Source organism: Tasmannia lanceolata, unplaced genomic scaffold (assembly GCF_043159265.1).
Source record: "Tasmannia lanceolata isolate RefF3 unplaced genomic scaffold, GAP_Taslan_0.1 ptg000037l, whole genome shotgun sequence".
Classification (NCBI taxonomy): Eukaryota; Viridiplantae; Streptophyta; class Magnoliopsida; order Canellales; family Winteraceae; genus Tasmannia; species Tasmannia lanceolata.
In genome coordinates, this window is record NW_027518714.1 from 7880736 (window position 1) to 7943186 (window position 62451).

General features: G+C 37.3%; 3 protein-coding genes, 2 long non-coding RNA genes and 1 pseudogene across 17 annotated transcripts; 5 read left to right on the forward strand and 1 right to left on the reverse strand.

Annotated features, from left to right (window-relative positions):
• Positions 1-845: 845 nt before the first annotated feature.
• LOC143862357 (protein SOMBRERO-like) lies at positions 846-4997 on the reverse strand. Its single transcript, XM_077373386.1, has 4 exons — positions 4737-4997; positions 3515-3695; positions 2336-2607; positions 846-1399 (listed from the first exon to the last, which is right to left on the reverse strand). Exons 2-4 carry the CDS (start codon positions 3681-3683, stop codon positions 905-907), a joined length of 936 nt encoding a protein of 311 aa, XP_077229501.1. The 5' UTR covers positions 3684-3695; positions 4737-4997; the 3' UTR covers positions 846-904.
• Positions 4998-10940: 5943 nt separating this feature from the next.
• Positions 10941-15535, forward strand: LOC143860358 (GDSL esterase/lipase At5g08460-like; annotated as a pseudogene).
• A 4076-nt stretch (positions 15536-19611) lies between these two features.
• LOC143862380 (GDSL esterase/lipase At1g71691-like) lies at positions 19612-22334 on the forward strand. Its single transcript, XM_077373420.1, has 5 exons — positions 19612-19927; positions 20483-20610; positions 20848-21096; positions 21653-21908; positions 22048-22334. Exons 1-5 carry the CDS (start codon positions 19696-19698, stop codon positions 22269-22271), a joined length of 1089 nt encoding a protein of 362 aa, XP_077229535.1. The 5' UTR covers positions 19612-19695; the 3' UTR covers positions 22272-22334.
• Positions 22335-27410: 5076 nt separating this feature from the next.
• Positions 27411-40888, forward strand: LOC143860057 (nuclear transcription factor Y subunit B-10-like). 9 transcript variants are annotated; one of them, XM_077370569.1, is made up of 11 exons: positions 27411-27541; positions 28141-28334; positions 28421-28550; positions 28758-28838; positions 28925-28975; positions 31419-31515; positions 37090-37360; positions 38666-38998; positions 39311-39413; positions 39940-40039; positions 40566-40888. In XM_077370569.1, the coding sequence occupies exons 1-5, from the start codon at positions 27413-27415 to the stop codon at positions 28961-28963; spliced, it is 573 nt and encodes a 190-aa protein (XP_077226684.1). In that variant the 5' UTR covers positions 27411-27412; the 3' UTR covers positions 28964-28975; positions 31419-31515; positions 37090-37360; positions 38666-38998; positions 39311-39413; positions 39940-40039; positions 40566-40888. The 9 variants fall into 9 exon arrangements, with proteins under 9 accessions (XP_077226684.1, XP_077226682.1, XP_077226681.1 ...); XM_077370567.1 differs by having other exon boundaries at positions 38666-39413; XM_077370566.1 differs by lacking the exon at positions 39940-40039.
• Positions 40889-45693: 4805 nt separating this feature from the next.
• Positions 45694-46569, forward strand: LOC143861790 (uncharacterized). Its single transcript, XR_013240021.1, has 3 exons — positions 45694-46036; positions 46150-46343; positions 46440-46569. It is a non-coding gene; the product is annotated as an uncharacterized LOC143861790 (long non-coding RNA).
• A 294-nt stretch (positions 46570-46863) lies between these two features.
• On the forward strand, positions 46864-59912 carry LOC143862215 (uncharacterized). 5 transcript variants are annotated; one of them, XR_013240217.1, is made up of 9 exons: positions 46864-46947; positions 47037-47078; positions 49371-49467; positions 55576-55832; positions 57071-57165; positions 57298-57455; positions 57542-57644; positions 57947-58100; positions 58189-58401. It is a non-coding gene; the product is annotated as an uncharacterized LOC143862215 (long non-coding RNA). The 5 variants fall into 5 exon arrangements; XR_013240216.1 differs by having other exon boundaries at positions 57298-57441; XR_013240215.1 differs by lacking the exon at positions 58189-58401 and adding an exon at positions 59898-59912 and having other exon boundaries at positions 57298-57644.
• Positions 59913-62451: the final 2539 nt, after the last annotated feature.

Here is a 62451-nt window from a genome sequence, read left to right on the forward strand (position 1 = left end):
AATTCAAACATCAGTGTAGAATCCATGGGATTCTCTAATTAAGATTCGAAAGAAACCTAACGAAACCTAGTGGGTTATTTACTAACAAGACGTTCATAACTGCGCGAAATATCAGTCTAGAGCAGACACCTACCTACAAACTCTCCGAAGCTCTCTTCCTAAAACAACTGTGAAATAATCGGGCCCAATAAAAGCAGGTAGGTATATACAAGTATCATGTAGATCATAATTCTCAGAGTATGAAGCGAATCCGAGAAGCAATTCAGGAAACAAGGGATTTGGAAAAGAGAAAATGCAGGAAGCAAAAAGCTCTAAAGAAAGGAGACAACGTGTGGCAGGCGTCATTGAAAGTCAACGTGAAACATATGCACTTTGCCTCATTGGAAGCAAACAAGAAATGCGTAGAAAGAGTAGGTTTTAGTAGGTTAGGAGGAAAGGTTAATCTAAGTAAGGGTTACAAGTAGTAAAGAATACTTAGCTACTGATTTGAATTACAAAATTTAGGGATTTATTATTTTGCATATTTATTCAGGTAGATTTAATGTTAAGTTTTTGGAAAAAGATCCACAAAGTTTCATTGAAATTTTAGATTACTTTTAAAGTTTTAAATGCACTCTCTTCTTTTTAAATATGCTCCGTCAACATTATCGAAAGGAGAAAACCCTCTTTTAGTAAAAAATAATCACCTAGATAAGAACCCTACTCTTAACTAAGAGGGAACGTGCAGAAAGCATGTTGGAAGCATGCTTCTCCTAAATTTGGAAAGGGAGAAGAACTTAGCTTCTGAAGCCAGTGACCCATCCGACTATGAAATTTCCTGTAACTATGAGTTAGACACCCATCCCTAACATTTTTAATGAGTTCATTTGAAAAATCCACCAAAGAAAGTAGAGTCCTTTCACCCTTACTTAGAGAATTTCAACATGTCTGCATCACAACCAAGATACTGAAATGGAAATCTTTGAACTGAGGACCCAATATCCACTGCTTGGGAAGGATGAGTGAATTTACTATGGCAGAGTTGCTCTATGTTCTGATGGGAAGCAAGAAGCTTGTCGAGGAAAGACCAGTCACCATGTGATCGCTCTTGCTGAAGGATTCCACTCCCACCTGAGGTCAGCTTCATCAAATTCTGAGAGCACTGAATGTCCATGCTGTTCAACGAGATGGGCGGTAAAAAAGGCGCAAGGTTAGACTCTGGGCTCAGAAGCTGAGGAAGATACATGGAGTTATCGTAGGCGAAATCATACTGCATTTGAACATTCTGTTTTTGCTGAAATGGAGCTGACCCACTTGCCTTCAAGTGATTGAATTGATCTTCTTCGACTGCCACCTCCGGGTGGGGACACCTGTGTTGGCTTTTCTTCTTGAATACCCTACAAACAACCCATCCATCTTCCTGCATAAACATCAACATAATGCAAAAGAAAGAAATGCTTAAATCTCATGAAAAATGGGATAACTGAGCACAAAATTTTGCAAAATCACACACCTTGCTTAATCAATTTAAGAGGCATTTTATATGTGCTGTATAAAGGTCCTTGTTTGGAAAGAGATTGATTTTGGGGTTTTATAAGGGAATCCCTTGAAAGCAGAAAATGTAACTAAGTCCCTAATTTTTACATTATTCCAAAAATACCCTTACATAAATACCCTTAAATAATAAAGAGATGAAAACTTTAGGGCCACTTGGATACTACCAAAATGAGTCATTATTTGCCAATAAGGATATTTTTAAGTTAATCTTATTTGCAAGTGGATCATTAAGGCATCTTTGGTGGCATCGAAAGAAGTGCCATGATCAACTAAAATGTTTGGATTGCAAGATCGAAGCGAAGGCATCATCATGCATGAATGGGTATTACAGTCATCTTGAAATAGTATTTGCAAGATTATTTTGCAAGTTTCAAGGATTATGCAAAAGAAGGGAATTAGTTCTAATTTTTAAGTTTAGGACAATGATCTTACAATATCCAAGGTTAATGGGGGCTTCTTTATATAAAACTCTTGATTTTTTTTTCTTTCTTTTTGTAGTGTTCTTCATGTTATAGAATATTATTGTAGCAAGGAAGAAAAGTATATATGATATACTCTTTAGTACATAGCCTAATATATTGTTTGGGAAGAGCTAGGATTTCCTTGTTCTGCAGTCACATAACATGACAATGAATATAAGCTACAATAACAGTGATAAGTATAGTGTAGATAAGTCATATATAGATCAAAAGGTCAACATTAAAAAAAAAGAGATTATCCTGCTGGATTAATTCATGATCTAATAGAGCAGTATTGGGAGAGATTAGTTTTATTAGGGTTTGGAGAAGTGGGAGGGCACCTGAACCTCCGAGTTATCGTCTTCAAGACGATACTCATGCATAATCCAATCAGTCTTTTGGCCATGAGGAGCTCGGCCCGTGTAGAAGACTAGGGTTTTCCTCATACCAATCCTCTTGGAATTGCTAAGGTGGATTGCCTTGTCTCTTCCTGTGGCCTTCCAAAAGCCAGCTGTTGTTGCTCTATTCGTCCGCGTTCCTGTTGGATATTTCTTGTCTTTGTGGCTGAAGAAATACCATTCATCCTGTGGGCCAGACCCGATCCTACATTTATCTGCATTATATTGAAACCAATAGATGTTTGTTTCAGTCATATATAGTAGTAGTAGAAGAACAACAACAACAAAGTTTTCATTTTGTTCCTTTTTTCAAACCCAAATTATATGAATATGAATGAAAGAAGACATGGAAATGTAAGATGTGACCCTTTGGGCATCCCTAGTATTCGTTTTTAGTAAATTTGCTTTTATTTTGTTTTTAGGTAAGGTACTACGTCCCCCTCTTGTACTTCTTTTATTCATCAATAAAATTTCAGGTGCACCTGCGTTCCTATAAATTCCTGGTAGAAAAAGACATGGAGTCATGGAACATACAAAAAGGTACCTCTAAATGCAAATGATATTTCCACCCACTCTAACAGCATTCCCACTCCCTTTTGTTCTTCTTTTGCCGGAAATGAAGTCATTTTAAAGGAATGACAAGTAAAAGGGGGTGGAAATATATCTTTAAAGGAGAGATACTACAAAAAAGGCGATCTAAGAAATGCCAACACAGAACTTGTATTTGTTCACTTCGATTGCATGCATAGGGTGTGTTATTTCTTGCGCTCAAGGTACGAGTGTAGGTATATAGAGATTAGTTAGGTTTTTGGATAAAATTTCTACAATGTATGATATGATGATAGATTTATTTCTTTTATCCATATTCATAGGAGTGCCAACGATCCTTTAGATGGATTGGCCAAATCAGAGGCCTTGTGGAACTTCTTGTATGTTGGGCTATCTTTGCCTGTTGACATGCACCAGTAATCTTTTCTCTCTTCTAATATAGTTATCTTTCGCTCAAAAAAATCCCAAGTATAAGGTTGTAAACCAGATCTGTTGGAAAAATTCACCTTAGTTATGAACTCGAAAATCCAACTCTAGCTAGAGTTAGAAAAAGAAGAAGAAGCTCTTTCTAACCTTTGAGGTCCCAAGGTTCAAGTTTGTTGAGATCAACGTCTCTGATCACATCAAGGTCGATAACTTCGTAGGCTACTTTCTTCCTCAGATAATAGTAGAGAAGCTCCTCATCCGTTGGATGGAAACGAAAACCCGGAGGAATCGATACCTGGCCATTTTCTGCCATCATTCTCTCTTGCCTCTGTGGCCAAAATAAAAGAAAGAAAAGAAAGATTAAGAAATGAAAAATAAATGCATGAGAGAATCATTGATGAAATTCTATGACCCAAAAACATACAATAACATGAGAAAAAATAACAACAATTTTTCATATTATCAAGCTCAGCCTAAGCTAAAGCCCTATAGAGAATTTAAAGACCATTTTGTTAGAATGTCTCAAAACCCTAATAGATACACAAGAGAAATTGCACCAATACATGCGTGCTTTCTTCTTGGCTCTGTGACTTCTCTTTCAGACGTGGTAAGGACTATTATCAAGTGAGAAAATAATAAGTAGCTACAATTTAAAATTTTCTACTTTGATACCAATTACTTGAAAAAAAAAACAATGAAATGAGAGAATTGGAGGTGGAATTGCACCACTTATTTTCAACATACTAGTTTTCTTCTAAATCCCAAACAGAAAAATTGGAGGTGGAATTTGAGCACTTATTTTCAACATACTAGTATTCTTCTAAATCCCAAACAGAAAAATGGAGAGAGAAAAAAAATCCAACCATCTCGGCTGCATAAAACAACTGTTAGGACCAGCTTCTTGTATTAAACCATCATTGCTCCAAAACAACAAAATCTTAGATCCGAAATGAAGCAGTAGAACCATTTCCTTATAGTTCCACTTATAACTTCTGTGGTCAACAGAACAACTCAACGAAAAAGCTAAACGAGAAAAACCTTATATCAACCATCTCTGCTGAGAAAAATAAAAACCTTATATTAACCATCTCTGCTGAAAAAATAACTCTTATGTCCAGCTTCTTGTTCTTAAAAATCATCACTACCAAACAACAAAATCCTAGATCCAAAAAAGAACAAGAACCAACTCTTATGACCAGTTTCTTGTTATTAAACACTATCACTCCCAAACAACAAAACCCTAGATCCAAAAACCCTCCATTCCCTAAAAAATCAGAAAAAGAAATCTGCTACTGATATTTTCCATAAAAATAAACCGATCCAAGAAAAAAAGAAAGACACCATGAAACAAACAGAAAAAAACACAGACCTCTGAACAAGGGCAAGATTTCTTGTCAAAGAAGAAGAACAAAAGTGGCCAGTTCCTTAGCTTAATGAACACGAAGAGGGTTTGGAAGGAGAGAAGTGAAGGTGAAGATATATCCCTTATAACCCACAAGGAAATGGTAAACAAATATTAAGAGGGTTTGACAAAAGAGAGGGTGGAAATATCAATATAGAATAGGGGTGTGGTTCTGTTGATTCTTGAAGTATTACTGAGACTGGGAATTTGTCTGTTGAATAGGAGACCTTCCCGAAAATCGCCTCATAAGAAGAAGAAAAATTAGCAGAGCTGTCAAAAGGTAATCAATCATATTCCCTTTTCATCAGTCAGAGGAATGAAGGAATTTCACCCCTCATTCCATATTCCATCTCTGAATCTACTTTTCTTTCTCTATTTTTCTTAGTTCCTCATGCCCTTCTATTAAAGTATAGTTTTTTAGTTTTCCAAGGGAAGCAAAAGCCTCTAGTTTTCATCTATACTACGACTATGCCACTACTTATTCATACTTCCCATGTCTTTGTTTACATTTTTTTCTTTGATTTCCATTTCCTCATGGCCTGTTTGGATATACTTCCCATGTCTTTGTTTACATTTTTTTTCTTGTTTTTTCCTTTCTTTTTTGTCTTTTCCATTTGCTTTCCATTTCCTTATGGCCTGTTTGGATTGCAGGAAAAATATTTCTTGAGAATTTTTTTCCTAGGAATTTGTTTTTTTTTTTTTTTTTTGACAATTTTGGAGGGAAATGAGTCAAATGATAAATTTTAGGGATATAAATATTTTATTTTTATCAAAAAAAAGTTTCCAATCAAAATCTTCCCCACCCACATTGTGCTTGAGAAATTTAAAAAAATCATACGAGGGTTATATTGGTCATTTGAATAATGCCGTTGATTTACAAGAAAACGTTGCATTTTGAAAAGGAGGGATATTTAAGTAATTTATTGAATATAATCACTCGTCTATGGGTAAAAAGCAAAACCCTCAAAGTCCGTGGAAGATGCACGTGCAGATCCCACAACCCGCACGCTTTTCCATGCCTCGGGTGCCTTAAACAAATACGAGGGGTGTGTGTGGGCCTTTATTTCTGACTCGAAGGGATTCCTACGCCATCCCCCCTTCCCTTCTCATTTCTGGTCAAACACGGAGATGAGATTACTACAATGAACACACAATTACTCAACTGTCCTTTTTATTTTGATCACACACATATTTAGGACAAAGTACAAGCGTTACTATCACTAACAAAATGCAAAAGAAGATTGGGTCATGATTTTTTCACCCCCACTCTAGGATAATGCGCCCCACAAAGTGAATTGTGGGCAGACTTGAACGCTTACTGACGTCAAATCATGTTAAAAGGGGGGCGCATTAGGGGGCAATTCCAGCAATCCAAATGCCCGTTAATGGTGTTTTACAATCAGCCTCAGGCAATAAGATCACTTATGGAGTTTTTCTGGGAGAGGATTAGTCATTAATTTTTGTAGTTTGAACTTACTTGATCGTTGTTAGCGTGTAAATAACTAAATATAGTGCACAAATATGAGATAATTGAATTATACGTACGTTGGAATCATGGCCTCAATATTGTTGCCGCCATGCTCTCGATCCTAGCAAGACCCAATGTACTAATGGTCTAGATCGATTGGCAGACCCATTACCATATCTAATACATTGAAGCTGCACCACAATATAATGCATTCGGAATAGTTCCCTTTTAATAAGTAGAAGCTCCAATATTCGATGATTTTCACACCAATTTTTTTGGGATTTCCTAGGGACCATCGCAGAAGTCATTTTGTGGGCATGCTGTTGCATGAGAGAGCCGCCACTCATAATAAGACAAAATCTGTTGACAAGAGACCCTATTTGGCTGCTCTCTCCTGCAACAGCTGACCCACCAAATGCCTTCTGAGATGGTTCCTAGCAAATCCCATATATTTTTAAGTAGGTTGTTTTTTTTAGTAGAGGGTGTTTTGGTCATTTAGAATTGCCAAGGGGTATTTAAGAGTTCAAGGCAAAAGTAGTTATTATATAGCTAAGACATTGAGTTTTGTGAAGTTGGGTTTAAAAGGAGGCCTCGTAGAAAGGGTAGAGGGGATGTGAAAACGTCAAGAATCCTCCTCCTTCTTCGCCTACATTTCTGTGCAGTGTCCCTTGAAATATGTGATGGGTGGATTTGAATGAGGATTTCCTTCTAATCCCTACTCTTGGATTTCCAAGAATATCTATCTATCTATCTCTCTCTCTCTGATCAACAAACCATATTATATCTGCATGTACCAATGCTACTACGTGTAGGGAATGAGATCAAATAACAAACTCTCCCGACTCCTTACGTCAAGTAATTTCTTACAGCTAGCTACCATTCCATCTAAACGTTCTCTCACCTTTTGTTCTTCGGTTAAAGTTAGGGTTTGTGGGCCAGACGTTTAATTGTAAGGCCCAGTTGGTATTGGATTTTGAGATTCAGGGCTTGGTTTATTATCTTGTAAGGGAATGGAGATATTTTGCTTTCTTGTGGCTCTAAAATGTTCTTTTGTGGATCGTTATGGTGTCGTATAGGGTGTGGCCAAATGCGGTCTAAGGAGGGACAAAAGTGAGGAGGGTTCGAGGGAGAAATCGAGGGTTTTGCCCTTCTTGTTGAAACAAAAGTATATATCCTTACACATTAGAGTATGGTTGTGTTTGGAAATTTACTACATGCATCATGGGTTAGAGAGAGAGAAAGAGAGAGAGAGATTTCATTTCAATGCTTATGTGTATTATTTAAGTTATATTGCAAGATAGTTTTAAGATATAAATCTAAGAGAATTATTTATGTTAACATAGATTTGAGCCCAAATAGGGTATTTTTCGGGGAGGAAAATGCTCTATGCCTTTATCTCATCTACTCTAACAGATACAGTGAAAGAAAGGTTTGAGAACTTGAGAAGTAAATTCTATTAGCCTATAATTAGGCTAATCTATGTACTATGTGCTACCAGCGATTAACATCTCTCGTAGTACAATTACTAAAATATTCTTTTTAGGCTTACCTATATTGACATACATAAAACTTAGGATTATTTTTCGTTTAATCCGTCCGTCACTAAAATCTATATTTCTTGTAGTGTGTGTTAACAGCATTTGATGTTCTCTTCTTTAATTCGAGGGACATCCATGTGATATGGACTTTGAATCATTTGATATGTATTGAATTTTCTCGCGAACATGGCATGACGTGGTTGCTTCACATGCAAGTGATGAACATGTTGTTCAACAATTGATTAGACAATGCATACTTTAATTGCAAATTGCGGCAAGTATCCGTAAGAGTGAAGCAATCGTTTAGTCGAAAGCAATCCGAAAGGATAAACATAATACTAAAATGATGTTGGTGATGATCGCATATTCTTGATAAACATGACACCACAACATATCATGTATCCCATAGCAACCGAAATTTCCGCCTTTCATAATTTTGTTCTAATGACTTAATTTGTTTCCTATTAAAATTGTAGGCTTCCAACGGTTGAATTTAAAATAGTGCTCGTGCGGAGAACATTAGGTAGGCTTTCGGTGGTTCGTTGTTCTCTCATTCCATCTATCAGATCACATTGACGTCGACCCAAATCTCATTGTCAGGCCAAAGAGGTGCTGTAGGAGAATTGGAGTGGTGTACGATGGCCGGCCAATTCTCCAACAATATTAACTCCTAAATAAGTGGACCTAAATCTAAACACTATATAACCTAACCTTCAAACCCCCAATTCAAAAGAATCAAAACCCTAAAAACTAAAATCTATTTACACCCTAAAAGTCTCATACTTAACTATAAAGTTGAAACATAAACTAACTCTCTCTCTCTCTCACACACACACACACACACACAATGGCATCGAAAGCCTCCTACGTGGGTAGAGAAATGGGTTTCTAGAAGGTCAAAAAAGAAAGCGTTAAGGATTGTTGGCAAATATATGCATGCATGGACAGTTGTGGGTCCGGAAAATAGTCTTAGATGTGGTGTTATGGTAAACTTTTATGTGGGACAAATAACTACATTAATAATAATATTTTTTGGGTACGAAAGCTGGGATCAAATCTGCGACGTCGCAGAAGACATTTCGTGGCTGGGCTTTTGCATGTGAGAGCAGCCCCCTCACATGAATTAAATGAATAGGACAAAATTTGAGCATGTGTGGCTGCTCTCACATGCAACAGCCCAGCCGCAAAATGCCTTCTGGGATAGTCCCTAGCAAATCCGGGTGACCTTTTTATGCATTATCATTTATCAATGTAATTATTTGTCTCACAAAAAAGTTAACCACAAAAACGCATATAAAACTATTTTCCGGACCCCATAATTGTCCATGCATATACTTGCCAACGAGAATTTAATTGATGAAAGGCCTTATGAAGAGGTACTCAGCATTCCATCCTTATTTGATTCAACGGCTCACTTTTTGAGGAGGTACTGTTGGATCAAATTACAAAGGGTGGTACCTCTGACCTACCACCTTGACGAGACTTCACAGTCGGCCACCATAAAATCTCTCAGGTGTTCATATTGCCGTTCAACATATAATTTCTCTTTCCCAACTATCCTCATCTCTTTCTTTTTTGACCTTCTAGAAACCTTTTTGTTGACAACAACTAATGCACATTATAATACCAATTATATACATTTTGCCTGTTCATTAGCTGATGTGAAGGCAGAGAGAGACTTACAATTAGCCCAATGGATGTCACTCGCAGATTTTATGTATTTCTGAGTCCATAACTTTAGTTCCCAGAGCACCAAGAAGACGGTTTGCAAGACTTTTGAAATCCATACGTGAAGATCTGTTGGAGATTAAAGCAATGGTTTCAAAAATGATGGAAGGACAATAACAATTTATGGAAAGTTTGAAAAAAAATCAGCATGAGGGGATGAGCAACGATTAAGAAAAACAGAATCTTGAAAATGTTGGTTTTCAAATATAAAAAATTGAAAGAATTGACGGCGACTAAAGATAGTTTTGTTAAAGACACCACCAAGGATCATCTTGATTTTGTTCAACCATTCAATCATTTCATCATTTTGAAGTGGCTCAATGAAAAATCTTATTTCTTCCCAACTTTGTTTACAATGGATTTTAATGGTGGAGTTCGAATGAGCACGGCTATTAAGATTTTCTCTAATAAAGTTTTTTCTCTAATAAGTCGACTTTCAGGACATTGTTGTTTGTAAGGGAAAAGGAATGATACATGCAAGTTATGGTGCATATGAAGTTCCAAAGTAGTTATTGTAGGATTATATTTTTTAGATTTATGGGTGTTAGTTATTTAGTATTATTCATGTAAGTGGGTAAATGGGTTATGTAAGTGGGCAAATGGGTTGACAATGTGGTATTCTCTTTGTACTTGTATTTAAGTTTATGTATTTCAATGAAATGAGGAAGAAGAAAAATTTACAACAAAGGAAACTTATGTTTCTAGGAGAGTCATCGTCTCGATTTGAGCCTTAGGAGGTTCCTCTCTATCTTTTTTTCATGCTTAGTTCTGTTACGGCCAATTAGGCACGTAACAACATCAGCATCATTTATCTTTGCACTAACCGAGCAATTCATGCAGAGACGAATAATATCAAGATTGATTTTATTTCGTTCGCGAACGGGTCCCTCCACAAGTTCTATGTGTACATTCTTTTGCTAAGTCATAATCAGATTGCTGAAATTCTCTCCAAGCCTCTCCGTTCCAAACAATTTGGAACGTTCAGTTTGGGAGAAGGGGTGTTAATATATAGAAACATAGTTCTTGAAGACAGAAACATGGGAGATTCTGCCATCTCCCTATAATGATAGAAACATGGGAGATTGGAGAATGTCTCCAAAGTTCAACAAAACTTGTTAACAAGGCCGTCTTCCATCTATACATAATACATTTACCTTATTTGGACTCTTGCCTGACTAGGCTAATTGTACATAACATATAGATCTTGTATATCTTGTTAAATAAATTTATATTGATCTTGTATATCTTGGTCGTTAAATATCTCCCAATTCAATCTTAAACATGGCTACGAGGATTTTTTTTTCCTTTTCAAGACCAATAGCTTTTCTATATAAATGTCTATATATCTACGATATTATAATCTTCGTGTCTCTGATATTTGTTAAGTCATCTTTCAAGGAAAATTCCAGCAAGGTTACACCGGCATACTGACTAGGGATGGATGTTTCCGTGTGGTTTTTGGCCATCTCGTTGCTTGTATTGGGTGTGAAATGTGACACACTAGGCCAAATTCCGGCCATGTTCGTGTTCGTAGACTCACTAGTTGATCCAGGGAATAACAACAATCTCAAAACTCTGGCCAAGGCTAATTTCTATCCCAATGGGATCGATTTCCCAGCTGGAGTAACAGGGATCATTTAGGTATAAAATGATACGTTGGTAATTTTAATTATATATTCTATTATACAGAAATATTTTTAATAAATAAATAATTTGTATACTATATATTGCTTATATGATGTGTGAACGTATAAACTAGTATTTTTTTTAAAGTACGATTGTACATAGGTTGTGCCCCAAAAATCATTTTCATAGGATGATCCTACATCACTTTCTACTTTAAAAATCCCTATTAATCTCGAGATTTTATATGTGGTATGTGCGTGAAGTCTGATATTTTTTAAAAAATATCATAGGGCCCACATGATAGGATGATCCAAACTTTTCATTTATTAGGTCACAAAGTAAATAGGCTGTGGCATAAATCATCTCCATGGATCATCTTCACATGATGATCCTAACCCTCCAGATCGGAGGTTTAGGATCATCCTATGGTGATTATTTACAAGATGAAGCCTATTTGCATTGTGGCCCGGCAAATGCATATAGACCTGGCAAAAGTGACCCGTGCCCGCGGGTTGACCCGGCCCACCCGCAAATTTGCGGGCACGGGTCTAAGTTTTCGTGACCCGTGAAAAATCAACCCGCGGGTGACCCAACCCGCAAAAACACGGGTCGGGTCGGGTCAACCCGCGGGCACCCGCATTTTTACAGTATGTTTAAATTTTTGTGAGAATGTTATCGTCACTCACGCTGTTTGTTTTTTTATGAGGGAACTCCTCACTTTATAAAAAGTACGGTATGTCCGGCACCCTAGGATTATCCAAACCGTCCATTAGATGGGCCGTACCCTAAATAGGTTATGCTCCAAAATTATTTCCATCGGTTGATTCTAACCCTCCGATCTATAGAGGGTTAGGATCAACCCTCTAACATCAAGATTGGAGGGATAGGATCATCCTATGGAAATGATTTTTGGAGCATAACCTATTTAGGCTATGGCCCATCTAATGGACGGTTTGGATCATCCTATGGTGTGGGCAATACCATACTTTTAATAAAGTGAGAGTGCCCAGTAGTGTTGTTAACATTTCAATGTGATTTTTATTTTATTATAATTTGCTATCAAGCTTCTCTTTTGGTAATTTCTCGGCAAGTGGGCATTGTGCGTGCACATATACGCTCATCGAAAATGTTGGTAGCAAATGCGGGTCATTTGATAACCCGACCCGTATGACCCGCACCCGCATCACCCGCGGGTCGCGGGTCACGAGAATTTTGACCCGCAAAAATGCGGGTCATTTGATAACCCGGCCCGTATGACCCGCACCCGCATCACCCGCGGGTTGACCCGGCCCGGCCCACCCGTTTGCCAGGTCTAAATGCATAGTTTGGATCATCCTATGAAGTGGGCCTTAGTACTTTTTGAAAAATGCCATGGCCAGTACGCACTTTTTTACTAAGAGTACTCTCTCTCTCTCTCTCTCTCTCTCTGCCCACCTTACAACATAAAAAGAGTTTTTTTTTTTTTAAAAACACTTGGGTCCATCGGAGTCCAAGATACAAACTCTTCATTTGTTGGGCCCCAACATAAATATGCCTTGCGCATAGAATCATCTCCATAGGATGATCCAAACCCTCTGATCAGCCTCTACCGATCCTAGCATTAAGATCATCATATGCAGATGATTTTTCGAGGAAAGGTCTAAATTTGCATTGGGCCCATCAAATGAAAGGTTTGGAAATTGGATTAAGGGCAAAATGAATAATCTAATAAATATGTGTTATATATATGGTGTATGTATGTATGGAGGTGCACCTATTTTTTTAAGAAAATAGAGTGGTCCCACTTTATTCAAAGATCTAAATCATTCAGTTGCTAAGCTCCAACGTAAATACGTCATACTACAAAATCATCTTCATTGGATGATCTACCCGTCAGGATCAAAGATGCAGAGATTAGTAAGGGATAGTGGTGCCGAGCCCACTAAGAAGACCCGCGTTTCAGAAAAGATAGACACAAGGGACCGAACCCTCAGTTACGAGGCTCCAGTTTTCGGCTACTGCATGAGCATTTCAGAATTGAAATAAATGCACTTTTTTTTTTGCGATAATCAGAAAGAGTGCGATTCAAATCGCCTCTCATCCTGTCTTTCACGAAATAGATTTCTATATGGGAGAAACATGGCAGATTCTTCAATCTCCTATGTAAAGAGTGAAAAATGCTAATGATAGAAACGTGAGAGAATGATCTCTCTCGAAACGAAACAACACTCGTCAAGAAGGCCATCTTCCATCTTTGCATTTGCCTTATTCGGACTCTCTCTTAACCAAGGTTTAAAGTTTCGGTTTCGGTAACCGTTTTGGATGCCCACCAAAAACCGAATTTTTGGATTTCGCCAAAATTTCGGTCCGAAATTTGGTAATTTGGTTCCAAATTCCGGACCCAAATTTCGAAATTTCGGCCAAAATTTTGTAACACTTTTTTTTTAAAATAAATAATGTCATTAAACCGAAATTTCAGGCGAAAAATGGAATTTCGGAAAATTCCGGTTTCGGTCCCCACCGGTATCCGAAATTTCGGATTTCGGTCGAAATTTTAAACCATGCTCTTAACTAGGCTAATAGTAAAATACATAGATCTTGTATATCTTGTTAAGTAAATTCATAGATCTTGTATTTCTTCTTCTTTTTTTTGGTGGGCTATCTTGTTAGGTAAAAATGTGACACAGTCATCTTTTGCGAGGAGTTTATTTCCTTTTAAAGACTAAGAGCTTTACTTTGCTATACAAATGTTTTATCTTCGCCATTCTAATCTTCATGTCCAGGATAATAATTTAGTCATCTTTCAAGGCAAATTCCGGCTAGATTATACCGGCATACTGACAAAGTATGGGAGTTTCCATGTGGTTTTTTGTTATCTCGTTGCTTCTTTGTATGTGAAATGTGACACAGTCAGCCAAATTCCGGCCATGTTCGTGTTTGGAGACTCCCTAGTAGATCCAGGGAATAACAACAATCTCAAAACTTTTGCCAAGGCTAATTTCTATTCCAATGGGATCGGTTTCGCAGGTGGAGTACCAGGGAGGTTTTGCAATGATGGCACAGTCGCTGATCATTTCGGTATTAAAGGGTACTTTGGTCATTTTAACTATATTCTGTTATCCGGAGTTTTTTAAGGGAAATGATATCACCACTACTGTAGATGATCGCACTCCTCACTTTATTAAAATGTACGGTATGACCCGGACCATAGGATGATCCAAACCATCATTAGATAAGGCAAAGCCTAAATATATTGAATTGCTTTGTAATAAATGGTGATTTATTTTAATTCATGTCATATGATCTCTAAAAATTCTCTTCATATTTCTTATGCAGGTGATCTATTAGGGTTTCCACTAATCCCCCCATTCAATAATCCAAGCACCAATGGTCTGGAGGTGCTGCAGGTGCTGGAATCCTTAGCGACACCGGAAAGGCCTTTGTGGGTGCTCTTTCTCAATGGTCTCTCTTTTTCAGTAAATTTTCTTTGGGGAATGATAGAATGAAGGGCACCCTTGCAAAAATCAGCTTCATGGGCAGTTCTATTGGTCAATTTCAGCTAAGTACATTTATTACTCTTTCAAATTTATTTTTGTCAAAGCCATTTCCATATTTTTTTGTGCGCCATCTTAAATGCGCTATGCTGAAAAGGACCAATAGGGGCGCCCATAAGGCTGGAATTTCAAGGGCGCACTTCAGTCTATCATTCCTCTTCTTCTTTTTTTCTTTTTTTTCTTTTGTAAAGGCTCATTTCTTTCAACGTAAAATGGGTGTAAAGACATTTTTCCGCGTAAAATTTGTTTATGCTCATTTTTGGTGAAAACCATTGATCTTGTTCCATTGATCGGAGGATGGAAACAAGTCCAGCTCATTGACGTTGACCCCACCTTGAATAGATGATCTGTGAAGTCTCTTTCAGGATCCAGCCAAGAAAAATTAAACCTTTGATTTTGTAGTTTTTAATCTTATATGGATGGGATATCTATTTGGCATGATTCATGATGGTGGAAAAGATCAATGGTCATGATTACACATGTGGAATGTGGATGTGATAGTGACCGATCATCTATTGGGACCCATGTAAATTCCAAAGACCCCACCAATCTACGGCCAAAATTAAGATAAACTCTGTAATATATTAGAAACCTAATCCGCAGTAATTGTCCTTTTAAATTTAATTTCAGGGAGAAGTCTTCACAATGGACGAACAGATAGAGAATTTCCAAAAGACTGTTGTAGAATTGGGGTCGTTGATCAAAAGTAGCAATGGTGGAGGAATTGGAGAATTCCTTGGAAAATCTCTCTTCTTCTCCAACATTGGTAGCAACGATTACATCAACAATTACTTATCTAAAACCACAAATACATTAAAAAAACTTACACTCCAGAGGCTTTTCTTCAATTACTCAGTAGGCAGCTCAAGGTAAAAGAACTGATCAAAATACCCAAATGAATTTTTGTCTCTTCTTCTCTAATAGAAAACCAGGATAACAATAGGAATGGGTTATCTATTGATCTATCATTTGCCAAAGGAGGGGCAAGGGTTATCTATTGCCACTTTCTTGAGCCGGTTAATCAAACGGCATCACAGTTTCATGACAAGGTCAAATTGATGCTCGGAGAAATCCAGACGAATCTTTATGGAGCAAATTTTCTTTATTGGGATGCATACAACGCTGCTAAGGAAATTATTGATAATCCATCACAAATCTCTCTCTCTCTCTCTCTCTCTCTCGCTCTCTCTCTCTCTCTCTACGAATATTTTCTTTTAATTTACTATTTAAAGGTTTTTTCTACTCTTTTTCCCTTATATATAGGCTATTGATATTTGCACTGCCATGTTTAGATATTTGTGCTAATTCACCTTGTCTTTCCTTCTTTATTTGGCTTCTCTAGGAATATTTGCTAGTGTCCATCGCAGAAGGCATTTCGTGGATGTGTTGCATGTGAGAGCAGCCATCTCATGAATGAAGACAAAATCTCCTGAAAAGTGAGATGGTGTGGCTGTTCTCACTTGCAACAAGACATCCGCGAAATGCCTTCTGCAATGGATGCTATCAAATCCCAAATAATTTTTAACGTTTTTTTATAGGCGACTAATATATGCACTACCATGTTTCGATAATCGCACTAACTCATGTTGCCTTTTACCATTTAATCGGCTGTCAATGGTTATTACAATTCCCAAAAGGCTAATGATATTGTCACTGCCATTTTTATAATTGCACTGCTCATATTGTCTTTTATTATTTAGACAGCTCTCAAAGGTTATTTCAATTCCCAAAAAGCTGAGAAGCAAATTAAAAAAAGAAAAGACAAGCTGAGTTTGTTCAATTATCAAAACATAGTAGTGCCAATATAAATAGCCTTTTATATTCTTCCTTCGATAATGGCATTACTCGCTTTTTTTTACGCTTTTCTGATTGGAGGTTGATATCATAATATAATAGCCATGAAAAACTAATTGAAAAAGCGTGAAAAAGTGAATTAAAAAAGAATAAAGTGAGCAGCGCCATTATCAAAATATTGTAGAGCGATTATCAATCCCCTAACACACATACACTACACATATCAATAAAAAGTCACCTGATGCAGGCTAAGACGAGAATATGTGGGGTTATTTTGTATATTTGTTTTGTTGTAGGATTCGAGTATGAACACAATGTATGTTGCGGTGTGGGGCGATTGAAGGGTCTGGAGTGTCGCGACCGAACGAAGTTCGTTTTCTGGGATCCACACCACCCTACAGACCACACCACCCTACAGATGCTTTCAATGTTATCGCAGTTAAACAGGCCTACCAAACCTTGCAAACCATGTTCCATTGAACGTGCAACATGCAGGAAATCACAATGAATGAGGCCAAATTCAAAGGCATTTTATTTTAGACTATAAAAGATGTTTACTAAGTAATCATCCATCTTTTTTTGTTGTGATAAATCTCAGCTTTTAGTCGGCTCTTCTCATGTTTTCTGTGATAAATCTAAATTTAGTTCAATTTTGAGACCAATGGTTTAGGATCATCCGTGTCTGATGACTACCCATTAGAGCTAGCTAGATACCAAATCTTTCAAAAAAAAACAAAAAACAAAAATACCCCTTAATTTGCATGATAATCTGTAATGGCAGATCTGGGATCTAGTTCAGAATTTTCAGATAGAATAAGAAGAAGAAGAGTAATGACGGCAGAAAACAGAGTGAGAGAATGAAGAAGGAAGAGATAGAGAGTGGAAGAAGGGGATTTTTCTCATTCACTGTGTTTACTCCCTTAAAAAGGAATATGTCACTATCAGGTTGTTACGCTATTCTGTACAGCTGCTGACGGATTCTTCCCTTTTACAACTAATTACAATTGAAATTGCATTTGACAGATAACTACCAACTAATGACTCTATTATTACTTAAGCTGGTTCATTACATAGTCTTCCATCCACATGGCCGGTTTACGCTGGGCCCTTCTTGTATGTTATCCACTCGATTCCCATTCATTTCTTCTATTCCCTGATTTCATTCTAGTTCACTTGTCAACCCTTGACCTAATGACCTCATTTCCAACAGCCCTTGGGCAGTACTGAAATCTTGCTGAAAATTTATCCAAATATGTATTTTCAGATCACAACTACTTGCATTCTCACCTTTTTGTCTTTTCTTAAATATGAAATCATTTTTTACGAAAAGACAAACAAAGGGGTGGATATATCATCCCTACCGAACAAAAGGATGTCGGCCCACATCCTATAACGGCATGTCGCTAATGGAATCACTTACACACCGGAGTCTAGAATCAATACCCGCACGCATTCACAGCTGGATGGGTCCCACTTACTAGATTCTAGAAAAGTATGACCCCGATCAGGCCCAAATTGCACCGCCAATCAAGACCGTTGACCGTCTTCATAATGTTGGCTATCAAGAATGTGCATAAGGGGTCACCTTATAGTATTCTTAATCTAAAAAACAAAAGGGTATCAGATGGGACAATGTAACATGTAGGGTTGGACATGGTTCGAGTTGGTTCGGTTATGGAGTACACCAAACCAATCCCTATCGGTCAGGGGCGGAGGCACATATAGCATGATGGGGGCCATGGCCCCCCATCACTTGCAAAATTCCTCTTAAATTGCATGCATGTACATTTTAGGTGGTTCAGTGGCCATGCCTCCCCCACCCCCCAAATGACCAATGTAGCCAAGTGTAAATTAGTACCCCACCACCACCACCAAGTGTAAATTCATGTCTTCGCCCCTGCTATCGGTTCCCAATATTGGGAACCAGAACCATAACCATGGAACTGATCAATAACGGGTTGGTTCGGTTCGGTTCTAGGTTTGTCCAACTTCTTTTTTTGCCGAGTATTATTTCTAACAGCTTCAGACATTTCAACTAAGAAAGATGTCAAAAAGTATGGATTTATCCCGGCGTCTGCTTTTAAGATTAGTGAATTTAAGAGTTGCAATCTTGTGTGGTAAAGCCTACCATAAAGCGTCTAAATGGCAAATTAAAATGGGCAGTGATAAATCGACTCCCAAATATCTTAAATCGACTCCTCATGTGTCTTTCTCTCTCCTCTGGGTTAGGGAGAGAAAGCGGAGAGAGAAAGACACATGGGGGAATCGATTTAAGATATTAGGGAGTCGATTTATCACTCCCCATTAAAATATGTATATATATCAGATTGTTCCAAAATTTTGGATCCATAACTGAACCAAAAGGCCAGTTCAGTTCTTCGGGTTGGACCTGAACTATGTCCATCCCTACTAACGAGGGTGAAGGGTGTGAGATCCAAGTATTTAGGTGGAAATACAAGTTCCTCTTAGAAAAGTACTTGAAAGAATTCCCACACATAAACTCATAAAGTGAACACAGCGATTTTTTATAAGAAATGGTGACCTTAATTCCCATGTGGGCGTAATCTCATTGACAACTGGGATATGTGGCTACACGCAATCCACTTCCTCACTTCACTTCAGATGGGAAATGATATTTCCACCCCCTTTCCTACCACATTTCCACCCCTTTTTGGTTTGTTTCTTCCTGAAAATAACTTAATCTTGAAGAATAGACAAGCAAATAATGCTATCATTATTAGGAAAAGACAAACAAAAGGGTTGAAAATGTTTTTTTAATTCAAAATTCACGTATGTATACTTGGTGGGCCTCACCTTGTATTGTATTGGACCTAAAATCCTCTTGGTCAAAGTCAAACAATCTTAATTAGCGAATGAGGAGATTAAACAGTGCTTGATCAGGACAAAAACCCCAATATTTTGATGGTTGTGATCGTTCGATCAAAGAGGATTTTGGTGCAATTCAATTTGGAGGCCCCACGAGCTAACACTCTTCTTCTAAAATTATCACCGTAGCTGCTCCATATTTTTTCCCACACCCACACATGGCAATGTAAACACAGATCATGTTCTGTTTGTCAGTGAGGCTCCAAGTATTCAACTTGGCCTTTGAACCAAACCCCCACCACAAATTCAGTCTATAAATGTCTCCCTATACCTCATTCTAATCTTCATATCCCGGATAATTTTCAGGCCATCTGTGGAGGATAATTCCGGCGAGATTACACCAGCATACAGGGATGGAAGTTTCCATTTGGTTTTTGGCCTTCTCGTTGCTTATGTTGGGTGTGAAATCTGACATAGAAGGCCAAATTCTGGCCATGTTCGTGTTCGGAGACTCACTAGTAGATCCGGGGAATAACAATAATCTCAACACTCTGGCCAAGGCTAATTTCTATCCCAATGGGGTCGATTTTCCGGCTGGAGTGACAGGGAGGTTTTGCAATGGTGGCACAGTCGCAGATCATTTAGGTATTGAAGGGTACTTTGGTCATCTTAACTCTTTCTTCTATTATACTCCGTGGATTTACTAGGGACCATCGCAGAAGGCATTTCGTGGACCGGCTGTTGCATTAGAGAGAAGCCACAGAGGCTTACTTTTTGTCTTATTCATTTAATTCATCCTACGTGGCTGCTCTCCAATGCAACAGCCGGTCTGCGGTGGTCCGTAGCAAATCCCGACCATAAATTAATAATTTGTAAATTACATTGCTTAGTCATCAATAATCATAAATTATTAAAAAAAATTAACTTCTAAACACAAAAGTTCCCTTGAGTAACTCCGATAGCATGACTTTTCTGCCCATTATTTTATGTTTTTGTGTTCGTATGAAAGGTTTGGGCTACATTTTTAAGTATAATAATCATAATATTAGAAGTGATTTAAGTAACTAATGATAAACATATGATAAGAATCGGATTGCCCGGCCCTTCCATTCAATCAAAGGGCCGGAGGTCCATTTTAACTGTTGATGGGTGACCACCTACTAGGATCTCTTAACAGTTCTCTTTAAATTTCTTATGCAGGTAACCTATTAGGGTTTCCACTAATCCCTCCATTCAATAACCCAAGCACCAAAGGCTCAAAAATACTGCAGGGAGTCAATTTTGCATCTGCTGCTGCTGGAATACTTAACGACACCGGAAAGTTATTCGTGGGTGCTCTTTCACACCTTCTCTTATGAAATAATAATGAGAAATGCTAAAATATTTGGGCCCACATGTGCCACATGGATGTGATCGGACCCATTGATCCGACGACGGAAACAAAGTCCCATCCTGATCAGATGATCAGTCAATGGACAAAAGTTCATCTCTGTAATGTATTATATTTTGGAATAATGATTAGAAGTTCTAACATCTAATTCTTGCTTGTTTAAATTTAATTTCAGGGTGACTTATTTCCAATGGACGAACAGATACTGAATTTCCAAAAAACGGTTGAAGAATTGAGGTCGTTGGTCACGAGCAGCTATGGAGGAGGAATTGAGGAATTCCTTGGAAAATCTCTCTTCTTCTCGTGCATTGGGAGTAACGATTACATCAACAATTACTTATTTCCACTCTCAAATACACCACAAAAATACACTTTAGAGGCTTTTCACCAATTACTCGTCCAGCAATACAACAGACAGCTCAAGGTAAAAGAACTGAAAAAAATACCCAAATATAGGAGGAATCAAATATAATAAGAAGAATGCTAGTATCTGTTGCCACTTTGTTGGTACCAAATGATGGGACCCACCTCTGCATGTAAAAGCTCAATTTGGTTTTTGGCTAGATCAATAGGGTAAATTTTTTTAAAACCCACCCATCTGTAGCCTTTAGGCTATTGTCAGATACAATTTGCACCATATTATGATGCAACTCACATATTTTGATAATTGTCTATATTTTCTTCTATATATCACCATCCATAGGATCTTGAATGGATGGTTAGGATCATCCAATTAGCCTTAATTCTGATCTATGGAGACCCCACTAAATGGATGGCCTAATCATCATTTGGATGGTCTATTCCTTATGTTGAGTTGCACCACATGAAGATATTGCTTGTAATTAAAAATCATTTCAACTGATTAAGGACATTTCTTCTTCTTTTTATATGTAAAAAAACATTTATGTGTTAGTGGTTTATTTCATAAGACTAATTAGATTGTCGATAATGGTTTTTTTTTTCTTCTTAATTCTTTGTAGAGTTTGTACAATATGGGAGGACGGAAATTTTTAATTGCTGGACTAGGACCTCTCGGTTGTATTCCAAACCAAATTGGCAATGCCGGAAAAAACATTAGCGCCTGCGTTGATAGGACTAATGAAATAGCATCGCAATTTAATGCCAAGGTCAAAGAAATGCTTAGAGAACTCAACAAGAACCTTGCCGGAGCACATTTTCTTTATTGGGATGTATATACAGCTACGATGGAAATTATTGATAATCTATCACAGTATGGTATGTCTCTCTGTCTAGGAATATTTTTCACATGATTTATCATTTTAGGGTATTTTTTTATTCTTATTTTCCTTTAATCACGTTATGCATACTAACTTGAGAATTTATGTGCTGATTTGGCATAATATTTTGCTTGTAGGATTCAAGTTTCCACACAAGGCGTGTTGTGGCAGCGGGCGATCAAAGGGTCAAGTCATATGCCTCCCTCTGTTGCCTCTGGAGTGTCGCAACCGGTCAGATTTTGTTTTCTGGGATCCATACCACCCTACAGATGCTTTCAATGTTATTGCAGCTAAACAGGCCTACCAGGGAACCTTGCAAAGCATGTTCCCCATGAATGTGCAACAGCTAATTCAGCTCTAAACAATGTAATTTACTGTGTAAGATCATAATAAATGAAGCCAAATTCAAATGAATTTAATTTAGATTAGCAAATTAAGATGTTAATTCAATAATCATATCCATTTCGTAATCTTCATGAAAACCAAAGATGTTGCTTGCGGATAAGGGTGTCAATTTTGGCTCGGGCTTGGAAGCTCGCTCGAGCTCGGCTCGAAAAAAGCTCGGCTCGAGCTCGGTTCGAATCCTTAACGAGCCGAGCCGAGCCAGCTTGCCAGGCTCGTTAAGCTTAACGAGCCGAGCCCGATTTAGGCCAGGCTCGGCTCGTTAAGGCTCGTTAAGAATTTAATATATATATTATATATTAATATATACACTAAAAGGATTATCCATGAGTGAAAGGGGGAGGCAAAATATGTCACTTCATTTTTGGAACCCCATTTGTTACTTGGACCACCCCACATAGTGTAAAAAAAGTAGTCAAATTACACTAGATAGGGCTGTCCAGGGAAGATGAGGGGTGTGAACTTAATATAACCCGAGCTCGGTAATATTTCCAAAAGGATTTTCATTTTCAAAATGTTTTTCCTAAAATAATATGTGAATGTGTAATAGTGTGAAGGGCCATATACATGAGAGATCTACTTAGGTGAAATGCGTTTGGAGGCTGGTGTATTTTTAGTTACTAAGCGAGACCTCACTGACTTGTAAGATCTTGGCGAGGAGTATCATACGTATTCACAAAATAGATAAAGTAAAAAGAAAAGGACTATTGTGCTCATTCTTAGAGGATAATTATTGGATCCTACTTTCTTTTTTTTATACTTAAGCTGGGATTGAACCTCCAGCCTCGGGGTGGGAGAACTAAGTCTTGACCGTTGAGATAGAGGCTCAATCTCTACTGGGTCATACTTTTGCCAATATATGCATCTGATCAGACCCGTTAATCCGAAAGGACAACTATAAGACCCGCCTAATGCTCCTGAGAGCACCTTGATCGGATGATCTATAAGCACTTAATCTACCATGCCTCGTTTAGGGTTCCTCAAAGAAAAGCTAAACTATTGATTTTTGTAGTCATTGGATACCCGGAAACAAGATGTTGTGGGTCACTTCATAACAAGATCAAGAGTCTCTATTTCATATACATTTAATAATTTATGCTGCATAAATTTATAATTTCTTATATCTTACTGTTGAGATCAGGCACCGCCATCATTCCTATCGTGGCAGTTTACACTCTCTTATGTCTAATACTTAAAACAAAAATTCAGTGACAAAATATATAAGAGAGTACATAAAGGAAGGTTATCTCCTTTCGGCAATATCATTATACGCAGCAGAAACAAAAATCGCATAGAACTTTAATTTTTCTTTTTAATCTTGCTTTTGCCCAAGATTTTAGAGTCTAGATTAGTTATTATTGTTAATTAAACATAAATAAATATTTCTTTGAAGAAGAAATCAAGGAACCACGTTACTTGATCTACTTGTTAAACGGTTGCAATCGTTCTGAAAGCTGCGAACCCAGAAAGTTGAACCGATGGATTCTTTTATTTGTACCGTTGATTGTGAATGTAAATAACACTTATTCACTTCATCAAAGTCCGATCTAATCAGTACCTTTGTTGTAGAGATCAGAGAATTAAATTGGAAGCCTTTCTCTTCGAATTTTGGAACCACTTTGAACAATTTGAGGGGAGAGAGATGATGTGAAAACAAATTTTTCAAGAGGGGGAGAAGGTGCTGACAAATTTTGGAGACCACAAGCTTTAAAATTCGTTCAGCCCTTTCCCATATTTAATCACAAAGAGTTTGGTTTTGATAAGTCCTTGTTTCTCTCTCTCAATTCCTATCCAATTGGGAAGACTAGTTGCATTGGGACTCTTCCCAAACGTCCAAGGATGAATGGGGGGCCCTCACTGATTGAGAGAGTGTATTTTGAATCATTCTCCAGCCCTTTGTGGCCTTATTCAATAAGTGTTCTAGTTGGAAACGAATTGTTAAAAGTATAGAAACTTTATTTGGGCAATTCATATCCAAAGAGGAGTTTGAGTGCAACTCAAAGTCCTTGAACATTTGAAAAATATTTTTCTAGCCCTCCCAACTGATATGGGCGTGTGGTGGGCCCCACCAACTTTATCCAAAGTGTAGGACAATTCCAATTCTCAATTCCGTTCCAATTTCGGACCTCTTGCAAAACCGATTTGGAAATAACTATCCTCAATTGGATTTCACATAATTATACTTATTATTAATCATGTTAATAATATATAATAAATAAATGATTAATTACTAATTAATTATCCACTTAATTAATTAATAACTTGCATCCAATGGGAGTTATATGGCTCCAATTTTATTATCAAAAAATTCTCTTACAGTCTCTTATTATTATACATATATATATAATTAATAAATATCCACATTAATCTAACAGATCGTATCTGTCCGTGTAATTACATAAAATGCGGATCCATGATCTGTTTGGATATTACCGATCATTCGAGTTATAAGTGTGATCGTCGCAGGGATCCGACGGTCGATCCTGCATAACCATTTGGTGGGCGCCACTGCGATCTTACTCGGTAGTTAAACTACACTCGCATTAGGTCAGTGGCCTCCATCGAAACGTAACCCTGAAGATGACCGTCAGATCATCTTACCCTTAGTCACATCTTATATGTGCAAGTCCTTTCTTCTTGACTACATCTACTGGGTTGAGTCATACGGGGGGGTGGACACCTCTTACCCCCTTGGCCCACTTTTGGTGTACCATTTTGGTCAAGCGGTGTTCGGCCTCCAAATGCATTTGTAAAATCATTTGAAAACATTTCAATGTTTAATAAAACATTCCGATAAACCTCTTATCAAGACCAGACTTTTTAATAGGTCTACTTTCTGACAAAATTGTAGATGTCATTCCCCAAATTTTAGGGCGAAGAATTCCATGTTAAGTATCACTATTGGTCACGAGGGTTTGCTCTAGGATATTATCTATCTGAATGTGACTCTAAACTAGAATCGCTGTGAGATAGACTAAGACCCTAGTATGGGTCACAGGCCAATAAGATCCCTCAGGTCCAAGGACATGTGAAGGGTACTGTCTGGAGAACAATTTTATATTTTCTCTTGTCCACAAGTTGTTTTTTATTTGATCCAGTTCAGTTCCGCGATCCAATCGTCGCACACACTCTTCTTGCTTAGGGTCTACTACCCAGATGACCGAGATAAGTCACGTCATGACATGTGCATGTAAGCAAGACTGGTGCTGGTTGTATACGAAAAGAGGTGTCTAGTCTCTTTCCCAATCAGGAACTATTAAAGCTTGCATATAACCGAAATGCCATATCTCCTTGCTCCATTGGATCTGTGAATCATTTTAGCGTGGCATTTCTACTACGCTACCTAAGGACGGACATGTGTCATAAAATAAGCACATAATACACATTCATAAGTATAATTACCCATTTATGTCACGAAATAAATCTTTATTGATTACTAAATGTCATTCTACTAGCTTTTTAGAGCAAAAACTCTAATAGTACATTCTTAAGAAAATGTTGTTCAAAGTATTCGTAGGCCAACATTAATGTTGTTCAAAGTACATTTTGTATGTAGGTATATAGGAAACGTTCTAGAGTCTCTTCAGTGGAATCTTTTGTAGTAGTCACAACAGCAATGGACTATGGCATGACAATGACAAAGGTACCAATGAAAGATGTAGGCATGGAGGCTTATGCCTTGTATTGTATTGACAGTGGGACATTGTTGGGTTTTCTTCTTCACAATCGGACAAGTATAAATCCTACTTCACCAGAAATGCAGGTTGGCTAAAGAAAAAAAATTAAACAGAGAAAGTACTACGTTACTAACGGTAAAGGATGGGGTGAGGGACAACATCTATCTGATAATTAATACTTTCTAATACATGATATAAAATGTGGCCACCGATGATATTAATTATTAAAGCTCCAATTGCATATGATAATACCTCGTAGGACCCAAAAATAGCATATTTCTATTTATCCGACAATGACTTTTTGCCTAATCATTATCCGTCATTCATAATTCACAAAATAGATAAAAACGGAACTTCTGAACTAATTTCGCACAAAGCCATTTCGCGACTCGTTTTCTTAAAGAGAAGATTCACCTCATAGTTGAATTTGACTTATCCATTTACGCATTAAGTTCGGGGATTCGATTTTACGACAGGTTGGGAATTCCGGTAAGTTAGGTATTATTATATATATTTTTTGGTAACGAAGGGTGCCCCCACCCCCTTTGGGGGTTGGATTATTTCCCTACGGATGCGCGCAATCACCTGGAAACCACGATGCAGCGCATCGGGGAAGCAAGGGGGGATTCGAACGCTCGTCACTGGGGAGCAAACCCATGACTTTACGCCAAAGAGCCACACCCTTCCGGGAATTCCGGTAAGTCAGTTATTATCACTACATCACGTGGGATCAACAACCGCTTTCCTCATTTTAACTTATAACGGGAAACTCGCTGAATAGGTGATTTTTTGATACACGTGGGCCACTTAGGCAGGCTGAGTATATGCTCGACTCTTTTAAGGAATGCTAAACTCAAGGGCGTCCTTACCGAAATGGGCTGAAAGGGCTCCCCCACTAGCTAAAAGGGGTGTTTGTTAATTTATAATGGGTGTCACTCAAAGTGTAAGAAATGCATAACCATCCCTCGCAGCCAATGGGAGCGCCCTTTCAGCCCCCTTCTACAAGGGTGCCCTTCAGTGTAGCATACCTCTATAAAGGCCGTCTCTCTTGGCCTTCGATGTCTTGGGGAGCCTGTCCCCCCTTGCTTGGCTTTTAAGTCCCCTTAAATTTTGTAATCCTCTTCTTTCTTAATATAATATATCTGGTAGGGGTCCTGCCCAACCCTAGCTTACCAACCAAGAAAAAAAAAAGGTGTATTCGTTTGTTTTCCTTATATGAGCCGTGTCTTCTATCCTGCAAATGATTCTTTTCTGAAAAAAAGAGGGCCCGCAATATTTGTTTTCACACTCCGTTTCCTCAACGTAGGGCTGCGAAATCTATTTCGCGTAATTGTACAGACAGTAAATATAAAAATAGAAATAGAATCAAAAGGTAACGCTCGTCACAGGCGCAGGCTGACCAGAACATTAAAAGACGACAGCCATGCTTGTGTTAAAAAACATTATAAATAGGTGTACAAAAGCCCCACAAAAAACCAACGGCAGAGATCCCACTCTCCCATCGTTTTCCAGACTCATCCTTTTCCTCTCTCCAATCTCCCCACCTCCAAAGGTAAGCTGATACAAAAAGCGAGCAAAAAGAAAGAGAGATGATTTTTTCACCGACTATGCGCCCCCTGTTAACGTGATTTGACATAAAAAAAGCGTCAAAGCCTGCCACAATTCACGTTACCAGTGGGGCGCATAATCCTACATGGGTGGTGAAAAAACAATCTCCCAAAAAAATTGGCAGCATAAGCAAAAAAGCACTGTAGCTTATTTTTCTCTTGCTCTATAGAAAGTAGAAACTCCCGGTCTTATTCTCCGTCTCTGCAGGAGAATGGACTAGGGTTAGGGTTTCTGATTTTTTTGCTTATTCTCGTCTCATTTTTATTGTTCAAGAGAAGCGAAAAATAAATTGGCTTCTCTTTCTCTTGCTCTATGAAAGCTCTCGATCTGATTCTCTGTCTTTGCTTGAAAATGGGACTAGGGTTAGGGTTTCTGATTTTTCACTTATCTCGTCTCATTTTTATTGTGCATGAGAAGCGAAAAATATAGTAGCTTCGCTTTCTCTTGCTCTATAGAAGCTCCCGATCTGATTCTGTCTTGGCAGGAAAATGGAACTAGGGTCAGGTTTTCTGATTTTTCCTTTTGGTCTCGTCTCATTCATAGGGTTTCATGGCGGAATCTGTAAACAATGGGAGTCCTAAGAGCCAACGTTCAGTCGAGCGGGATCGATTACTTCCGATTGCAAACATAACTCGGATCATGAGGAAAGCGGTTCCTTCGAACGCGAAGATTTCGAAGGAGGCCAGGAAAACTGTTCAGGAATGCGTTTCTGAATTTGTCAGCTTTGTCACCAGCGAGTAATAAAATCTTCTCATTTCTGTTATAGTTTCTGATTTTATGCTTTGTTTTCTTTATGTATTGAAGCTTCTTTTTTTTTGGTTAGGGCGAGTGAAAAGTGTCTGATAGAGAAGCGTCAAACAATCACCGGAGATGATTTGTTGGAGGCAATGGCTATGCTAGGATTCGATGACTATATCGACCCTCTGAAGCTTTATTTACAGAGCTATAGAGACGTAAGTAGTGTCATTTTTTTTCCTGTTTGATTTTGATTTATTGATTTCTTATTTTGGCGGGTGCTGTGGCTATCTGCTCTATAGATCGAGGTAAAGAGCTTCTGTTTTTTGTTAATATCAAAATTGGGTTTTTGTACATTTTTTCTTTTTCTAAATTTTTTTTGGAGAGATAAAAAATTATCTAGTTTGGGGTTATGCTTTTGGTAGGGCGAAAATAAGGGGTCTCGAGCTCCGGAGCAGTCGGGAAATAAAGATGGTGGTGACAGTTCTGGATCCTCGGGCGCTTCGGTAGAGAAATATGTTTTTGATACATTTGATTGCGTTTTTTTTTACTGGGTTTTGTTTGATTTATTTTCTGTACCACGGGTTTTCAGGGTGATCAGTTGGGATCCTTTAAACCAGGAACGAACTAGTATCTGTCCCAGGTATGTGATGGAATTTCTTATATTTTTTCTTTTTGATGTTTTAAGACTATGAGTATTGTGGAAAATATCTGCTATGGTATATGAGAATAGATGCGTAATTCACTGATGACTTTTTTAGTATTTGTAGTTAGTTTGATGTGAAGTATTTACAAAGATTGAGACGTTTGCACGAGACTAGGCACTGAAGATTGTTATTAAAGGCTCATGCAAATCTATCTATACTATATAAAGCGAATACTGGGGTTGGGTTGCAATCCTGGGAGTTGCCATGTTCTCACCCCTGTATTATTTTAGTTTGTGTTATAAATTGATATTGAAATGTTTGATTGATTTTGTGTACGACGGGTTTCTACTTTCTAGGTTGATGAGCAGGGATCCTTTGATCCCAGAATGAACTACATGCCATCTCAGATATGTGACTGTAATTCCCAGCCCCAATATGGAAGTTTTTGGCGTATCTTTAACAAAAGTTGGGCATAAAATTTTAGAGCTTGTGTATGGGATGTCATTATCAAAATAGCCCTAGATGTAAATTGGATTTTTGATATAAGTTTCCAAGATTTACTAGTCTGTCTTGGATATCTTTTCTTTAAATTTTAACTCAAATCTTTCTTGGATATCTTTTCTTTAAATTTTAACCAATAGAAAGATAGATTTCCTAATTGATAATATTTAAAAGAAAGTGATTTTCTAATGCATGTGCTAAATGTGAGTTTCTATTTCACAGGACATTTTAATTGATGGTTGAGATTGTAACTAGACTTGAAAGAATCCTATATAGGCTAGGATCAAAATTCGCAAGGGAATGGGACATCCAAGTGGTTGTGGTTGAGAGAGCTAGAAATTTTAGGAATTACTTTTGATTTGGATTTTGGACTATAGAAAAAGAGAGAGAATTTAGGATTTTCCTCTTAATTGATTAGATAGTTGAGGAGAGGATAGAAACACTAGAGCAATAATAGGAAATTCTAAGCGAAATCATTTTCCCTTGCCTTTGATGGTAGCCAAAATTGTTTTACGGGACTTTTGGCTACTATTTCTTGTGCGAGAGGTTAGGAAGTTTAGGAAACTTTGGATTTTATTAGAGATCCGCCTTGAGTTGGACGTTTTTTGCGAGAGAGAGAGAGAGAGAGAGAGAGAGAGAGAGAGAGAGAGAGAGAGAGAGAGAGAGAGAGAGAGAGAGAGAGAGAGAGAGAGAGAGCAGCCCATGTTAGTCATCTGACGGAATCTTTAGGTTTTATCCCCAGAAATAACCCTATTACATTGGATTCTTTACGAATGAGATTTGGAATAATTGTTTATGTTGATGATGGTTGTAAATTCTTGAAAATCATATTGATAGTTAAGATCCCCGTGTTTACTGAACTAGGGTCTAATATGCCGGTTTACGTGCTTTCCATGTTTCTTTCATTTATAAAAATTCATGAGATTTAGAAATTAGCAATTATCGTTCATGCTGAATTTAAATGATCAACTGTCTTTTCTGTTTGCAAAGTAAGTACATTTTACATGCTATGTTATGCATGTGTTCTTTATTATGATTGCATTGTGCATGGGGATTCGTTTTCATGCTGCTTTCGCATGGGATTTATATTCTATATCATGCATTGAATCCTGGTTTTGATCATCATGTTGTATTATTTATGGAATTTACTATCATATTGTATTATGCATGGGACCTATTACACATTCGTACCACGTGAGTTTAATGAAATGAATGGAAAGGAAAGTTATTTGTTTTGGGAATATATCTCATAAGGCTAGAATCTGAACTAATCCCACCAATGGGAGGTAAAACGTTGGTCCTGTCGACTTGTGTCCTGAGGAGTGCCGAGTGCCTACGACACCGACAACCATCGGTGATCTGTAGTGATTTTCCATGTTTGATATTTCGGTATCCCCGACTACCGGGTAAAGTAGTTGCAAGATAAAAAAATATTTGATACTTCGTATCCTTGACTACTGGTTACAGTAGTTGAAAGGTAGGAATGGTGGCTTTAATAGGGGGAGCCTCTCGTGCTGTCAGTTAAAGCAAAGGGCTCATAAGATTAACAGCCTATGTAAATGAGATAATCCTGTGCATGTTTATTCAAGGATTGCAATGTACGTTTCGGCGTTCTTAGTTTTGAAAAACTGAAAAATTTGATGAAAGGCTATTGGCTATGTTTTTGGATTTATGGCACATGTACCAGTAATGTGGTTTCATTGCATAATCATTGCCGATTGCATTATTACTTATTTTACTGGCTTTGAGAAACAAGTGTTGTGATGTATAATTATGTTCTCACTCATTTATACGTCATATTAATTTTCAGTCGTTTCCATATTGGTCATTCATCCAATTAACCATGCATTGGTCTCTTGATTTCTTTTGACATGCATAGACCTGCTAAGGATCCCCATATGACATACTGTTAGTTTACCCATTGTTTCAATTTTACAGATCTCGAGCGCTGATCTTGCGCAGGCGGAGGGAGCATCTGCGCTTACTGGAAAGGCCCGTTGAATCATAGTTCGTTATTATCTTTATTAGAGATCTAGTGAGTAGTTTTCATGGATAGAGGAACATTGTTATGGTATTTTATTTTCTAATAAATTTATGGAAAGGGGAGTGAGATGACTCTTATGGATTGTTTGGCTCTTTACTCTCTTATTCTAAATTGATTGTTGGTTTGAACAACTAGTTGTGGAGTTAATGGAATGGTTAATTGGTCAATATTCTAGCCTTGCATGTCTATGAGTTTTACTTGCAGGTGTGCGGCACTGTATTGCGCCTGGCCTTGGGCTCAGTTCGGGGTGTGACAGTGATGGAATTTCCAATATTTTTCCTTTTTGACATTTGAGTATTGTGAAAAATATCTACTATGGTATTTGAGAATAGATGCATGATTCACCACTAACGTCTTCAATATCTGTGGTTAATGTGATGTAAAGTACTTAGAAAGATTAAGACCGTGGTATGAGACTAGACAATGAAGATTGTTATTAATGTCTATCAATACTATACATAAAGCGAATACTGGGGTTGCCACCTTCAGCCCTTGATTATTTGTTTTTTAAACAGATATTGAAAGCCTAATGCCCCATCTATTTTTTAAAACCCCACCAATACACACACACACACACACACACACACACACACATATATATATATATATATATATATATATATATATATATATATATATATATATATATATATATATATATATATATATGTGTGTGTGTGTGTGTTTGTGTGTATATACACACACACACACACACACACACATTATATGCGTCCATATTACATTTAAGATCATTCCTCTCGCACGCTTTTTAGAAAATTAGAGCAAAATGTTCTTAGTTTTGTATAAATGAACCATAAATAATTACTTCAACTTCTTCAAACTTACTATAATCCCTTATATCTTTTCAAAATCGAGTATCTTTTTCACTCCTCTCAACTAGGGGGGGAGGGGGGAAATCCAAGGAAAAAAAAACAGAGAATTGCTACGAAGACGCACAACCAACACAAATGTTCTGGTTGGTTTACTGAATTGATGGTTCCCTCAGGGTTTTTTTTTCGGAGGGGGGGGGGGGGGGGGGGTTGTGTTACGCAATTCACTCAGTTGCTCATTAAAAGCAATTGCACGTGACAAATTTTTTTTAGTCGTACTGATGTTTACTTTGTTGGTTGTTAATGTGATGTAAAGTAAGAAAAAAGATTAAGACCTTGGTATGAGAGTAGACAATGAAGATTGTCATTCAAAAAAAAAAATGAAGATTGTTATTATAGGCTCATGCAAATATGTCTATACTTTATATAAAGCGAATACTGGGGTTGCTATAGTGGGAGTTGCCATGTTAACTCCTGGATTACTTGAGTTTGTATTATAAATAGAGATTGAAAACCTTATGTTCCCTCTAGTTTTGCCTTTCTCGGTCTCCTTCTCTCACTCTCTCTCAGGCTCCTTCTCTCTCTCTCTCTATATATATATATATATATATATATACTCACACACACACACACATTTAAGATCATTGCTCTAGCATGCTTATGGGGAAATGAGCAAAATGTTCTTAGTTTTGTATAGATGGACAATAGATAATTATTTCAGCTTCTTCAAAATTACTATAATCCCGTAGGCAATTCACTCAGTTGGTCATTAAAAGCAATTGCACGTGGCAAAAAGAATTTTAGTCGTACTGATGTTTACATTGTTTGTTGTTAATGTGATGTAAAGTAATAAAAAAAGATTAAGACCTTGGTATGAGACTAGACAATGAAGATAGTCATTCAAAAAAAAAAAATGAAGATTGTTATTAAAGGCTCATGCAAATATATCTATACTATATATAAAGCGAATATTGGGGTTGCTATAGTGGGTTGCTATAGTGGGAGTTGCCATGTTAACCCCTGGATTACTTGAGTTTGTATTGTAAATAGATATTGAAAGTCTTATGTTCCTTCTAGTTTTGCCTCTCTCAGTCTCCTTCTCTCACTCTCTCTCAGGCTCCTTTTCTCTATATATATCACTACATTTAAGATCATTCCTCTAGCAGCCATTAAAAAAAAAAAAAAAAAACAAAAAAAAGATCTGTTAGAATATGTGGGATCCAACGGTTGGATTGGGTTAAGATCTCACCGTTGGATCATCTTGGAGGTAGATTTGGTAAGTTGGGTAAACGAGGCAACTAGATAAATTAGGCAAGTGAAATAGAAGAGGCAAGCAAGAGAGATTAAGAAAGTAGATTTGATTAGGATTATTTCCTTCTATAATTATCTTGATTCCATTCCATGTTTATCATGTAAGTGCTCTATATAAGCACACATTGATACTTTTGTAATTGTATCCAAGTTTAGTGAAATCTCTAGAATTTATCATGGTATCAAAGCATTAGATCCTACTAGAGCCTGAGCACAACATACGTGAGTCATGCTGAAGTGCGTGCCTGAAGGAGGATTTCTAGTTCCATGAGGATCGGTATTCAAAGCCGACCCATGCTATCTTGCCCATTGTGACCCATTCTTGCCTCTTCCGGCATTGGTCCATTGTGACCCATTTCTTGCCCATTCCGGCATTGGTTCATAGTGACCCATTTCTGCTCGCCCATCGAGGCTTGAGTATCATCTAGCCCCATTGAGGCTATGATCTATTGGCTTTTAAGCCCTCTTCGTGACACATCAACAAGCGGCATCTTCTTTGGCAACCATCATCAATGATCATTGGTAGCAACATCAGTCTTCATCAAAGGATCTTTATCATAGACTTTTGGAAGTGTGCATCAAATCGGTTGATTTTGATTACATTTGTAATTTGGAGAATTATATTGTATTGGGGAATTTTTTTTGTTGTTGTCAAACGTATATCGATTTTCAATCCATATATATTTGAGGGGGCATGTTAGAATATGTGGGATCCAACGGTTGGATTGGGTTAAGATCTCACCGTTGGATCATCTTGGAGGTAGATTTGGTAAGTTGGGTAAACGAGGCAACTAGATAAATTAGGCAAGTGGATTAGAAGAGGCAAGCAAGAGAGATTAGGAAAGTAGATTTGATTAGGATTATTTCCTTCTATAATTATCTTGATTCCATTCCATTTTTATCATGTAAGTGCTCTATATAAGCACACATTGATACTTTTGTAATTGTATCCAAGTTTAGTGAAATCTCTAGAATTTATCAAGATCATTGCTCTAGCACGCTTTATGGGGAAATGAGCAAAATGTTCTTAGTTTTGTATAGATGGACAATAGATAATTACTTCAGCTTCTTCAAAATTACTATAATCCCATAGGCAATTCACTCAGTTGGTCATTAAAAGCAATTGCCCGTGGCAAAAAGAATTTTAATCGTACTAATGTTTACATTGTTTGTTGTTAATGTGATGTGAAGTAATAAAAAAGATTAAGACCTTGGTATGAGACTAGACAATGAAGATTGTCATTAAAAAAAAAACGAAGATTGTTATTAAAGGCTCATGCAAATATATCTATACTATATATAAAGTGAATACTGGGGTTGCTATAGTGGGAGTTGCCATGTTAACCCCTGGATTACTTGAGTTTGTATTATAAATAGATATTGAACTTCTAGTTTTGCCGCTCTCGGTCTCCTTCTCTCACTCTCTCTCAGACTCCTCTCTATATATATCACTACATTTAAGATCATTCCTCTAGCAGCCATTCAAAAAAGAAAAGATCATTGCTCTAGCACGCTTTCTGCTGAAATGAGCAAAATTTTCTTAGTTTTGTATAGATGGACAATAGATAATTACTTCAATTTCTTCAAAATTACTATAATCCCATATGTCCTTTCAAAATCAAGTCTCTTTTTCACTTTCTCAACGAGGGGGGAAAGTCCAAAGGAAAAAATGTGAGAGAATGCTAGGAAGATGCCCAACCAACACACATTCCTGAATGGTCAATCATTTTTTGCCACGTGCTCCGATGGTCAATCATTTTTAATGAACTAATGGTTCGCTCAGTTGCTCATTAAAGCAATTACACATGGCAGGCATTTTTTGTGTCATCCTGACGTTTTCAGTATTTGTTGTTAATGTTTACTCAGTTGCTCATATTTTTTGAATGGCAATTACACGTGGCAATTTTTTTTTTGCCGTCTTGATGTTTTCGATGTTTGTTGTTAATGTGATGTAAAGTAAATAGAAATATTATGACCTTGGTATGAGACTAGACATTGAAGATTTGTTATTAAAGGCCCATGCAAATCTATCTGTACTATATAAAGCAAATAATGGGTTTGCCATACTGGGAGTTTCCATGTTTACTCCTAGGCTATTTGACTTTCTATTATAAATAGGTTGCTCCATTGTGACCTGGTGTTACGGGTTCGAGTCACGGAAACAGCCTCTCTGCAAAGCAGGCGTAAGGCTGCTTACATCTAGCCCTCCCCAGACCCGGCAATGGCGGGAGTCTCGTGCACTGGGCCACCCATTTTATTCTGTTTCTCTCTCCCTCATGCTCTCTAAGGCTTATATTACAGTCTCCTTCTTATATTACAGTCTCTGTCTTTAGGATTCATCGAGGTCTCTTTCCTTTTATTCTCTTCATTACAATCTCCATTCTCACCATCATCTCCTCTGCTTTCTTCTCCTAGTACTTGGACATCCATTCAAAACCACAAATTTGTCCTTCAACAAGGTCATAATCTTCAAAATTAATATAATCTCAGATCTTTTCAAAATCAAGAGGTAGGGGCAGACCGAAAACAACGTAGGCCTTTGGATGCTCCAGTGAAAAGAAGTGACTCGTGCCAAGTTGATGGACTAAAAAGAAGTAGGTGTAGACCGAAAACAACTTGGGTAGAAACAGTGAGGAAAGACTTGAGGGCTAGGAACATAACAAAGAACATGACCTTGCATAGGATAGAATGGAAGAAAATGATCCATGTAGACGAACCCAACTAGTGTTAGGATTAGACTTAGTCAATTTGAGCCGGGTAGATCTTTTCACCTTCTTCATGAAAATTTTCTAAAGGATTCATTAGCCGACCCCAACTAGTTTGGGACAAAGGCTTAGTTGAGTTGAGTTGAGTTGTATTATTTTTTGGGTTTTGATGCTAACAAGATACATCTTGCTGGGTTTTTTTGGGTTCCCTGGAAGCAATCAAGATTGCCAATATTTTAATTCTTTAAGGGTTTTCCAATCCGTCAAGGTCCGATTTTTGCTGGGGTTCTTAAAGGTTTCGATTTGCTTATGTTTCCCATTTCAATTTTTGTTGAAATGGGGTTCTTAAAGGTTTCGATGTGGTTTCTATGATAAAAGCAATCTTTATCAGGGTTTTTCTTTCCTCTGTTACCTTCTTTTTCAGTCAAAATTGGTTTTCTTCATTTTTTTTTCTAGATCCCTGTTTGGGATTGTATTGATAATGCTTATGGATTTACATTCACACAATCAACTCAGGGTTTTTTCCTGATAGATGTGCTCTTGTTGATTCATGTATGCTTGATTGATAACTGATTAACTGTATTGTTAGCTTTCCTTTATTTCTTTCTTCTAATTTCGATCTAGGTTTCTTTTTTAGTTTAATCACATTCATGCGTTTTGGAGATTTTTAATGGCATTTTCTGGGATTTTGTTTAACTGAAAATTTATGTGGCATGCAGGAGGGTTCTTATTGAAGATTGGGGAGCAGTGGGGATCTCAAGTGTCAAGCCAAAATGCAGAATTGTTGACTTCTGTGTGAATTCTTTGAGATTTTTTGTCGCAGAAGGGAATCACTGGGGAATTATCATGTGGTTTGAGGATATGAGCATAGTTTTCTTGGAAAATTTGTATATAAGCATGGTTCTGGTCATGTTGTTCAAGATGACTATTGTTTTTTGAAAGGAAATATTGGTTTTGAACCATCCAAATGCCATCTCATGCATCTAAGAGGTTAGTTATTTAATTATTTTTTCATCTATTTATTCTTTTTCTTTTTTCTTCTTTTCCTTTTGAGTTTGTTGTGCATGTGGGTGTAGTTAATTTTCTATCACCATAACTCGATGTTGTATATTTTTGTATGGTTTTTGTAGTTTTTTTGTTTTTCTTTCTGTGTCATACAATCAGAGTTTTTGGTTCTGATGCTTATCTCAATGTTTAGTTGTTAAATTCAGGCCAACTTGGGTGCATATGGAAGTTTTTAAAGGTTCAGAGCAGATTTTACGCCTTATGTGAAAATTTTATTATGGTTGATTTACTGCTAGTAATTTCATTTTAATGGAGGGGTTTTTCGTTGCATTCTTCCAAGGATGATCTTTAATTTAGGCTACTGATATTGGCAATACCATCATCTGATATTTGCACTAACTCACCGTATTTTTTATTATTTAACCATCTGTCAAAGGTTACTACATTTCCCAAAAGCTCTCAGAAGCCAATTAAAAAAAGAAAAGACGTGAGTTAGTGCAAATGCTAAAAACATGGTAGTGCTAATATCAGTAGCCTTAATTTATTAAGAAGCACGTTGTGTAAAATGCTTTATGGAAGTGAATTATGGGGTTAGCTTTTTCTTAATTAAACTATTTATTCCCAGATATTCTTTACCAAATGGTATTATTATTTGCTGATTTTTTATGGAATCAATATTTGCTGAATTGATGAGTACTGAAAAATAATGTTGTACTAAATTACCCAGCTATTTGAAAGAATCAAAAGATTCAGATACCTCTTTTTTTCATTCCAATTCATATATTTCAGTGAAATCTGTCCTTTTTAATGTATATGCTTGAGGACTAATACTACTTACCTGGCTCCGCCGTTCTGTTTTTGGGTCTAAACACGTGGGGATCACCCCTGATCTATCAAGAGATCCATCCATATAAGAAGACGATATGGGCAATGAGCATAATCACCATCTATGATTCTAAACCTAGATGTGAGCTCTCTTCGCAAGTGGGCCAGTCTAAAATAGAAACTGCCCTGGGTCGCCATGAAAATACCAAGGTTAAACCAGCTAGCCCGGAATACCCCCAGCAACAACCATCAAAACTTAAACTTAATTGCCTGAATATCAGAAGAAGGGGGAGTCCATGTTTTGAACTCCCAAGAGGTGGGTGGCTTGAGGGTATGGAGCCTATCTATTAATTTCTAACACTACTTTCAACTATATAATGTTGCTATATAGTTTGCTTTTTATTTTCAAGCAATGATGGCATCATTCACTTTCTAACAATCCATTTTTTTTCTCTTTTGCACAAGATGAGAGAACTCAAGAAAGTGGATTGAAAAAGGATATATACAATATGTGCGTCTATACGAGGCCTCTGCTCCTACAATAACGAGGGCATATGCTGTCCACCCAGTAACTGCAGTACAATTGGAGTGATCCTTATGGACAATAGATGTAGAAGAAGACATAGTACCTATGATTTGTGGACACGGACACGAGTGTCGCATGTCGACACGGACACGGAGTGTCGGACACGGCAAACTCCCAAAATTTAGAAAAGGGGACACAGCTAAAATTGAAAGTACATATAATCAAGATTTGTGAACATGGATTTGTGTGCCGAGTTTTAACACAGATACTAGGTATCTGACATGACAAACCCTAAAAATTTAGAAATAGTGGCACGCTCATACTCGTACACACATATAAAGTTACTAAATTTACTAACACTTCTAGTAGTATATTTAAAAGTGTCTAAAGGAGTGTCGACACGTGTGGACACGGGTGTCGTGTTGGACAAGACACGACACGGGTGTCCACAATAAATTCAAAGTGTCGGTTGAATCATAGCATAGTACCTACTTGCAGGTGAGGTTGTTCTCTTACAACTCTCCAAAACTTAGAAATTAGTATTTGGAGCTTAGTTCTAATTTCTATTCCCTTATGCTATTCAGAGAACTTGGTATAGGCATTGTCACATACAGTCCTCTAGGGAGGGGATTCTTCACTTCAGGGCCCAAAGTGAGAGATGATTTGGCAGAAGGTGACATGCCAAAGGTATAAATATGAATTTCTATGTATGATACAATATTTATGCTCCACTATGAACATTATTGGCGTATTTCCACGATGTTTGTTTTATGTTTCAACATTGTAATTAAGAGAAACAGGCCACATGTGTGGAAGTTTGGTCTGATTGCATCCATTTTAATTCTCCTTTGAATTTTGGTATTACTTTCATATCCATATAAAGTTCCATTTAATGATCATCTGATTCACTTTAATGGTGTGCTTTAAAAGGATTCATTTCTACACATAAAAAATGTCTATAACATGATGGTATTATAGTTGTGCAATTTAGCTTGACTGATCATTATGAGAACTGGCTGTTATTTCATGTTGATGCACTGAAACTTTCATTGGACCGTTGTCGGCTTCTCCTGCTTGAAGCAGGGTGTGATTGGAACCACTGCATTGAGGAAACCTTCTGCCGGAGAAGAACACTAAATGTTTTAATTTGATTGATTGTGCTTGAGGCTTAGTTGCATTTGATGAAAATATTCTATGTTTTAATTTGTTTCAGTGGTGTGTACATCTTTCATTTGAAAGGAGACAGAAAGGACTTTGAATTTGTGGAGAGTACCCTATCACCTCAAAGCTTCAATGTTGTCTATGATATAAAGGTGTACATGCAGGCCTCGGTTATGATACTCATGTTACATAGGACAGATCTAAAATCATAGCTCCATGAAAATATTCTTAGCACAAAATTATGGTTTGTTATTAGCACTGTTGCTTATAGGAGGTTTTATAGTCTTGGGGCCCATTAATTAGTGTTTGGAGGGGATTTGTATTGCCACCCATAAATTTAGGCACTTCTATCCTATCAGTACAGACTGCATGTTAAGAAAATTGTGGGTGGAAGTACTGGAACTTACACTAAAATCATGGCTATTAAGGTAATAATCATTATGAAATTGTAATTGCAGCGTGTGTATGTAATAGAAAAGTACCTTGCCCTTGCCATCCATAATGTAAGGATTTCCGTGTAGAAATACCTACTTTTTAAGGGTGACAACACCAACACATGTTTTTTCCATAACTTCATGATCAAAAATGGAAAAACCTTGTTTCATTTAGTTTTTACTGTGCTTGAGCGTAGTTGCATTTGATGAAAATAATGAATTTTTTTGTTTCAATGGTGTGCAGATCTTACGTCTGAAAGGATAGGGGGACACAAAGGACTTTGAATTTGTGAAGAGTAGCCTTTCATCTCAAGGGTTTGATGTTGTCTAGCATAGCACACATCCACATGAAATATTCTTATGCTCTATGATTTCCTAGGAGGATTGATTTGGTTATCGCAAGTTTGCACTATTTGCTTACATGATATTGTTGTAAATGTTGAGGGAGAATTTCAGCAACACTTCTCATTGTTGTGGTTGCACTACACCTGCACTATACGTAAACAGTTTGGATTGAATCAATTTGACTTATATTTATATTAGAAGTTTCTTTGTAGTAAACAGAAAGTGCAGGCCATAGGGGTTTGATGGAAGAAATTCCTCATAAGATACCTTCGAGTATGTGATGCAGTTTAAATAACAGTGTTGCGTTGCCTACAAACTTATCACTCAAGTCAACTCAACTAAGCCTTTGTTCCAAACCAGTTGGGGTCGGCTAATGAATCCTTTAGAAAATTTTCATGATGAAGGTGAAAGAATCTACCCGGCTCAAACTTTATCACTAAGATTGGAAAATCCTTGCATAATTGCTGGACCAGCACCTCTCGGATGTTTTCCAAATGGAATTGGCAATGCTGGAAAAAACACAAGTGCCTGTGTTGATCGGACTAATGAAATAGCTTCACAATTTAATGCCAAGGTCAAAGAAATGCTTTGAGAATTCAACACGAACCTTGCCGGAGCATATTTTCTTTATTTCGGGTCGGGTTGGATCGGGTTGAGGCCAACCCTAACCCAACCCGAGATGGCATTCCCTCAACCTTAACCTGACCCAACCGGAACCTCGGGTTGAGGATGGTTAACCCTAGCCCAACCCACCTCCCAATCGGGTTGGGTTGTGTCAGGTTGGGTTCGGGTTGGGATCACGTCATCTACGACCAAATAGAAAAATTCATGAAAGAAAAACATAATCCTGAGAAAATCATGATAAAATTAGAAGACGGAGTTCGGGTTCGGGTAGCTAAGGCCTCAACCCTGACCCAACCCAAATTTAAATTGGGTTGGTTTTTCCCAACCCAACCCAACCCGAGGCAAAATCAGGTTGAACCCGTCGGGTTTGGGTTGAGCCCGACCCAAGTTGCAACCCTATCCTCTAGTAATATTTTTCACAGAACATTTTAGGGTATTTTTCTATTCTTATTTTCCTTTAAATAAATAAAAATCACGTTATGCAAACTAACTTAACAATTTTTGTGGTTATTTGGTATATTATTTTGCTTTCAGGATTCAAGTATCCACACAAGGCGTGTTGTGGCAGCGGGCGATCAAAGGGTCAAGTTATATGCCTCCCTCTGTTGCCTCTGGAGTGTCGCAACCGGTCCGATTTTGTTTTCTGGGATCCATACCACCCTACAGATGCTTTCAATGTTATTGCAGCTAAACAGGCCTACCAGGGAACCTTGCAAAGCATGTTCCCCATGAATGTGCAACAGCTAATTCTGCTCTAAACAATGTAATTTACTGTGTAAGATCATAATAAATGAAGCCAAATTCAAATGAATTTAATTTAGATTAGCAAATTAAGATGTTAATTCAATAATCGTATTCATTTCGTAATCTTCGTGAATACTAAAGATGTTGCTTACGGACCACTTTTAACTGTCCAAACTCTCGTCCAATGTCGTCTATGCCGGACTGAGAGACTCCCGTCGACGTTGGTCTCACACTACAGTCATCAACAACTTTTAATGATGGTATTCTTTAAAAAATTTAACCCTTATTTAGGTTGTCTTTATTTCCAAAACGGATTTTTGTTTTCAAAGTGTTTTTCCTAAAATAATATATGGATGTTTAATAGTGTGAAAGACCTTATACATGAGAGATCTACTTAGGCAAAATGCGTTTGGAGGCTGGTGAATTTTTAGTTACGAAGGGAGACCTCAGTGAATTGTAAGGGCTTGGTTAGGAGTATCATGCTAATTCACAAAATAGATAAAAGAAAAATGCAAAAATGAAAAGAACTATTGTGCTCATTCTTAGAGGATAATTATTGGGTCCTACTTTGTTTTATAGGTAGGCTAGGATTGAACCTCCAACCTCGAGGTGGGAGAACTAAGTCTTGACCATTGAGATAGAGGCTCAATCCCTACTAGGTTGACATCAAGCACCAGCATCATTCTTGTCGCGGTACTTTAAACTCTCTTATTTCTAATACTTAATACAAAAATTCAATGATAAAAGATCAAAGAGAGTACATTCTTAAGAAATGTTGTTCAAAGTAGATGTAGGCCAACATCAATATTGTTCAAATTACATTTTGTATGTAGGTACATAGGAAACGCTCTTGAGTCTCTTCAGTGGAATCTCTTGTAGTAGTCACAACGGCCATGCACTATGGCATGACAGTGACAGTGGTACCAATGGAAGATGTAGGCATGGAGACTCATGCCTTGTATTGACAGTAGGACATTGTTAGGGTATTTTTCTATTCTTATTTTCCTTTAAATAAATAAAAAATCACATTATGTAAACTGACTTGAGAATTTATGTGGTTATTTGGCATATTATTTTGCTTACCCTTTGGTTCCGGATATCGGAAAGGTGTTGTTAAACCCTCACGACATCAATGCAGCGGGCGTGTCAAGTAATATGCCTCCCTCTGTTGCCTTTGGAGTGTCACAACCGGTTCGATTTTGTTTTCTGTGATCCATACCACCCTACATGTGCTTTCAATGTTATTGCAGCTAAACAGGCCTACCAAGGGACCTTGCAAAGCATGTTTCCCATGAATGTGCAACAGTTATTTCAGCTCTTCATGAATACCAAAGATTTTGCTTGCAGATCACTTTTAACCGCCGATCTCTCGTTCGATGTTTTCTATGCTGGACTGAGAGACTCCCGTCGAAGTTGGTATCACATTGCCGTCGTCAACAACTTTTAATGTTGGTATTCTTTAAAAAATTTAACTCTTATTTAGGTTGTCTTTATTTCCAAACGGATCTTCGTTTTCAAAGTGTTTTTCCTAAAATAATATATGAATGTGTATTAGTTTGAAGGGCCTTATACACGAGAGACATACTTAGGTGAAATGCATTTGGAGGCTGGTGTAGTATCAGGTACGAAGGGAGACCTCAGTGAATATTAATTCATACTAATTCACAAAATTAATAAAAGAAAAATGCTAAAATGAAAAGGACTATTGTGCTCATTCTTAGAGGATAATTATTGGGTCCTACTAGCTGGGATTGAACCTCCAACCTCGACGTGGGAGAACTAAGTCTTGACCATTGAGATGGAGGCTCAATCCCTACTGGGTCATACTTTTGCTATTATATGCATGTGATAAGACCCGTTAATCCGAAAGGACAACTATAAGACCCGCCAGTGCTCTTGAGAGCACCTTGATCGGATGATCTATAGGCACTCAATCTATCATGCCTCGTTTAGGTTCCTCCTAGAAAGGCTAAATTATTGATTTTTGTAGTCTCTGGATGCCTGTTCCCAACGGAAACAAGACCTTGTGGGTCACTTCATGATGAATTACAACATCAAGAGTCTCGATTTCATATACAACTGGGGCTCTAATAATTTATGCTGCATAAATGTATAATTTCTTATATCTTATTGTTGAGATCAGGCACCAGCATCATTCCTATCATGGTAGTTTACACTCTTATTTCTAATACTTTATACAAAAACTTCAGTGATTAAAGATACAAGAAAGTATATTCTTAAGAAATGTTGTTCAAAGTAGACGTAGGCCAACATTAATGTTGTTCAAGGTACATTTTGTATGTAGGTATATAGGAAACACTCAAGTCTCTTCAGTGGAATCTCTCGTAGTAGTCACAACGGCGCCCATGGACTATGACATGACAATGACAGTGGTACCAATGGAAGATGTAGGCATGGAGACTCATGCCTTTTATTGATAGTAGGGCATTGTTGGGTTTTCTTCTTCACAATCGGATGGGTATAAAACCTTGTGCACCAGAAATGCGGGCTGGTCAAAGAAAAAAGTTAAACGGAGAAGGTACCACGTGACCAGTGGTAAAGGGCGACATGAGGGAGAACACCTATCTGATAATTAATACTTTCTAATGCTTGATATAAAATGAGGCCATCGATAATATTAATTAATAAAGCTGCAATTGTATGCGATAATACCTCGTAGGACCCAAAAATAGCATGTTTCTACTGATCCGACAATGACTTATAGCCCAATCATTATCCGCGATCTATGATTCACAAAATAGATAAAAACGAAACTTCTTAACCAATTTCGCACATAGCCATTTCGCGAAGCCTTTTTTTTTTTTTTTTTTTTAAGAGAAGATTCACCTCATAGTTGAATTTGACTTATCCATCTACACATTAAGTTCGGGGATTCGCTTTTATGACAGGTCGGGAATTCCGGTAAGTCAGTTATTATCACTACATCACGTGGGATCGACTACCGCTTTCCTCATTTTAACTAATAACAACGGGAAACTCGCTGAAAAGGTGATATTTTGATACACGTGGGCCACTTAGGCGGGCTGATTATATGCTCGATTTTTTTAGGAATACTAAACTCTAGGGCACCCTTGCCGAAATGGGCTGAAAGGGCAACCCTAATGGCGACGAGGGGCGGTTGTTAATTTATAATGACTGCGCGTAAAAGCGTATCAAATGCATAACCGTCCCTTGCAGCCAATGGGGGTGCCCTCTCAGCTCACTTCTACAAGGGTGCCCTTCAGTTTAGCATACCTCATATATTTCCTCTAATTTATATGAGGTGGCACTTAAGAAGGTGTAATCATTTGTTTTCCTTTTTAAGAGGTGGCTTCTATCCTGCAAATGATTATTTTCTGAAAAAGAGGGCCCGCAATATTTGTCTTCACACTCCTTTTCCCTCAAAATAGGGCTGTGCGAAATCTAATTCGCGTAATTGTACAGACAGTAAAAGTAAAAGTAAAAATAGAAATAGAATCTCTCAAAATGTAACGCTCGCCACAGGCGGGCGCATGCTGACCAAAACATTATAAATAGCCAAAAGGTGTACAAAAGCCCCACAGAAAACCAACGGCAGAGATCCGACTACAGACTCTCCCATCGTTTTCCAAACTCCTCCTTTTCCTCTCGCTCCAAGTCCAAAGGTATGCTGATAAAAAACAAAGAGAGAAAAACAGAGAGCAAAAAAGAATGGCAAGAGAAGAGAAAAAACACTGTAGCTTTTCTTTCTCTTGCTCTATAGAAACTCCCACTCTTATTCTCGTTCTCTGCAGGAAAATGGGACTAGGGTTAGGGTTTCTGATTTTTTGCTCTTATTATCATCTCATTTTTATTGTGCTAGAGAAGCGAAAAAATATAGTAGCTTCGCTTTCTCTTTCTCTATAGAAGCTCTCGATCTGATTCTCTGTCTCTGTAGGAAAATGGAACTAGGGTTAGGGTTTCTGATTCTGTTGCTCTTATTATCATCTCATTTTTATTGTGCAAGAGAAGCGAAAAAATATAGTAGGTTTGCTTTCTCTTGCTCTATAGATCTGATTCTCTGTCAAATGGGACTAGGGTTAGGGTTTCTGATTTTTGCTCTTGATCTCATCTCATTTTTATTGTTTGTTTCCTAGGGTTTTATGGCAGAATCTGGAAACAATGGCAGTCCTAAGAGCCAGCGGTCGGGCGAGCAGCATCGCCTCCTTCCCATTGCAAACGTCAGTAGGATTATGAGAAAAGCAATTCCTTCCCATGGAAAGGTTTCGAAGGAGGCCAAGGAATCCACTCAGAAATGTGTGTCTGAATTTGTCAGCTTTATCACCAGCGAGTAATAAGATCCTCTCATTTCTCTTATAGATTCTTATTTTATGCTTTGTTTTCTTGATGTATTTAAGCTTTTTTTGTTTTTGATTTTTTTGGTTAGGGCGAGTGAAAAGTGTCTGAAAGACAAGCGTCAAACAATCACGGGAGATGATTTGTTGGATGCAATGACAAGATTAGGATTCAATGACTATGTCGGCCCTCTGAACCTTTATTTACAGCAATATAGAGAGGTAAGTAGTGTTCTTCTTCTTTTTATTCATCACTTAGATTTTCATTTTCATTTATTTTTCTGGTTACTTAAGTGGGAATGATAATTCTGATTTATTGATTTCTTATTTTGGCGGGTGCTCTGTGGTTATTGGCTCTATAGATTCAGGTAACTTGCTTCTGTCATTTGTGCACTTTCTTTTGGAGCTTTTTTTTTTAAAAAAATATCGAAATTGTTTTTTTTTTTACTTTTTCTTTTTCTCTATTTTTTTTTGGAGAGTTGAAAATTTATCTGGTCTGGGGTTATGATTTTTTGGCAGGCTGAAAGAAAGGAGTCTCGAGCTCGTGAGCAGTCGGGAAGGAAAGATGGTGCTGAAAGTTCTCGATCCTCGGGCGCTTCGGTAGAGAAATATGTTTTTGATACATTTGATTGTGTTTTTTTTTTTTACTGTGTTTTGTTTGATTTATTTTGTGTACCACGGGTTTCCAGGGTGATCAGCTTAAACCAGGAATGAACTAGTATCAGTCCCAGGTATGTGATGGAATTTCTTATATTTTTCCTTTTTGATGTTTTAAAAGTTATCAGTATTGTGGAATATTATCTGCTATGTTATAGAGAATAGATGCATAATTCACTGATGACTTTTTTAATATTTGTAGTTAATGTGATGTGAAGTACTTAGAAAGATTAACACATTTGCATGAGACTAGGCAATGAAGATTGTTATTAAAGGCTCATGCAAATCTATCTATACTTTAGAAAGCGAATACTGGGAGTTTGTGTTATAAATTGATATTGAAATGTTTGATTGATTGTGTGTACGACGGGTTTCTAGGTTGATCAGCAGGGATCCTTTGATCCCAGAATGAACTACATGCAATCTCAGATATGTGATTGTAATACCCAGCCCCAATGTGGGAATTTTCGGCGTGTCTTTAACAAAAGTTGGGTATAAACTTTTAGAGCTTGTATATGGGATGTCATTATCAAAATAGCCCTAGATGTAATTGGATTTTGGATATAAGTTTCCAAGATTTGCAAGTCTATCCTGGATATCTTTTCTTTAGATTTTAACAAATAGGAAGAGAGATTTCCTTAGTGATAATATTAAAAAGAAATCATATCGTTTTCAAAAGAATAAAAATAAAAAGAAAATGATTGTTTTTTTGGATTTTCTAATGCATGTGCTAAATGTGAGTTTCTATTTTACAGGACTCTTTAATTGATGGTTGGGATTGTTAGAGAACTAGAAAAAAGAATCCTATATAGGCTAGGATCGGAATTTGCAAGGGAATGGGATGCCCAAGTGGGTGTGGTTGAGAGAGAGCTAGAAATTTTAGGAATTAGTTTTGATTTGGACTATGGAAAAAGAGAGAGAATTTAGGACTTCCCTCTTAATTGATTAGATAGTTGAGGAGCAATAATAGGAAATTCTAATAGAAATCATTTTCCCTTGCCTTTGATGGTAGCCAAAATCGTTTTACGGGACTTTTGGCTACTATTTCTTGTGAGAGAGGTTAGGAAATTTAGGAAACTTTTGGATTTTATTAAAGATCTGCCTTGAGTTGGACGTTTTTTGGGCGCGCGCGCGCGCGAGAGAGAGAGAGAGAGAGAGAGAGAGAGAGAGAGAGAGAGAGAAAGAAAACTAGAGCCAAGGTTAGTCATCTGACGGATCTTTAGGTGTTACTCCCCAGAAATAACCCTATTATATTGGCTTCTTTACAAATGAGATTTGGAACAAATATTGATGTTGGTGATGATTGTTAAATCTTGAAAATCATATTGATAGTTAAGATCCCCGTGTTTACTGAACTAGGGTCTAACATACCTGTTTACGCGCTTTCCATGTTTCTTTCATTTATAAAAATTCGTGAGATTTAGAAATTAGCAATCATCGTTCATGCTGAATTTAAATGCTCAGCTGTCTTTTCTTTTTGCAAAGCAAATGTATTTTACATGCTATGTGATGCACGTGTTCTTTATCATGATTTCTTTGTGCATGGTGATTCGTTTTCATGCTGCTTACGTATGGGATCTATATTCTATATCATGCATAGAATCCTGGTTTTGATCATCATGTTGTATTATGCATGGGATTTACTATCATATTTTATTATCCATGGGACCTATTACACATTCGCACCCCTTGAGTTTTATGGAATGAAAGGAAAGGAAAGTTATCTATTTTGGGAATGTCTCATAAGGCTTGCGTCTGAACTAATCCCACCAATGGGAGGTAAAACGTTGGTCCTGTTGACTTGTGTCATGAGGAGTGCCTATGATGCCGACGACCATCGGTGATCTGTAGTGATTTTCCATGTTTGATACTTCGGTATCCCCGACTACTGGTTAAAGTAGTTGAAGGTAGGAATGGCGGCTTCTATAGGGAGCCTCTTGTGCTGTCGGTTAAAGCAAAGGGTTCATAAGACTAACAGCCCATGTACATGAGATAATCCTCTGCATGTTTATTCATGGATTGCAATGTACGTTTCTGCATTCTTAGTTTTGAAAAACTGAAAATTTTGATGAAAGGCTATTGGCAATGTTTTTGGATTTATGGCACATGTACCAGTAATGTGGTCTCATTGCACAATCATTGCCGATTGCACTATTACTTATTTTACTGGCTTTGAAAAACACGGTTTGTGATGCGGTACTATTTTCTCGCTCATTTATTCATCATATTAATTTTTAGTTGTTTACATATTTGTCATTCATCCTATTAACCATGCATTGGCCTCTTGATTTCTTTTGCCATGCATAGACCTGCTAAGGATCCCCATATGACATACGGTTAGTTCACCGATTGTTACAATTTTGCAGATCTCGAGTGTTGATCTTGCGCTGGCAGAGGGAGCATCTGCGCTTACTGGCAAGGACCGTTGAGTTGTAGTTCGTTATTATCTTTCTTAGAGATCCAGTGAGTAGTTTTGATAGATAGAGGAACCTTGTTTTGGTATTTTTTTTCTATTAAATTTATGGAAAGGGAGTGGATGACTCTTATGGATTGTTTGGCTCTTTACTCTCTTATTCTAAATTGTTGGTTTGGACCACTAGTTGTGGAGTTAATGGAATGGTTAATTGCTTGATATTCGAGCCTTGCATGTCTATGAGCTTTACTTGCAGATGTGCGGCGCTGTATTGCGCCTGGCCTTTGGGCTCGGTTCGGGGCGTGACAGTGATTGAATTTCCTATATTTTTCCTTTTTGAGGTTTGAGTATTGTGAAAAATATCTACTATGGTATTTGAGAATAGATGCATGATTCACCACTAACTTCTTCAATATCTGTGGTTAATGTGATGTAAAGTACTTAAAAAGATTAAGACCGTGGTATGAGACTACAAGATGAAGATTTTTATTAGTGTCTCATGCAAGTCTATCTATACTATATATAAAGCGAATGCTGTGGTTGCAATACTAGGAGTTGCCACCTTCAGCCCTTGATTATTTGTGTTTTAAACAGATATTGAAAGCCTTATGTCCCATCTATTTTTTAAAACCCCACCAATATATATATATATATATATATATATATATATATATATATGTGTGTGTGTGTGTGTGTGTGTGTGTGTGTGTGTGTGTGAAAATATAATTCTACATTAATGTGTCCATATTACATTTAAGATCATTCCTCTCACACGCTTTTTAGCAAATAGAGCAAAATGTTCTTAGTTTTGTATAAATGAGCAATAAATAATTACTTCAATTCTTCAAACTTACTATAATCCCTTATATCTTTTCAAAATCGAGTATCTTTTTCACTCTCTCAACTAGGGGGGAAAATCCAAGGGAAAAAAAACATAGAATTGCTACGAAGACGCACAACCAACACACATGTTCTGGTTGGTTTAATGAATTGATGGTTCCCTCAGGTTTTTCTTTCCGTAGTGCGTGGGTGGGTGTGTGGTAGGCAATTCACTCAGTTGCTCATTAAAAGAAATTACACGTGTGGAAAAAAAAATTGTCGTACTGATGTTTACATTGTTATTAATGTGATGTAAAGTAACAAAAAAGATTAAGACCTTGGCATGAGACTAGAAAATGAAGATTGTCATTAAAAAAAATGAAGATTGTTATTAAAGGCTCATGCAAATCTATCTATACTATATATATAAAGGGAATACTGGGGTTGCTATATTGGGAGTTGCCATGTTAACCACTGGATTACTTGAGTTTGTATTATAAGTAGATATTGAAAGCCTTATGTTCCCTCTAGTTTTGCCTCTCTCGGTTTCCTTCTCTCACTGTCTCAAGCTCCTTCTCTCTATATATATCACTACATTTAAGATCATTCCTCTAGCAACCATTCAAAAAGAAAAGAAAAGAGATCATTGCTCTAGCATGCTTTCTTGAAATTTAGCAAAATGTTCTTAGTTTTGTATAGATGGACAATAGATAATTACTTCAACTTCTTCAAAATTACTATAATCCCATGTCTTTTCAAAATCTAGTCTCCTTTTCACCTATGATTTGTTGACACGGACACGAGTGTCGCGTGTCGACACGGACACAAAGTTTTGGACACTGTAACCCCCAAAAATTTAGAAATGGAGACACGGCTAAAATAGAAAGTATATACGATATAACAACAAATATTAGTTAAAGAAGAGCTAAAAGGAGTTTATAATAAAAGTGAGTTAATAATAAAAGAGGTAAACACAATATGCAATAATAAAACATATTGTCACCCTTGACACAACATAAAAACGTGTCCATACACCCACATTCAGTCTAGCTCTACATTTATAAGTGCCCAAAGGATATGCGACACGGGTGGACAGGCGTGTCGTGTCGGACACGGCAGGATACGTGTGTCAGCAATAACTTCAAAGTGTCAGCTAAATCATAGTTTTTCACTTTCTCAACAAGGGGGGAAAATACAAAGGAAAAAAAAGAAAGATGCTAGGAAGATGCCCAACCAACACACATCCTTGAATGGTCCAATCAGTTTTTGCCACATGTTCCGATGGTCAATTGTTATTAATGAACTGATGGTTCACTCAGTTGCTCATTGAAGCAATTACACGTGACAGGCATTTTTTTGTCATCCTGACGTTTTCAGTATTTGCTGTTAATGTTCACTCAGTTGCTCATATTTTTTGAATGGCAATTACATGTGGCAATTTTTTTGTCGTCCTGATGTTTCGATATTTGTTGTTAATGTGATGTAAAGTAATTATAAATATTAAGACCTTGGTATGAGACTAGACATTGAAGATCTGTTATTAAAGGCCCATCCAAATCTATCTTTTTTTTTTGAATGGTAAGACACATCCAAATCTACCCATACTATATAAAGTAAATAATGGGGTTGCCATGTTTACCCCTGGGCTATTTGACTTGTTGCGCTATTTGACTTTCTATTATAATAGATATTCTAAGGCGACTTATTTCCTCTCTATTTCTGCTTATATTACAATCTCCGTCTTTAGGATTCATCTGAGGTCTCTTTCCTTTTGTTCTCTTCATTACAGTCTCCATTCTCACCATGATATCCTCTGCTTTCTTCTCCTATTACTTGGACATCCATTTCATCAAAACCACAAATTTCCCTCTTTCTCAGTCCTTCAACCAGTCTGCTACTTTAGGTTGTCTCCAAAAATAACAGGACACATAAATTTAATGTAGTAATAATGGCAGTTTTCCACTTAATGGGATCAGTTTTTTGGTTAATTTGTATGATTGAATCCATGTGGGCTTCTTTTTTCTTTTTCCGTTGCTGAACCAATTATAGCAAAATACCATATTCCTTTGTCCATATTGCATTTATGATCATTTCTCTCCCACGCTTTCTAGGGAATAGAGCAAAATGTTCTTAGTTTTGTATTGATGAACAATAGATAATTACTTTAACTTGTTCAAAGTTAATATAATCTCATATCTTTTCAAAATCAAGACTCTTTTTAACTTTCTCAATTGGCGTGGGGTGCGTGTGGGTGGGTGGGGGATCCAAGGAAAAAAGAGAGAGCGAAGTTCTAGGAAGACGCACAACCAACATGCATCCTTGGGATGGTCAATCATTTTTTGCCACATGTTCCAGTGGTCATTCATTTTTAATGAACTGATGGTTCACTCAGTTGCTCATTAAATCAATAACACATGGCAGGAAAACATTTGTCGTCATGACGTTTTCGGTATTTGTTGCTAATGTTCATTCAGTTGCTCATATGTTTTGAATGGCAATTACACGTGGCAATTTTTTTTTTGTGGTCCTGATGTTTTCGATATTTGTTGTTAATGTGATGTAAAGGAATTAGTAATATTAAGACCTCTTGGTATGGGACCTTTTTTTTTTAATGAATCTTGGTATGAGACTAAACAATGAAGATTATTAAAGGCTCATGTAAATCTTTCTATACTATATATAAAGTGAATACTGGGGGTTGCCATACTGGGAGTTGCCATTTTCACGTCTGGATTATTTGTGTGTGTGTTATAAATCCTATACTACTCTTAAAGCCTGAATGATAAAAAATTTCATGGGCTGCTTCTCTTCGAATACCCTCTGTCCTGCCACATGTATCCCTCACGACCTTAGATTCTTGAGTAGTTATGTAAAAGTCATGCCCTTTGTCGAATTACCAAACCTATTCTGGTCTTTTGGTTGACTACGTTACCCTTACACAAATGTCCAAGAAGTCACCCCTCTATCCACCAATGCATGATTTTTCTGTCCAGCCAAGTGTGTCTCATGCATTTTCATCTGGTACAATGACCCCATGGTATTTTTTTTTGAAAAAGATGACTTTATTGATAAAATAACCAAACCCGTAGGTACAGAAACCAACATGGTTACATCAATTATATGACTTTACATATCAATTCCAGAAGGTAGAGTTGGCATAGAAATAACCACCGAGTCCCGGAGTGCACATTCCTTAGCCAAGTGATCCGCCTTTTCATTGGTAGAACTCCTTTTATGTTAGATCATAGGCTTGATGATCGTCACAAGGTCCTTTATCTCCACTGTGAGGTGCCTAATTCGCCACGGTCCTTTCGCACTGCTCGATGCCCATGTGATTGTATTAGATAAGTTGTCCTCTACAATCAATGGTTCGCTTCTATTCGTAGAGAACCATTTGAATCCAATTAACAACACCCTCACCTCCGCTTCATTGGCCTCATAGATACCCGACGGTCCAGAATAGGACATGTAGGGGTGTCAATGGATCCAGACGGTCCGATGGATCGTCCGAATCCGAACGTTACTGAACGGGATATAAACATATATGAATTGGATCCATGGGCATATTTCGGATCATCAAATCTGGGATCTGAAAATTTTCGGATTGGGTATGGGGCACGCCACAGATGCCCATTGGATAGTCACAATCATAAATGGTTTGCAAAAATACCCTCCAAATTTTGTTAATGCTAACCATTCTATGAAGGGTATTTTGGTCAAAACCTCTCTTATCACTTAATGAATTGCATGGGAATGTGATTTCACTCATTTTAGTCGTTTCATTTCGTACTTTCACGAAGGAAAAGAGAGGACTTTTGTTCTTTATGCATCATATTCTTTGACAATAGTGATACATTATATTTGTGTATGTAATTTTGATTAGTTTTATTGTTTACAAGCATTATTACACACAATGATTAAACATACATAAATTTTTAATTTAGCTGAAGAAAATGCATAGAGACACTAATAGTGGACTGCCATTCTAACTCTTTTAAAAAAAATTAATTGTTTACTTAACTTAGTGGGACATAATAGGACACTCCGATGGACGGTCCGAATTAAAATGGATCGTGATCATGACGTGGAAAGTAGGATCCAAAGAACAATCCGACTCCGACCCGACTTATAAGGAATTTGAATGGATTGTGACTGTGACATAGGTGGATCCGATCCGAAGTGGATCCGTTGACACCCCCAAGGACATGATTACTCTCCCATTGACATCGGGGCTAATGCCTCCTATTCCTCCCTTCCCTGGATTGCCTAATTTTTACCATCCATTGGGTGGTGGTTTCCACTTAGGAGCGATCTTTATTTTGATTTTCCTCTTCCAAATGATTGCAGTCCAATTTCTCAAACACTCCCCTGTACCATAGCTTGTCTTGCCTCTAGCCTTTATCCAGGAGAGGAGTTCAATTTTGATCTGCAATAGAATTGATTCTGCGAATCTCGCCTTCTCTTCAAAAATTCTTCTGTTTCTTTCCTTCCAGATGTTCCAAATGACCCCATGGTATTTTCGTCTTTTCATCTTCTCCCCTTATATCCTTGAACAACAGTTCAAAAAGTCACCCCTTTCCCATTCTTCTTGAAGCAACACCTGTCATTGTTTAGTCATCAAACCAACACATGTCGTGGAAATGGCAGCACCCATCGTTGGAGTATGCTTCGTGTCACCGAAGGTCTTGTTTTTTTCCATGAGACTCTGTTTTTCTCCTTTCGCTCTTCCCCACCTTTCTCTATTGAAAGATTTTTCTAATTGTGTATTATTTTTTGGGTTTTGATGCTAACAAGATAACATCTTTCGGGGTTTTTTAGGGTTCCCTGGAAGCAATCAAGATTGCCAATATTTTAATTCTACAACGGTTTTCCAATCCGTCAAGATTGCCAATATTTTAATTCTTTAACGGTTTTCCATTTCTATTTTTGTTGAATGGGGGATATTAATTTTAATTAGATGTAACCGATGTGGTTTGTATGATAAAAGCAATCTTTATCAGGGTTTTTCTTTCCTCTGTTACTTTCTTTTTAGTCAAAATTGGTTTTATTCATTTTTTTTTATAAATCCCTGTTTGGGATTGTATTGATAATGCAATGAATTTATGGATTTACATTCACCCAATCAACTCAGGGTTTTTTCCTGATTTCTATATGTGCTCTTGTTGATTCATGTGTGCTTGATTGATAACCGATTAACAGTATTGTTCGCTTTCCTTTATTTGTTTCTTCTAATTTCGATCTAGGTTTCTTTTTTAGTTTAATCGCATTCATGCGTTTTGGAGATTTTTAATGGCATTTTCAGGGATTTTGTTTAAACTGAAAATTTATGTGGCATGCAGGAGGGTTCTTATTGAAGATTGGGGAGCAGAAGGGATCTTAAATGTCAAGCTAAATTGAAGAATTGTGGACTTCTGTGCGAATTCTTCGAGATTTTCGTTGCAGAAGGGAATCACTGGAGCATTATTGTGTGGTTTGAGGATATAAGCATAGTTTTCTTGGAAAATTTGTATATACCTTGCTGTTCGAGATGACTATTGTTTTTTGAAAGGAAATATTGGTTTTGAACCATCCAAATGCCTTTTCATGCATCTAAGAGGTTAGTTATTTATTTATTTTTTCATCTATTTATTCTTGTCCTTTTTTCTTCTTTTTCCTTTTGAGTTTGTTGTGCATGTGGGTGTAGTTAATTTTCTATCACCATTACTCCATGTTGTGTATTTTTGTATTGTAGTATTTTTTGTTTTTTTTTCGGTGTCATACAATCGGAGTTTTTGGTTCTCATTCTTACCTGCCTCAGTGTTTAGTTGTTAAATTCATGCCAACTTGGGTGCATATGGAAGTGTTTAAAGGTTCAGAGCAGATTTTACACCTTATGTTCGTTGCATTCTTCCAAGGATGATCTTTAATTTAGGCTACTGATATTGGTAATACCATCTTCTGAAAGTTGCACTAAGTCACCGTATTTTTTATTATTTAACCATCTGTCAAAGGTTATTACAGTTCCCAAAAAGCTCTCAGAAGCCAATTAAAAAAAGAAAAGACAGGGTGAGTTGGTGCAAATGCTAAAAACATGGTAGTGCCAATATCAGTAGCCTTGATTTATTAAGAAGCACATTGTGTAAAATGCTTTTTGGAAGTGACTTATGGGGTTAGCTTTTTCTTAATTGAACTGTTTATTCCCAGATATTCTTTACCAAATGGTATTATTATTTGCTGGTTTTTTTGGAATCAATATTTGCTGAATTGATGAGTACTGAAAAATCATCTTGTACTAAATTACCCAGCTATTTGAAAGAATCAAAAGACTCAGATACCTCTTTCTTTCATTCCAATTCATATATTTCAGTGAAATCTGTCCTTTTTAATGTGTATGCTTGAGGACTAATACTACTTACCAGTCTCCGTCGTTCTGTTTTTGGGGCTAAACACGTGAGGATCGCCCCTGATCTACCGAGAGATCCATCCATATAAGAAGATGATATGGGCAATGAGCATAAGTACCATCCATGATTCTAAACCTAGATGTGAGCTCTCTTCACAAGTGGGCAAGTCTAAACTAGAAACTGCCCTGAGTCGCCATGAAAATACCAAGGTTAAACCAGCTAGCCCCGAATACCCCCAACAACAACCATCAAAACTTAAACTTCATTGCCTGAATATCAGACGAAAGTTGAGTCCATGTTTTGAACTCCAGCTTGAGAGTATGGAGCCTATCTAATAATTTCTAACACTACTTTCCACTATATAATGTTGCTATATAGTTTGCTTTTTATTTTCAAGCAATGATGGCATCATTCACTTTCTAACCATCCATTTTTTTCTCTTCTGCACAAGATGAGAGAACTCAAGATCATGGATTGAAAAAGGAATATACAATATGTGCGCCTATACGAGGCCTCTGCATCTACAATAAGGAGTGAATGTGCAGGGTATGGAGCCTATCTAATAATTTCTAACACTACTTTCCACTATATAATGTTGCTATATAGTTTGCTTTTTATTTTAAGTAATGATGGCATCATTCACTTTCTAACCATCCATTTTTTCCTCTTCTGCACAAGATGAGTGAACTCAAGAAAGTGATACAATATGTGCGCCTATACAAGGCCTCTGCTTCTACAATAAGTAGTGCATGTGCTGTCCACCCAGTAATTGCAGTACAATGGGAGTGATCCTTATGGACAAGAGATGTAGAAGAAGACATAGTACATACTTCCAGGTGTGGTTGTTCTCTTACAACTCTGCAAAACTTAGAAATTAGTATTTTGAGCTTAGTTCTAATTTCTACTCCCATATGCTATTCAGAGAACTTGGTATAGGCATTGTCACATACAGTCCTCTAGGGAGGGGCTTCTTCACTTCAGGGCCCAGAGTGAGAGATGATTTGGCAGAAGGTGACATGCCAAGGGTATGAATATGAATTTTCATGTATGATACAATATTTATGCTGCACTATGAACATTATTGATATATTTCTACAATATTTGTCTTATGTTTCAACATTGTAATTAAGAGAAACAGGCCACATGTGTGGAAGTTTGGTCTGATTGCATCCATTTTAATTCTCCATTGAATTTTGGTATTACTTTCATAGCCATGTAAAGTTCGATTTAATGATCATTTGATTCACTTTAATGGTGCTTTAAAAGGATTCATTTCCATACATATTGAATGCCTATAACATGATGGTATTATGGTTGTGCAATTTAGCTTGACTGATCGTCATGAGAACTGGCTGTTATTTCATGCTGATGTCACCGAAACTTTCATTGGTCCCTTGTCGGGATCTCGAGCTTGAAGCAGGATGCGATTGGAACCACGTCATTGAGGAAACCTTCTGCCGGAGAAGAACACTAAATGCAAGGTATTTGATGAAAGAAAAAAATTTGATTGATTGTGCTTGAGGCTCAGTTGCATTTGATGTAAATATTCTATGTTTTAATTTGTTTCAGTGGTGTGTACATCTTTCATTTGAAAGGAGACAGAAAGGACTTTGAATTTGTGGAGAGTACCCTATCACCTCAAAGCTTCAATGTTGTCTATGATACAAAGGGATACTTCAGGCCTCGCTTATGATACTCATTTTACATAGGACACATCTAAAATCATAGCTCCATGAAAATATTCTAAGCACAAAATTATGGTTTGTTATTTGCACTGATGCTTATAGGAGGATTTATAGTCCTGGGGCCCAATAATTAGTGCTTGGAGGGGATTTGTATTGCCACCCATAATTTAGGCACTTCAATCCTATCAGTACAGACTGCATGTTAACAGAATGGTGGGTGGAAGTACCGAAACTTACACTAAAATTATGAAATTGGTATCGGCAGCTTGTGAGCTACCTTGCCCTTGCCATCCATAATTTAAGGATTTCCGCATAGAAATACCTACTTTTTAAGGGTGGCAACACCAACACATGTTTTTTCATTAACTTCATGAACAAAAATGGAAAATCTTATTTCATATAGTTTTTACTGTGCTTGAGCTTACTTGCATTTGATGAAAATATTGAATTTTTTTGTTTCAATGGTGTGCAGGTCTTACGTTTGAAAGGATAAGGGGACACAGGGTGTGTTTGGCGTACCGTTTGAAATAGCGTTTAAAATACCGTTTTGCAAAACGGCGTTTTCAGGTTTGGTTGGCCAAATCAAAACGGCATTTTAAACGGCAAACGGAGGTATTGTGTGTTTGGTTGCAAATGCCCTAAAACGGAGTTTTAGTGGTAAAATGACCAAAAAGGGCATTGTTTGGTTGCCCTTAATGTAACTCAACTACTCCCTCATTAGGCCCAATATTAAAAGGTCATTAGGATCTTATTCAAACGCTATTAAAATTAAACATCATTGCCAAAAAAAAAAAAAGGCTTTATCTCTGGGGTTCTCTCCTTCTTCTTCTTAACGGCCGGATTTGCTGGATTTGACGGACGAGTGGAGGCGCTGAGGCAGTGAGGAGTGAGGGTTTGCAACTTTGCAAAGTAGATGAAGAAAGTAAGAAACTAGGGTTTCTTTTAATTCTTTTGTTTTGAATTAAATATTAACAATTTAACAAATTTGTGTCCTAAAGAATGATATTAACACCTCCACTCTTTTGGTATTTGACGCATAAAATCGCACTCATATACGTAAAAATGGGTTTTGGTGAGGGCAAACACTTTAAAACCCACAGCCCAAAAACTCCGTTCAAAACGGCGTTTTTCAAACGGGCCTCCCCCTCTCCGTTTGTAAAACACCGTTTTGAGGGTTCAAAACGGTATTTCAAACGGCGTTTCAAACGGTGGCTGCACACCCAAACACTATCATACGGCTGTTTGGCCCCAAAACGGTGTTTCAAATGCCAAACAGTGTTTTAAGTAAAACACGCACACGGAGGACTTTGAATCTGTGAAGAGTAGCCTTTCAGCTTAAGGCTTTGATGTTGTCTGGCATAGCACACATCCACATGAAATATTCTTATATGCTCTATGATTTACTTAAGAGGATTGATTTGGTTATCGCGAGTTTGGACTATTTGCTCACATGATATTGATGTAAATATTGAGGGAGAATTTCAACAACACTTCTCATTGTTGTGGCTGCACTACACCTGCCCTATAAGTAAACAGTTTGGACTGAGTCAATTTGACTTGTATTGATATTAGAAGTTTCTTTGTTTTGAACAGAAAGTGCAGGCCATAGGGGTTTGATGGAAGAAATTCCGCATAAGATGCCTTCAAGTATGTGATGCAGTTTAAATGACATAGAAAGTGCAGGCCATAGGGGTTTCACCACAATACAGTATGTCTCTCTGTCTAGGAATATTTTTTTCTCTTAATTTATCATTTTAGGGTATTTTTCTATTCTTATTTTCCTTTAAATAAATAAAAAAAATCACATTATGCAAACTGACTTGACAATTTATGTGGTTATTTAGCATATTATTTTGCCTGTAGGATTCAAGTTTCCTCCCTTTGGTTCCTGATATCGGAAAGGTGTTGTTAAACCCTCACGACATCAATGCAGCGGGCGATCAAAGGGTCAAGTAATATGCCTGCCTCTGTTGCCTCCGGCGTGTCGCAGCCTGTTCGATTTTGTTTTCTAGGATCCATACCACCCTACATATGCTTTCAATGTTATTGCAGCCAAACAGGCCTACCAAGAGACCATGCACAGCATGTTTCCCATGAATGTGCAACAGTTATTTCAGCTCTAATCAATGTAATTTATTGTGAGAAATCATAATAAATAAATCTAAATTCGACGTTGGTATCACATTGCCGTCGTCAACCACTTTTAATGATGGTGTTCTTTAAAAAATTTAACCCTAGCTTATTTAGGTTGTCTTTATTTCCAAACGGATCTTCGTTTTCAAAGTGTTTTTCCTAAAATAATATATGAATGTGTATTAGTGTGAAGGGCCTAATACATGAGAGATCTACTTAGGTGAAATGCGTTTGGAGGCTGGTGTATCTTTAGGTACGACGGGAGACCTCAGTGAATTGTAAGGGCTTGGCGAGGAGTATCATACTAATTCACAGAATAGATAAAAGGAAAATGCTAAAATGAAAAGGTCTATTGTGCTCATTCTTAGAGGATAATTATTGGGTCCTACTTTTTTTTATAGGTAAGCTGGTATTGAACCTCCAACCTCGAGGTGGGAGAAATAAGTCTTGACTATTGAGATAGAGGCTCAATCCTTACCGGGTCATACTTCGGCCAATATATGCATACGTCGTTTAGGGTTCCTCCGAGAAAAGCTAAACTATCGATTTTGGTAGTCTTTGGATGTCTGTTCCCAATGAAAACAAGACCTTGTGGGTCACTTCACGATGAATTACAAGATCAGGAGTCTCAATTTCATATACATTGGAGCTCTAATAATTTATGCTGCCTAAATTCATAATTTCTTTTATCTTACTATCGTGATCAGGCACCGCCATCACTCCTATCGTGGTAGTTTACACTCTCTTATTTCTAATACTTAATACAAAAATTCAATGATGAAAGATATAAGAGAGTACATTCTTAAGAAATGTTGTTCAAAGTAGACGTAGGCCAACATTAATGTTGTTCAAAGTACATTTTGTATGTACGCACAGGGGCGATGCTAGAAATTTTGCACAAGGGGGGCAAAAATTATAGTAATTTTTTTTCTATCTTAAAATTAAGATAAGAAAAAATTTCTATCTGAAATTTTGCACAAGGGGCAAAAATTATAGTAAATATTGCACAAGGAAGAAGGGAGATAAAAATGGTAAAATTAAAATTTTAAATTTATTTTATATCTTAGGGATGATTGGAAAGGGGGGCATATTTTTTTAAAAGGGGTAGTATAAAAAAATATTAAAAAATAAAAGTATATTTTTTTCCCAAAAAATTAAGGGGGGCAATTGTCCCCCTTTCCTTTCAAGTGGCATCGCCCCTGTGTACGCATATAGGAAACACTCAAGTCTCTTCATTGGAACCTGTAGTAGTAGTCACAACGGCGCCCATGGACTATGGCATGACAATCACAGTGGTACCAATGGAAGATGTAGGCTGGAGACTCATGCCTCTTATTGACAGTAGGACATTGTTGGGTTTTCTTTTTTACCATCAGACATGTATAAAACCTAGTGCACCAGAAATGTGGGTTTGGTCATAGAAAAAGTTACACGGAGAAAAGTATCACATGACTTGGGGTAAGGGGCATCGTGAGGGACAACATCTATCTGAAAATGATAAAATGTGGCCACCAATAATATTAATTATTAAAACTGCAATTGTATATGATGATACCTCTCGGACCTAAAATAACATGTTTCTATTGATCCGACAATGACTTATTGCCCAATCATTATCTAGGACTCATAATTCACAAAATAAATAAAAACGACACTTCTTAACCAATTTCGCACAAAGCCATCTCGCGACTCCTATGCATTAAGTTTGGGAATTCGATTTTATGATAGGTTGGGAATTCCGGTAAGTCAGTTATTATCACTACATCACGCGGGTTCGACAACCGCTATCCTCATCTTAACTTACAGCGGGAAACTCGCTGAAAATGTGATTTTTTGATACACGTGGGCCACTTAGGCAGGCTGATTATATGCTCGATTCTTTTGAGGGATGCTAAACTCAAGGGCACCCTTGCCGAAATGGGCTGCAAGGGCGCCCCCACTGGCTACAAGGGGCTGTTGTTAATTTATAATGACTGCCAGTCAAAGTGTATTAAATGCATAACCTTCCCTTGCA

What these genes read in the sequence shown, in the direction of transcription:
- LOC143862357 (XM_077373386.1), bottom strand. Translation starts at nt 3,683, where the DNA reads ATGATGGCAGAAAATGGCCAGGTATCGATTCCTCCGGGTTTTCGTTTC. An exon ending in TGAACCTTGGGACCTCAAAG is followed by an intron (nt 2,608 to 3,514) that starts GTTAGAAAGAGC and finishes AATATAATGCAG; the next exon opens with ATAAATGTAGGATCGGGTCT. An exon ending in ACGATAACTCGGAGGTTCAG is followed by an intron (nt 1,400 to 2,335) that starts GTGCCCTCCCAC and finishes ATGTTTATGCAG; the next exon opens with GAAGATGGATGGGTTGTTTG.
- LOC143862380 (XM_077373420.1), top strand. Translation starts at nt 19,696, where the DNA reads ATGGAAGTTTCCATTTGGTTTTTGGCCTTCTCGTTGCTTATGTTGGGT. An exon ending in CACAGTCGCAGATCATTTAG is followed by an intron (nt 19,928 to 20,482) that starts GTATTGAAGGGT and finishes TTTCTTATGCAG; the next exon opens with GTAACCTATTAGGGTTTCCA. An exon ending in ACGACACCGGAAAGTTATTC is followed by an intron (nt 20,611 to 20,847) that starts GTGGGTGCTCTT and finishes ATTTAATTTCAG; the next exon opens with GGTGACTTATTTCCAATGGA.
- LOC143860057 (XM_077370567.1), top strand. Translation starts at nt 27,413, where the DNA reads ATGCTTGTGTTAAAAAACATTATAAATAGGTGTACAAAAGCCCCACAA. An exon ending in CAATCTCCCCACCTCCAAAG is followed by an intron (nt 27,542 to 28,140) that starts GTAAGCTGATAC and finishes TCTCATTCATAG; the next exon opens with GGTTTCATGGCGGAATCTGT. An exon ending in ATTTACAGAGCTATAGAGAC is followed by an intron (nt 28,551 to 28,757) that starts GTAAGTAGTGTC and finishes TGCTTTTGGTAG; the next exon opens with GGCGAAAATAAGGGGTCTCG.